Source organism: Myripristis murdjan, chromosome 1 (genome assembly GCF_902150065.1).
Source record: "Myripristis murdjan chromosome 1, fMyrMur1.1, whole genome shotgun sequence".
NCBI classification, from domain to species: domain Eukaryota; kingdom Metazoa; phylum Chordata; class Actinopteri; order Holocentriformes; family Holocentridae; genus Myripristis; species Myripristis murdjan.
In genome coordinates this window covers 4,947,991-5,019,266 of record NC_043980.1, presented here as the reverse complement: position 1 = coordinate 5,019,266, position 71,276 = coordinate 4,947,991, and the positions used below count along the sequence as shown (strand labels likewise).

The following is a 71,276-nucleotide window of genomic DNA, read 5'->3' as shown; positions in this document are numbered from 1 at the left end:
AAGACATGATTGGTTTGTTTTGATTAACACCCGCCCCAACAGTCCGAGTCCGTTGTAAACAGGCAGCATGTTGAGGAGGGGGTGTCGCGACTCGTGTGTGTGTGTCTGACTGTGGAGGAGAGGAGAGAAGGTGGAAGAAAAGGTTGCGTGATCGAAGTTAATACATTACCGTATTCATCCGAATATAAGACGATATTTTTTCCATTGAAAATGCCCTGAAAAAACGCCCTCGTCTAATATTGGGGGTCTAAGCAAATACACATGTATTGTATGTAAACCAGTAGGTAGGCTCGCCTGATGCCGCGATTACCGGCGAATGGCCGCATTGCGCAGTCATTGCAGCCGCGTATGAACAAAAATTGATATGGCAGTAGGCTATGTGTGCGCCGCTCACCTGTCAGATCCGGCAGACCAGACCCGGTGCCGCGGCCGGCTCGCCTGATGCCGACCGGTGGCTTTTTTATTCAAACAAGATTTTGTCCATATAATTTTTTTTTTTTTTTTTTTTTTTTTCCAAAAAAGGGTCTTGAAAAAGAGGGGTCGTCCCCCCGACCCGCATCGGACTGATCTGCTGCAATAATGTAATGAATTTAAAGGGAAATACCTCAAGTTCAGGGCTTTTCTCAGCAATTTTAGGTGAGATTAAAAAAGAGATTAATTAGATCAATTAATTACAGATCATAATTAATTAATCTCTCAATTTTTTTAATCTCTTGACACCACTAGTTTTTATACTTAGTTTTTATTTGCTCCCACTTTCTTTTTGCTCCACTGGGGTTGCATCTGAAAAAATAAGGCTACAATTACATGCCATATTGACAAATTTCATAAACAAATAAATTTATGGAACACACAAATGTTATTATAGTCAGATCTACTCGTGTCGTCATGGTGGGGAAGTAATATTATAATCCCACTAATTTACGCATTGACACAGTCGGCGATTTTTTGCCAGCATTTTGCAGCTTCAACTGTGTTGCTTTTTGCCTGGATCATGGATTTATATTCCCTGTATTTATTTCAGATTACTGTCTGCTCCTCTGTCTTAAAGTATGTGGCTCGGGTGGATTTTTCCATGTCTGCCACTGGTCGTATGCAGCAAACACCGCCCTTTTTATGTGAGCGCACACAGATCTAGATTGGAAAACCCTGGGTTCAATTAGTGAGTTGATAACCGGCTTTATGGTACCAAAAAAAAAGGATTGCGGATGTCTGGTTAAATGAAGCCAAATAACTAAGAGAAAGCCCGGGTATGTTAATCCAGCTTTATGGTACAGGCCCCAGGCTTAGGGAGTAGAGGACTGCATTGTGAGTCTTTTACTCACTTTCTGTTCTACTTCCAGTCTCAACCATGCTGTTATTTATTGGCATGTCATACAACATAATTGGATATAACAAACAAAGGGCAATTTAATAGGAAAAAATGTTTTTTTTTGGTTTTTTAGATTCTGCTGGACCTGCTGCAGTCTCAACTTTGTAACTTGGCTTTATCCTCGCTCCTCTGTTCTTCCTCATTTTTGAAATTGAAATTAAAAGGACAAGTTGCCACTCCTGAGGGTTGCGCCAAGCTCTCCCTCTTCTCTATAAATTAGACACCAGTCGCTCCAACAGCACTTTGCCTCCTTACACTCCTTACACAGGAGCCATCCAACTGCTGCTGGCCTGATCTTTTTCCTCCAAAGCAGGTAAATCACTTCCAGTTCACTGTAATCTGTTTACTACTAAACCCTACAGGGTTAGAATTTTGTACTGTCTAGACGAGAGGGCAAACTCAGTACAGGTGCAGATTATCACTCCACACAACAAAATGGAAATGCTGAAAAAATCAAATCTGCACATTTAAATGTAACTGTTTTCAATTTGTGTAAAAACATACTCATTTTAATATTCTGTTTTTTAGTATATCCTGTTGGCAACAGTGAGCATGGTGCTCTTTAACCCTTTAAGCCAAAGTCGCAAAATTGCGACAAGCAGTGGTAGTAGTGCTGAGCGTAGCGAGAGCAGAGCAGAGCAGAGCGAAAGAGTGTTTTTTCATTTACTCATGATGCCGAGAGGTCGGTTTACCATCGACGAAGTACTTTGTCAGGTACTGGCTGACTCCGATTCCGAGGAGGAAAACATGCAGTTGTCCAGTGAAGCAGAAACTGACGTTAGTAGTGACGGCGAGTCCGCGCGCCATAGTTCACAATCAGCACATTGTATAGCGGATGCTTCACCTCAGCGTGGCCGGGGTGGAAGCATTCTGCGAACGCCAAGCAGGGGACGTGGTCGAGGTGGCAGGGGGGCTCATAACACCACAAATATGGGTGAATGTAGCGGGGATGAAAACAAGCGCGGTTGTCATGGCAGACGCGGGAGAAGCCGCCGTAAAAAAAAAACACTCCGGCGCCTAAAGGGTTAATTTTGAAACATTTTTTTCCATCATGATTTTGCATAAGGAAACTCACAGTAGCAGTGCTGTTGTTTGCATAATACTAACACCAGAGTTACAGATATTTTATTTATTGAAAGATGAGTGCAAAAAATATGACATTTTCCACTTGTCTCTCCAGATGGCTGTTTGTTTCTTGTAAACATAAATGCCATGCACATTTTTATTATCCATTTTTTAGCCGCTTTATACCAGTACTCTTTGTGAAAAGGCACTAACCTGGACTTGTGTATAGATGGCTGCTGTGTGCTGGATGGTTGTGGCGCTGGCCTTCTTCCTGTCTGCAGGGACCGGTGTGGATGCCGTGGACCAGAACCAGCTTCAGACGATTGTAGCTGACATGTTGGGAAGGTGAATCAACATGCTCTATATTCTACTCAAGGCTATGACAAAAATCCATAGTCATGAGCATTCATGACTGATTTTGCATTTTATCTGATTTAAAGTCAAGGTTGGAAACATAGCTGCGAATCTTCTTAACCAGTAATTTTCTGGTGATTGCACAGTTTAAAATAAATAAATAAATAAATAAAAATCATTTAGTGAGCTGATTTTATGGAAAAATCCTACTGACCACCATTCATTTGACTCATTTTACTCAATTTAGCCTACTTTCAGTGCTTTATGTCGCCCCCTGGAGGTGGTCTCAGATATTCTTGTATGTGGAATAGCTCCCTAAATTATCACTAGTAATATCTGGTGTAACTGTTTCCTTTCACAGGTACAGAATAGGTGGCCAATTCAGTCTGGCTGTAAACATCCCACTGAACAATACTCAGGACCTTCAAACTGCCCTTGGGCAAGTCTTTGATGCTGACCCTGGGGCCAACGTGTCAAGGACAGTTTCAGGTGGTCGAGTGTACACCGGTACCTGGGTGGTAGCCGCCGGAGCAGACAAAATAAACAACCGTCATGCAGAGCTGCGTGTTCTGGACAGTTTCCGAAGCTTGCTCAATAAACCAGAACGTAAACTTCTGCTCTTTTACTCTTACCTCTCCCCATGTGATCAGAAATGTACAAACGAACGGCATCGTGATACAATCATTTCAAGGATTAACATCATTCAGAATTGGCATGATTATGCCTTTGTGTTTTCCAAAATATTCAAGCCCAAAGGTTCTAATCCCATTAGCGAGGAAAACCTGAAGGCATCCCTTGAACGACTCGGGAAATCCAAAAACACTGGGGGGTCAGAAATTGGCCTTGCCAATATATTCCGTTGTGATAGAAAATATAATGTGATGACGTGTAACAGCTGCTCCACCCGTGGACAAGTGACTCGCCAGTGTATTGCAGACACTTCACGACCGGGTCCCAGTGGTGTTTTTATTGGTGGTCCTCGTCGGGGCAGCGGGCAAGGGGGGGCTCAGAGTCAGAATCAGAGGCAGGGGCTCAGTACCAGCCTAGGGCAGAGGCACAGGCTCAGTACCAGCCTAGGGCAGACGCAGGGACAGGGGCAGGGTCTCAGTACCAGCCTAGGGCAGACACAGGGTCTCAGTACCAGCCTAGGGCAGAGGCATGGGCTCAGTACCAGCCTAGGGCAGAGGCATGGGCTCAGTACCAGCCTAGGGCAGAGGCAGGGGCAGGGACTCAGTACCAGCCTAGGGCAGACGCGGGGTCTCAGTACCAGCCTAGGGCAGAGGCACAGGCTCAGTACCAGCCTAGGGCAGAGGCACAGGCTCAGTACCAGCCTAGGGCAGAGGCACAGGCTCAGTACCAGCCTAGGCCAGAGGCAGGGGCGAGGTTGGTATCGGGGTTAGGGTCAGTTAGGGTTAAAGGGGTTAGGGTAATTGTCAGCATTCAAACTGGTCTGTCTGTCTGTTTATCATCTGGAAACCCCGGGATAACAGTCTGTTCTACTACTTATTATCTTTGATTATGAAAGGTAAAAACAAATACTGCCTAACCCTATAAGAAGCTCTGTGCAGGAAACACTGCAGAAAGCTTATATGCCTCCACCTTTCCTTTGTGAGTCTTATTTTGATGTTCCAATCTTTCAAGCTGTCTCTCCTTCTAGTAGTAATCTTTGAGGAAGGAAACTGAGGAGGAGCCTATTCAGGAAGGATTTTTTTTTTTTTTGAATGCCACACCCAGCTCTTATCAGTAGACACAATATCAGTAAACAAGTCAATTAATCACCAGCTGTCATGTATTAAACCATTCGATTTGGGCAAGATTCTTTGCTTGCAATAATATAATAGCATATTGAATTTTTTGTACATTAAAAATGTTGACTTTTATTTGATTTGATGCCCTGTGTCATGTGTTTTTTCATGTTTTATGTTGGAAAAGCTTCACTTGAGTGCCACTACTACTTTTGTTGTGTTTACATGCAATGACAATAAAGGCTTTTCTGATTTCTGAGTTCAAATTTTATATATTCAAAACACCATAACACTACTGGACTCTTACGTTAAACAGGAACAGGGTATTTACCATCGTGTTTTCTCTTCCATGCTTTGTCTAAAAAACTCTCCAAAACAAAAACTAACTATAAAAAGCCTAATATATCAATAAAATGCATAATAAATTGCATGTAGTGTATTGTGAAAAAAAAATTCTTATTACAGCACAACACTATAACTTCAATTTGAATATTGTAGAGCAGTGGTTCTCAACCTTTTTTGGGCCAGCGCCCCCCTGTACATCATCCAGGTTGCTTACAGCCCCCCATTAAATATAATGTAGTTTGGTCATCTTCCCTTAATATTAATGTTGATTATTATCAAGTTTTGTAGTTATAATTAGTATTCTTTTTAATAAAAAAAACCCTGCACTTTACAAATTGACAATTTTTACAATCTTTATTGAGGTGTCGCTTGATTACTAACCGCAGCCAATCGGAAACTGTGGATTAAACAGCAGCTAATCAGAATGATGAAAAAAAGGGTTTATTTCAGAACGGAGAACAAGAACAGCATTACAACGTTTACTGGACTAGGATAGCCTATAACAGCCCTAAAAAGTGCCGTGTTGTGTGTTCAGCTCATTCACAGTGCCTCTATTCTGTGCACCTCATCCATGCTCCTATATTGCAACACTTACGGTATAAAAAATAAAAAGATGTTTGGCTCATTCCCGTTAACTCAGACACACATGCCCCAAATCCATCACCAAGATTGAAGTGTCTTTAAAATTGATGCTTTGGACTTAGTTTCAATGTATATCGTGAATTAACGCGCAGTGTGGTCCGTGGCTGAGTAGACAGGATCAGCCAAGGCTTAAATCGCATAGTACATGCATACAAAAATATATACTAGGCAAAAAAAGTTCTGCACCGCTTTTTCAATCTATAATTTCTCCCCTTTATTTATACCAAATAGTGTTGTGTCTTATGCCGTTGTAAAGCTTTCCAGTGAGATACAACTTGTAAGGATCCTGCATTTCTGGAATGAGTGACACCGGTAATTGTGTGGGAAGCGACCAATTTTTTTTTTTGACAAAATCCCCTGCAATATTTTTTCAGTTGATCATTTCTCCCATTTAACAATACCAACTGGTGTTGTCTTTTATACCGTTAGAAAGCCTGATTAGTCCCCTTTTCAATGAAAAATAAGTTGTAAGGATTGTCAATCGATTGGTATGACCAACATGGCTAAACATGTCCCCTCCCCTTCTTTTTGAGGGGGGCAAAATCCCATTCATTGTGTTTTCAGTGGATCATTTCTCCCCTGTGATAATACCAACTGGATTTGTGAGTTATACTGTTGGAATGCCAGTCCCCTTTACAGTAGGGTATAACTGTAAGGATGAGGCAACACAGCTAAACAGGTGGGAAGCACAATATTTTATTCATTTTCTACTGGACCTTAGCAGCGTGTGGAACTTCCATTTGCAGCAATAACAGCTTCACACCTCCTCCTCATGCTGATCCACTGAAAAAAATTGGTCACTTCCCACACAATTACCGGTGTCACTCATTCCAGAAATGCAGGATCCTTGCAAGTTGTACCTCATTGGAAAGAGGACGAATGAGGCTTTACAACTGTAGGATACAACACTATTGGGTATAAATAAAGGGGAGAAATTATAGATTGAAAAAGCGGTGCAGAACTTTTTTTGCCTAGTGTATATTAATCCTCGCGCTGCCTAGGTCAGCGGGTCAGGACAGCCTTCGTGGCGTTGCTCAGGCAGCGGGGGCACCTCGGGCCAGGGTTCGGCAGCTCCGCCCGGAGACGGCAAAGAAGAGGCGTGCCGAAGTCGAGTCACGATCCTCGGGTCCGCGGGCCACGCCATTCGGCGCCGGAAGGAGCAGTGTGGTCGGCCCAGGCCGCGGCGGGAAAGTCGGGACATCGAGAGGAAAGTCGAGAGGAACAGCAAAGGCCGGCGCTCGTGAACGGACCGGGCTCGGTCGAGGTGCTCGCGGGCTCACGATTCATAGCGGTTGATTTTTTGGTAGAAAAAGAAAAGAAGAGAAGAGAAGCCAATCGGGTCTGTGTGTGTTTGTGTGTGTGTGTGTGTGTGTGTGTGTGTGTGTGTGTGAGAGAGAGAGAGAGAGAGAGAGAGAGAGAGGCGGTTGATATTCATTTATACATTATTACACAGGTATTTCCCACACAACACATATCTCATGTGAAAGGAGTTATACTACACAGTTTTTACTAGATGCAGTCACTAGCGGCGCCCCTCCAGCAGATGGCACAGCACACTCACACACACACTCTCACACACTCACACACACGTAGCCCCTACGCAGGCCCTGGACAGACAACAAGGTGTCTGTCCGCCGAACTACATCATTTTCGGCATTTCGCCCCTCCGGCGTCAGTTTTCAAGTGCTAAGTGTTTATATGATGTGTATATAAAATTTCTTGTGTGTTTTTGTATTGACTTGCCCTTATAGTCCAACACTTTGCATTTATAATAAAGCAAGCAAGTTTTGTAAAAACCATGACTCTTCATTTAGCATAGGCTTGTCAGTGAAAGTCACAATATGGCCATATCAATATCACAACAACATGGATTTAAAAAGGTTGTTCGATATTAATTAGCTCCAGCTCCAGCTCCAGCGTTAACCTCTCTCTCTCTCTCTCTCTCTCTCTCGGTGGCCATGTCTTCTATGTTAAAGCCATAATTTCGAAATCGAATTCTGATAACAACTGCCGCTCCTTTTAAAAATGGCGCTGCTGGCAAACAACAGGAAGAGCAGTGACCATACGTCACAGGGTCTACGTAGGTCTGCAGAAAAAAAGCCGCGCCCCCTTGCATTTTGTCGGAGAACTGCTTAGCGTATTACGCAGAAGCATACGGGGCACACACCATCTGCGTAGCAACTGCGTGCGCGTTGTGTCTAGTGTCTGCAGACACTCGGCCTTTACTAGTCAGGTTTCCATCCAAATAAATCACATTTTTTCAGCAAATTTTGTCAAAATGCGCAAAAGAAAATGTGAATGTAATAATAATAATAATAATAATAACTAATAATAAGACTGTAGCGTAGAAGTGTGACGTGGTATCTGGTCCAGTCATTGTTTATTCGCAAAACCTGTTTCCACAGCAAAAAGTCGCATTTTCTTTTATCGATACGCTGAGAAATCCACCCCCTCCAAGCGTAAAAACTTTTTTGCGAATTTTCGGCCGTTTTTCGAATTTCTGCTGTTTCCATCCAAGTTTTTTTTTTTCCCGCAATTTCTGAAAATGCGAATAAAAATAGGTGGATGGAAACACGGTTATTGAGAGAAGGGAAGGGAAGGGGGCAATACTATGATTGGCTTAAACGAGCGTCTCAACCAATCAGAGCATTTGTTGTGGCACACATGAACCAGCAAAGAAAAGAACTGCGGGGACAGAAAAATGGAGGCGGATTCGCCTACCCAGCTCCTTAATGGAAATTTTCATTTTAAATCTCTGCCGGACAGTGGAGTGGATTAAGCCAAAGTGATCTGTAACCACTGCAAAGCTGAGTTTTCTTACCATCAAAGTACTTCGAGTTTAAAGTACCACTTAAACGCTCAACACACTGCTGGTGTTGACAGATAAACAAAAACGCGACAAGCTAACAGATGCTATATTGATAAACGATGGGAACTGCGCTCACATGCTCTGACTGTTATGAAAACAGAAGAGAGACATTTTGCTGAAACATGCGCCGAACATTTCATGCAAGTTGCACAGCAGTGGAATGTTTCGAATAAAGTCAGCACCCTTGTGTTTTTCTTTTTTTTTTTACATGTGATACTTGATACTTACAATTTTGCATCAATATTGTTTTTTTTTTTTAATTATTATTTGCTTATTGATCTCAAACAATTACATCTGTATAGCCTACAATAGACATATGACACACACACACACACACACACACACACACACACACACACTGTTTCAATGTTCTTTTGTTATTTGTTCATCCAAACATGCTTTGGCAATATTGTATGTGATACAGCCATGCCAATAAAGCTTCATTGAAATGAATTGAACTGAACTGAATTGAGTGTGTGAGTTGGTAAACGAGTGTGCGAGTGAATGAGTGTGAGTGAGTGTGTGTGTGTGAGATAGAAGGAAATCTGAATACGTAGAGGACTTTTAGTGTGTATTAGTACATAAGTGAATGTGTGTGTGTGTGTAAGTGAATGTAACACATTTCAACACATTTTGGATTTTTCTGTGTCTACATTCAAGTCTATATTCACAAGAGACCTTGAGACACGCAAGGGAAATGCCAATGCCAACATTGCATATCTGAGGGCCTAAAGTCTCTACCCAGAGCGGACCGGGGTGAGGTGTGGACCTCGGTCAATCAAACATGGACTTCACAGACTAAAAAAATCCACAACAGCAACTGAATAATAAACATAATAAACCAAAAATAATAAATCAATCAATACAAAAATAAATTTAATTTAATTTAATTTGTAACTAACTACTGTCAGTCTTAATTTGGTCTTCTAAAACTAGAGTTTCTGTTTTCTTTTTCTTTTCTTTACCTTTTTTTTTCTTCTATTAGCTTCTGTTAACCATTCTCTAGCCTGAGGCAGGCCATATTTATCATTGAGCTTTCTTTTCCCTTGTCCAACCTTTTCTATGTCTTTCACAAGTTTTGAACATGTTTCTGGTGCTAGTTTGCTGTTAAATCCAAACTTTTTCCTCCATATTTTTAGATTTTTTTTTATGTGCTTTGGATCTTTTTGTTGCGTATCTTTGCATCCCCATTGATTTCAGGTTCTGATTCACAACAGTTACTTCCCATTTGCTATTCCCCTTCAGCAGCCAACCAGTTTGTATGACATAAACGTTCCGAGCAACTGGTCCAGTCAGCAAGAATACTGTTTCAGTTGAGACACTGTTGAAATATATATACCCCTTTTACAACAGCCAGTAGTTGCACTACTTTATGTTTTATTGTCGTAATGCTTCATCTATTTGTCAGTGATGCTGTTGTCTTTTTTTTTTTTAAACTGCAACTGAATAATAAATATAATAAACCGAAACAATGAATCAATAAATACAAAAATAAATTTAGAGTTTATAACTCTGTAACTAACTACTGTCAGTCTTTATTTGGTCTTCTATGGACTACTTTTGACTTAAATTCACTGGTTTTATACAGGTCTTTAGTTAGTCGTTCACTCTCATAAGAGAACTCTTTTTTTATTACCTTGAGTCCGATGAATCTGTGTTTTCTCTCTTTTTAAAAGATCCCGTCACCTTTTCCTCTTTCCAGTGGTGACTGGCCTCTGGTGACAGCAATTCAGCTGGAGGTCTTTTTTTTTCTAAGAGTAAGAGTAAACTGTAACCCAGTTTCTAGCAAATACTGATGTAACTATTTTTTTTTTTTGCACTGTACATATTTTTCTTTTCTTTACTACTGTAAATATTGTTTATTACTGTATATATTGTCATTACACTGTTTTTATTTATATAATGTCTGCTTTCGCTGCCTGTAGAGCTGCTAAACCAATTTTCACAGTAATGTTGGTGACAATGTTAACAGTGGCAATAAAGGATTCTCATCACAGTTTGTACACTCTCTATCCCTCCACACTCGCGGTGCCCCTCCAGCAGATGGCGTCCTAGGCTAGCCTATACCGCCCAGAGCCGGCCTTTGAGTGTATGTGTGTGTGTGTGTGTGTGTGTGTGTGTGAGAGAGAGAGAGAGAGAGAGAGAAGGAGACAGAGAGAGACAGAAACACAGAGAGAGAGAAGGAGAGAGAGAGAGCAGACTGTATACAAAAATGAATGATCTGAACTGACAGAAAACAAAAACATCATAACAGTTTAAAAAAAAAAAAAAAAAAAAAAGACGTCTAGGAAAGTTCAGTACACAGTACAAAGCAGACACCAATCTATGCCACTCCTCATGCCACAACTCAAGTCAAAATTCAAGTCACAATTCAAGTCAACACTGCTTCTTTTCAGTCACATCTTACACATTACATTAACATCTTCACCTCTTCACGTCTCACATCATGTGTGTGGAGAAATGACATTTTTCAAGGTTCAGTTGGCAGCTACAAGCCTACATTCTATTACCATTGGCAAGACACACACACACAATGTTGCACAGAGACACTGCTGGTAATGCTTGTCTTACCTTACCAGAAGAAAAGTGTGGTTCAGTCCAGCTTGATCTGTCTGATGCTCCTGTAAGGGGTTGGAGTCTGCAGTGAAGACCACAGTTTGAAAAGCTTCATTTAGAGACAAAAGGACACACACACACACACTCACACACACACACACCCACGCGTGCCTGTGTTGTGTTAGACTTTGTTTGACATGAGAGACAGACTAATGGAACGTTCTGGAAACTTTTTATTGCTTTATTTTTTTATTTTGTTTATGTGAGACATGCAACGTGTACGCAACCTCGAAGACCTCTTAAAAGCCTCCTGTAGCCTCGGTCACACTGACAATCTACCTCCAAGCATTGGTGTGTATGACTCTCCTGCTGTCACAGCATTACAGTTTTTCTCGATTGCTAAGACACATTTCTCGAAAGTTGCTCTCCTCTTCTCTAAACTGTGAACACAAAACCCAATTTTCAAGCTACATTCACAAAACCTCAGACTCCTCTTGCAAAACCAAACTTTCACCTCAAAACAGTTCAATCTGTGCTCAAAACTGAGCTGTGTTGTCAAATTGTGCCCGAGTCCATCAAAATTAAAAACACTACTTAGCAGTCACTAAACACTACATAGAAAAATAGAAAGCACAATGCTCAGGACATGAAGCTGTAGAAATAAATGTTTATTGTTCACTGTAGGCTAAATGCATGTTGCAGAACAAAAAACCTGTGCATTTAGCACTTGTACATAGTAAAAAAAAAAAGTACAAAAAACAGAAATCTTGTGCATTTACACATAGCACTTGCAGTACAAAAACAAACAGAAATCTTGTGCATTTAGCACTTGTATACAGTAAGCCTATGTAAAAATAAAGTACAAAAATATACATGGAATACTAGGCCTACCAACAGTTAGCCTAACCCTCCATTACAATACTACAGTACATTGGCATAGTGATGTACTGAAACATATATTTACTTACAGTACACTGTGGTACAGTATATAGTATAGTCATACAGTAATTGCTGTCAACATTTACATACTATAATGTCAATAACGGTAATTACCTGTTCTCTTCTCTAAATCTTCGGATTATGGTGGACACAGTGAGTCTACTGATGTTTGGTACATCAGTCATTTGTACATCAGTCAGTCCTACAACTACATCAAACTCTGAACCACTGATCAAGAGAAAATGTTGATTATGCCTCTCTCTTGTATGTGTCTGTTATGAATTGTATGTATAGTACACATGTGTCTGCTCTATGTGCTGCATGTGCTTGGCACTTTTTGTGCTCTATGTTGCTTTCTGTTGCTTTAAATGTGATTATGTCTGCATACAGGTGCTGTGTTGTACAACCAATTTCAGTACTACTGACAATAAAGTTGTATCGTAGCGTAGCGTATCGTATCGTTTGGTTGTACCCTTTGTCCGGCCTCCCTCATGCTCATACCATGGACAAGAACATGGTCAATCACAGTAGCTCTGATTTCATCAGATATTACTGTTCTTTGTCTTCGCTGACCTCCTCGACCACCTCGACCACCTCGACCTCCTCAACCTCCTCGACCACCTCTCACACGAACTCCTCCTCTCAGATTTCTATCCATTGTAGGGCCTCACACAGCAGTGCTCTCTGAAATGGCTTATATATGTTCCATCACATCTTTAGCCACAAGTGTGATCAGTTTTGAGTTGTTGTGTTCAACCAGTGACACCAGTGCTTTACTTGTGTTTGACTTTTGCTCCCTGTGCTCACAGTTCACGCTTTACTTCTGTCCCCAATCGCTTGACTCAATTTGTTACTACTTTAGATTTCCTTATCATATTAGAACTCTGACTTTCCTTCTTTACACTCTGATGTCAATTTCACATCACCTTGTTGTCAAAACACAACACACAATTTTTCAGGTTTGCACACACTTCTCACATAAAATCTCAAAGCATCAATTGACAACACACAAATATTCAAATCTCTAAACTTTCGGGTCTGGCGAGCAATTTGCAATCAAGGACTGCAGCATAAAAGGAGGCTTGACCCTCTGTTTTGTTTGATGAGCAATGGAGAACAGAGACAACAGTCAGAGAAGGAGAGGGGTACGAATGAGAGGAGGAGGAGGACGAGGAGGAATAGGAAGAGGAGGAAGAGGTGGAAGAGGAGGACGAGGACGAGGAGGAATAGGAAGAGGAGGAAGAGGTGGAAGAAGAGGAGGAGGAGGGGGAAGAGGAGGAGGAGGAAGAGGAGGAGGAGGACAACAAGGAGAAGCAAGAGAAAGAAGGAGAATCCGAATCTCCAATGAGATTCGTGCTACTGTATTGGACCATGTGCTCAACCATGGGAAACGTTTAAAAATAAAATGTTTTGTCTGAAAATTTGTGTGATGTTTTATGTTTGTCTATGAGAGAAGTGGGCATTGTCATTGATTCAGTGTGTTCCATTTCTATAATTGTGTTTTCAATTTTGCTCTTCAGTGTTCTGTACATGCTTGGTAGTGTTCAGCCAAAAGCTTAGTTGTGTTTATTCAATGAATGGTAGGCCTATGTGTGTGTCATGTGAAAATATGGCTGTGTTTACCAAATGAAAACACGAGTTCCATTTTGTGAACATGTTAAGAGATTTGATGGCAAAGAGTTGTTTGTCAGAACTATGGCTATGACTGCGAGGATAGAACCCAATTGCACGACTCCTAGACGAGAGTTTCAACTAAATAGTGTTATGCCCCGTCTAGGGGTGCGGAGACATGACATGAAAAAGGCCCCATCTTCCCCAATTCTCAAATAGCCAGCAGGACAACTTCTCAAAGTAAACAGTTATTTTATTTTTACATGGATAGGTAATTGTGTTCAAAAACAATAATTTTAGCTTTGGGGTGAACTAAGGCCAACATAATAAACAAAACAGTTCTGAATGAAAAACAACCAACTCTAATCCTAACAAAGAAAACCATACAAACACTTACCTCCCTAGTCTAACAAAAAACAGGAGAAAAAGGATCAACTAAAACGGCGGTTCACCCCTACTGCTCTATATACAACGATTCACAAGTGATGCACACAAAAGAACTGGCTGGCTGGTTGAGAGGTGAGGAGGATAGGAAGAGCCTGCTGCTGCTGCTGCTGCCATCTTCATCTTGGGCCTTATATAGCTCCTCTCTTGCTTCATTAGCCAATCCTGGGACTGGAGAACCTCAGCCAATCCACCGTCACTGTGGAGCCCATGTGCTAACAAAGATAGGGAACAAAAAAACAGAGCACACACTCCAACGAACACTTCACACAACGACAACAGTCGTAACACCCCCTTTCCCAAGAATTAAACATCCCCTAACATGTTTAATTCCTGAAAAAAAAAAGAAAACTCACAACAATCTCAAAATCTAGAAAGGGCATCTGCCATTACATTTTCGGTTCCTTTTAACACAATCCTCCATCCTGGGGAGCGGAAAGGAGTCGGGCTTGGTGACGGCATTTACCCTACGGTAATCCGTACAGAAACGTGGAGTTGCATCAGGTTTTGGAACCAACACACAAGGGGAACTCCAAGCACTGATGCTGGGAACAGCTAAACCATTCTCAACCAAATAACTTACCTCCTGCTGCATCAGGGCCCGTTTGGCCGGATTTACACGGTATGCCTGCTGCTTTATAGGTGTGTGACTCTCCACATCAATATCATGCCATAAAACAGAAGTTTGACGGGGATGATCAGAGAAAAGCAACAAATTATCCTCAATCAATTTAGTGATGTCTGCACGAGAGGAATCAGACAAATGAGCCAAAAAGGACTCCAAATCACTTAATACCTCCGAATTTTTTAGTCGAGCGGCTGGCAGTAAACCGCTCTTCTCCGACAGCCCATCGCTGGAAGGATGATATTGAGGAGGAGCAGCACACACGGACACCACCGGAGCAACAGGAGGAGGAACCTGTGGATCAGTGACTCTGGAGACATAGCGTTTCAACATGTTAATGTGACATACTCTGATTTTTCTCCTACGATCTGGGGTTTGGACAGCATAGTCAGTGTCACTGATTTTTGGATCCACTACATATGGACCGACGAACTTGGTCTGAAGACTGGAACCAGGCAACGGGAGCAACACCAGGACTTGATCACCTGGCTGAAAGGTTCTGCGCACAGACTTCATGTCGTAACGACGCTTCATTTTTGTTTGGGCCTGTGCCAGATTTTCACGGGCCAATTGACACACATGACGGAGACGCTCATGGAAAGTACTGACATAATCTAGCAATTTATGTTCAATTTTGGGTGTCTCCGACAACCACTTTTCTTTGAGGAGCCGGAGAGGACCGCGCACAGTGTGACCGAACACCAGATCACACGGACTAAATCCTAGGGATTCCTGTGGAGTTTCTCGCACAGCGAACATCAACAGAGGGAGACCCTCATCCCACTCCCTGTTGGACTCCAGACAATATTTGCGTAACATGGATTTTAACGTCTGATGGAACCTCTCTAGCGCACCTTGAGACTCTGGGTGGTAAGGACTTGACTTAATGTGTTTAACTTTTAACTCTGTCATGACCTGTGAAAATACCTTAGACATGAAATTTGTACCTTGATCTGTTTGGACAGTTTTTGGTAAACCAAAGGTTGTGAAAAACTTAACGAGAGCTTTCAGAACAGGCTTGGCTTTTAGAGTGCGTAATGGGATGGCGTCAGGATAGCGGGTGGCGGCGCACATCACTGTCAGAATGTATTGGTTTCCAGATTTAGTTTTGGGCAGAGGGCCGACGCAATCAATCAACACACGCTCAAAGGGCTCCCCAAGCACCGGTATGGGATGCAGGGGGGCCGGCGGGACAGGTTGATTCGGCTTCCCAGCAATTTGACACACATGACATGAGCGGCAATATTTCGCCACATCTGATTTTAACCCTGGCCAAAAGAAACTACGCAGCACTCGGGAGTATGTTCTCTTAATGCCAAGGTGTCCTGCTAAGCTGCAGTCATGTGCAAGGCTGAGCACTTGCTGTCGGAACGCTCTCGGGACAACCACTTGGTTCACCATATTGACCTCACTGGAGTCGGGGCTCCACCTGCGCATTAACACACCTTTATCAAAAAAGAAAACAGGTGACAGGTTATCTTCAGTGGCTAGAGCAGAGGACAGACAGAGAGTTAAAGATGAGTCATTTTTCTGAGCATCAATCAACAGTTTTCTGGTCACATTCAAATTCAGCTCAGAATCAGCAAGGGACAGATCAAACTCATTCACACATGTTGGCACATTCTCATTTTGTGTGGACGTAACTGAAGTGGCAGGTTCACTCTCATCTAAAGTAGACATAAATGACTCAGACAAATCCACCACATCACCAAGTTTACGAGCCTGTGCGCGCGTCACGGCGCACACGGGAAACACATTTGGCACCGTCAAGACAGAGGGGTCAGAAGCGGGCACATCAGAAATAGGCACATCAACAACTTCAGGTGGAGGAAACACTTTTCCCCCGGCCAAATCATTTCCCAGAATAAATGAAACGCCACTAATCGGGAATCGTGGGAGCACGGCAACTTTCACACATCCCGTCACTAGGGGGCAATGCAAGTGCACCATATGTAGTGGGGCCCGAAGTACACTCATTTTAATTCCCCACACCAGCAAATCAGATTCACAGGCAGTTTCAGCTGAAAGTGGCAGAACATCAGTCAACATAAACGAATGATAGGCAGCAGTATCTCTGAGGATCGTAACAGGCACTTTGTCTTCCTCCTCTCCGGTTAAAGACACAAAACCATCAGAAACAAAGGGCTTGAAACGAGGATCAACCTCCACATTTAACTTAGACTCAGATACAGGGTCAGACTCAAAATGTATGGCGGGTGGAAGCGCGGTTTGAATGAAACCCACCCCAGCGGGAGCTTTAGCGCTTTTGAGCTTCTTTTCTTTTAAGAATAGGGCAAACAGCGATCACATGTCCTGGCTCATGGCAGTAAAAGCAGTTGCGGCTCTCACCAGCTGCTGGTGACGCGTTTTTGCGTGTCAATTTTGGCGACCTATTTTTACGCTCAGGTATATGGCTTGAGGTACTAGGTGCTGGTGGAGAAAACACGTTTTTGTGAGTTAAAATAAACTCATCGGCCAGGACTGCGGCTTTGGTCACAGAGGACACTTTTTGTTCATTCAAATAAATCACAATGCGTTCCGGTAAACATTTTTTGAATTCTTCAAGAAGAATTAGTTCTCTCATCTCCGCCAGAGTTTCAACATTGCAGGACTGACACCATTTATCAAACAAAACGCTCTTATCACGCACAAACTCAACATAGGTCTGGTTGGCAGTTTTTTCACTATTTCTGAATTTTTGTCTATAAGCCTCAGGAACAAGTTCATAGGCTTGAAGCACAGTTTTCTTTAGAGTTTCATAATTTAAACTTTGTTCAATTGACAAAGTTGCACATACTTCTTGGGCTTTTCCCACAAGCTTACACTGCAACAGCAGTGACCAAAATTCCTTGGGCCATTTTAATGCAGCAGCTATGCGCTCAAAGGCGCCAAAATAAGAGTCAACTTCAGACTCACGAAACAAAGGGACTAATGCTATGTGTTTGCTAATATCAAAACCAGCAGAGACAGCACTTTGAGTAGCAGACACATGGGTGGAGGACACAGGAGCTCCCCTCTCAAGCTCCAGAGCTCTGATACGGAGATGCATGGCTTTCACTTCAAGCTCTTTATTTCTATTCTCCATCTCCTTTATCTTAAGTTGCAAACGAAGATCCTCTGTGGAAGTTTTCCCTACAGCAGGATCAGAGGTCAGACCAGATTCCACACCAGTGGTGAACACGCCAGCAGCCTCCGCAACTTTCGCATCCACCATAGGTGCTTCTTCCTCTGCCTCACTCACAGCTGCTTCAGCCCCTTTCATGGCTGCAGCTGACAAGGGCAACACACCTCTCTCCACCAAGTGTTCAAACAAAGCCTGCTTGAGCTCTGCTTTCCGGTCACTGCGAGACACAGGAACATCATAGCTGTCAGCCACTGCAAACAAATCTGCTTTTTTACATTTTTCCAATTTTTCCCAAGAAGGATTGGCCACAAAATCCTCAACAGAAAACTCCATATTTTCCCCACACACCAAAGAAAACTGCCAACCAGTAGAAGAAAATACTCACCAAACTTACCACTAAACGAAGCGCGAAAAGAAGCGGACGAGCCCCCAATTCATGTTATGCCCCGTCTAGGGGTGCGGAGACATGACATGAAAAAGGCCCCATCTTCCCCAATTCTCAAATAGCCAGCAGGACAACTTCTCAAAGTAAACAGTTATTTTATTTTTACATGGATAGGTAATTGTGTTCAAAAACAATAATTTTAGCTTTGGGGTGAACTAAGGCCAACATAATAAACAAAACAGTTCTGAATGAAAAACAACCAACTCTAATCCTAACAAAGAAAACCATACAAACACTTACCTCCCTAGTCTAACAAAAAACAGGAGAAAAAGGATCAACTAAAACGGCGATTCACCCCTACTGCTCTATATACAACGATTCACAAGTGATGCACACAAAAGAACTGGCTGGCTGGTTGAGAGGTGAGGAGGATAGGAAGAGCCTGCTGCTGCTGCTGCTGCCATCTCCATCTTGGGCCTTATATAGCTCCTCTCTTGCTTCATTAGCCAATCCTGGGACTGGAGAACCTCAGCCAATCCACCGTCACTGTGGAGCCCATGTGCTAACAAAGATAGGGAACAAAAAAACAGAGCACACACTCCAACGAACACTTCACACAACGACAACAGTCGTAACAATAGTTTTTTAATAACAAAGTAACAACTGAAATTCACTATGACAAAAGTATCAAAGGAAACGAGAACAAAACTATGACAAAACAAACTAACAAAGGAAATACAAAACCTGACCTGACTTGGCAAAACTTGACTTGACGTGACAAGGAACATGGACGTGGAAAGACAAAGCAGGACCAGACAAGACGAAGCAGGACGAACTCGCCAGCCAGAACCCAGCCGACTCAGAACAGCTGACAAAATGAACGAGCGGGAAATGACACCAGCTGAAGTTATTATATTTTGTCAGCGGCTGTGGACTGATATGTCCTCCCGACCTGCACCCCAGTCTCCCACAGCAGCTCCCTGTTGCCTGTCCTGCTGCTCTGTTCCAGAGCCCGTTTCAGGGAACCCGACTGGCCTTTGGGGGCCCTCGTAGCCACCAGCTGGCCAGGCGCCGGCTTGCTGCTCAACAGCATGCTAGTCGCAGCCCAGCCATCAGCCTCGGCACCCTGGCAAGCTTAGCCCGGAGCCCAAGCAGCCCAGTGTGTCAAGCCACGAGCCCCAGCAGTCAATTGAGTCAAGCCACGAGCCCCAGCAACCAAGTGAGTCAAGCCACGAGCCCCAGCAACCAAGTGAGTCAAGCCACAAGCCCCAGCAACCAAGTGAGTCAAGCCACAAGCCCCAGCAACCAAGTGAGTCAAGCCACGAGCCCCAGCAGCCCAGTGAGTCAAACCACCAGTCCCAGCAGCCAAGCTACCAGCCATAGCAGTCCAAGCAACCTAGCTAGCCCAGCTACCAGTCCAAGCAGCCAAGCTACCAGCCATAGCAGCCTAGCTAGCCTAGCTACCAGCCCAAGCAGCAAGGCTACCAGCCCTACCAGTCCAAGCAGCCTAGCTAGCCCAGCTACCAGCCATAGCAGCCCTAGCAGCCTAGCTAGCCCAGCTACCAGCCATAGCAGCCCTAGCAGCCTAGCTAGCTTAGCTACCAGTCCAAGCAGCCAGGCAACCAGCCCTACCAGTCCAAGCAGCCTAGCTAGCCCAGCTGCCAGTCATAGTAGTTCTAGCAGTCTAGCTAGACCAGCTACCAGTCCTAGCAGCCCAAGCAGCCTAGCTATTCCAGCTACCAGCTCCTGCAGTCTAGCAGGTCCAGCTATTAGCCTCTGCGACCTAGCAGGCCCAGCTACTAGCCTTAGCAGCCGAGCAGTACCTGTCCCAGTTCCCAGAACCAGATTGGCTGCCCCAGTCCCAGTTCCCAGGGTCAGACAGGTTGCTCCGGTCCATGTCACTGTCACAGTACCTCGAACCCAAGTGGCTGCCCCGGTCCCAGTTCCCAGGTCCAGACTGGCTGCTCCAGTCCATGTCACAGTTTGCCAAGCCCGACCGGCTGTTCCGGACCCGGTCTTGGTTCCTGCCCCAGTACCCCGAACCGGACTGGCTGCCCCTGTCCCAGTGCCCCGAGCCAGACTGGGTGTTCCAGCCACTGCCCTTGTCCCAGTTCCCCGTACCAGACTGGCTGCCCAGGTTCCTGTCACAGTCACAGTTCCCCGAGCCCGACTGGCTGCCCAGACCCCAGTCCCTGTCCAAGTTCCTGGAGTGGACGTTGCCGCTGCCCGGCGGCCTGGAGTGGACGTTGCCGCTGCCCGGCGGTCCAGAGTCCACGCCGCCGCTGCCCGGCGGTCCCGAGTCCACGCCGCCGTCGCCGCTGCCCGGCGGTCCCGAGTCCACGTTGCCGTTGCCGCTGCCGCTGCCCGGCGGTCCCGAGTCCACGTTGCCGTTGCCGCTGCCCGGCGGTCCCGAGTCCACGTTGCCGTTGCCGCTGCCCGGCGGTCCCGCGTCCACGTTTCTGCCGCCGCTGCCCGGCGGTCCAGAGTCCACGCCGCCGCTGCCCGGCGGTCCAGAGTCCACGCCGCCGCTGCCCGGAGGTCCAGAGTCCACGCCGCCGCTGCCCGGCGGTCCAGAGTCCACGCCGCCGCTGCCCGGCGGTCCCGAGTCCACGTTGCCGTTGCCGCTGCCGCTGCCCGGCGGTCCCGAGTCCACGTTGCCGCTGCCGCTGCCCGGCGGTCCCGAGTCCACGTTGCCGTTGCCGCTGCCGCTGCCCGGCGGTCCCGAGTCCACGTTGCCGTTGCCGCTGCCCGGCGGTCCCGAGTCCACGTTTCTGCCGCCACTGCCCGGCGGTCCAGAGTCCACGCCGCCGCTGCCCGGCGGTCCAGAGTCCACGCCGCCGCTGCCCGGCGGTCCCGAGTCCACGCCGCCGTCGCCGCTGCCCGGCGGTCCCGAGTCCACGTTGCCGTTGCCGCTGCCGCTGCCCGGCGGTCCCGAGTCCACGTTGCCGTTGCCGCTGCCCGGCGGTCCCGAGTCCACGTTGCCGTTGGCGCTGCCCGGCGGTCCCGAGTCCACGTTTCTGCCGCCGCTGCCCGGCGGTCCAGAGTCCACGCCGCCGCTGCCCGGCGGTCCAGAGTCCACGCCGCCGCTGCCCGGCGGTCCAGAGTCCACGCCGCCGCTGCCCGGCGGTCCAGAGTCCACGCCGCCGTCGCCGCTGCCCGGCGGTCCCGAGTCCACGTTGCCGTTGCCGCTGCCCGGCGGTCCCAAGTCCACGTTGCCGTTGCCGCTGCCGCTGCCCGGCGGTCCCGAGTCCACGTTGCCGCTGCCCGGCGGTCCCGAGTCCACGTTGCCGTTGCCGCTGCCCGGCGGTCCCGAGTCCACGTTTCTGCCGCCGCTGCCCGGCGGTCCAGAGTCCACGCCGCCGCTGCCCGGTGGTCCAGAGTCCACGCCGCCGCTGCCCGGTGGTCCAGAGTCCACGCCGCCGCTGCCCGGCGGTCCAGAGTCCACGCCGCCGCTGCCCGGCGGTCCCGAGTCCACGTTTCTGCCGCCGCTGCCCGGCGGTCCAGAGTCCACGCCGCCGCTGCCCGGCGGTCCAGAGTCCACGCCGCCGCTGCCCGGCGGTCCCGAGTCCACGCCGCCGTCGCCGCTGCCCGGCGGCCCCGAGTCCACGTTGCCGTCGCCGCTGCCCGGCGGTCCCGAGTCCACGTTGCCGTTGCCGCTGTCCTGCGGTCCAGAGTCCATGTTGCCGCTGTCCGGCGGTCCAGAGTTCACCCTGCTGCTTCCGCTGCCTGGCGGTCCCAAGTCTGCACTGCAGGACGTTATGGTCGCTCTGCAGTGTGGTCCCACCCACACTGCAGCCATCCAGGGTGGGTCCGCCTTGACCGCCAGCACTCTGGCCGTCCGCCAGAGTGTCGTCCCGTCCATGGTTCCCTGCGCCCTGGTCGCCCGCCAGAGCACCGCCTCGTCCATGGTTCCCTGCGCCCTGGCCGTCCGCCAGAGCACCGCCTCGTCCATGGTTCCCTGCGCCCTGGCCGTCCGCCAGAGCACCGCCTCGTCCATGGTTCCCTGCGCCCTGGCCGTCCGCCAGAGCACCGCCTCGTCCATGGTTCCCAGTGCCCTGGCCGTCCGCCAGAGCACCGTCCTGTCCATGGTTCCCTGCGCACTTTGTTTGGTCATAGTTTTGTTCTCAAGTTTCTTTGATACTTTGGTCTTGCCTTTGTTTTCAGTAATTCCTCGTCAAGAGTGATTTTGGTTACTACTTTGTTATCGTGAAATTTCAGTTGTTACTTTGTTTGATACTTCAGTTGTTACTTTGGCATTAAAAGAATTAAGTTGAACTCTTGTGAGTCGTGCGATTGGGTTCAGTCCTCGCAGTACAAGTTGTGACATTGTTTTGCAAAGGGATGCCAGGGTTTAGCAATTTGTGTGTGATGTTTGGAGTTTTGTGTGTGCAGTTTTGAAAAAAAAACGTACAGTTTTGAAAAACGTGTTTTAGCAATCGAAAAAAACTGTAAGAGGCGGAGTAATATTGATTCAGTGATTGATTCAGTATTTTTTATTTGTGCACGGCTAGCTGTGCTGTCATGCTGATTTGAGCACATTCTAAACGTCTGATTGATCAATCAGATTGTTCGGTCGGATCTACGCAACGTAGTCTCATGTGTTATAATTTTAAAAAATCTCTAAGTACCCCCAGGCGTGTGCGTACCCCCGTTTGAGAAACACTGATCTAGACAACAGGGAGATGATGTTAATTTGTTTTGAACAATGAGGGATTTGCTCCATAAGTGAAAAATTGATGTTTAAAAATGCCATTTTTACACTGACTCAATTGTTCACGAGAGCAAAATTCAAAATGCTGTCAAATTCAAAATGCTGTCAAATAATTAATAATAATAATTTTTGATAAATCAAAAATCTGTGAACATCGTTTGTGTAGGACAGTCTGAAGATGCTCTGTAGCAAGTTTGGTGACATTTGAGCAAAAATTGTGGGAGGAGATAGGTTTAAAAAGTTTTACAGTTTTTGAAAAAAAAAAAAAAAAAAAGCAGAGTGATGGACTTCATAATTTTCAATAGGTTTAAATGTACAAAACTTTCTTCTATATTGAGGCTACAGTTTGATGAAAGTTGTGAAGTTGTAGCACATATGGTTGATTTGTTATGAATTTTCAAAGTTTTGAACTTTAAAGGCTTGCTATAGCGCCACCATCAGGACTATTGGCTTGAGTTTGCAGCTGAGGTAATCTGGCATGGGACTGGACCTTTGAACAAAGTTTGGTGAGTTTTCACCCATGGGAAATATGATTTCTTTGGAAGAAAGAAGAAGAAAGAAAGAAGAAGAAAGAAAGAAAGAAGACCTGGGAATACAATAGTGTCCGGTGTCCTAAGCTGCCCGGACCCTCAATATATGCCATGTGTGGTCCATGCATATGTTATGGTTGTTTATTGGAAAATATGCAATGTTAAGAAAAATCCCAATATATATTTTTTATATATTATGTTGCGATATATATACATATATGGTATATGCATATATTGCAGTATATTTGAACATATAAAGACAAACTATTGCATGTAAAAATATAGTGCTGTTTTTGGTCTTGATTGCAATATATTTTTTATATGTATCAATATATAGACATGTATGGTCTATGCATATATTTCAATATATTGTAAAATATAAAGACTAGTTCCCATATATGGAAATGTATTATCTAATAGATGACATGATATTTTCCAGTATACTGCAATATATTTTTGTTTCGTAAGGGAATGCACTTATTGTTTCCACACTGGACTCCCTGTCAATAATATACACTTGTGGTGGAACAAAAAATAAATAAATAAATAAAATTTGAAGACCCAGCTATTGGCCTATAAGTGTGACTTGTGGTTTTTATCATTTGAAATGTGTCAGTCCTTTTTCTGACAAGTTTCAGTTATTGTTATCATTAAACAGCATTAATGCGAGGCACTTCAGAGAGCCTGTGTGTTGTTTCAGACAGTGTGAGACATTAAAGCAAAGTTTACTTTCATTTGAAGTTGCAGATTCATCATGGAGGTTTTTTTTTTTTTTTTTTTTTGTAATGCAGAAACACAATACCAAGAATGTGAGAGGATACAGCCTTGACCACAATGCAGAAGTGCAAAATGGGAAGAAAAACCGTGAGAACAGATAAATCCACTAGGTGGGGGGGCTTTGTTGGTTTTGTTGTTGATATTAATGAACTTCTTGAGAGACACTTTACTATACTATGCATAAAACTACGCTGATGCTATAGTACTATAATTTTAATATAATGCATCAGTCTGCTTTACTAGTGTTCAATCATAGCTGTGATCTACATCGTAACAAACTTTGCACTGTGACGGTGCAAAAAAGCCCCGACATGACCACTCACACCGTGTTTTTTTTTTTTTTTTTCTCCCAACAGTTTTGTTGCTGTAGTTAGGTGGTTAGGGTGTGGTTAGGGCTATAGTAAAACTCAATACGTATATATTTTCTTTAACCTATGTAGGCTATAATATATTTATCATTCGACCACTGATGGAGGCTCAGTCTCATCGTAGTTTATTTTAGCCTCCCGCCGGTTTAAATGTCTCTCACAGTTTCTGTCTTCCTCACTTTCCGTTCTACTTCCAGTCTCACGCATGCTGTTATTTATTTTATTGCCATGTCATACAACATAATTGGATATAACAAACAAAGGTCAATTTAATAGGAAAAAAATGTTTTTTTATTTTTTTTATTTTTTAGATTCTGCTGGACCTGCTGCAGTCTTAACTTTGTAACTTGGCTTTATCCTCGCTCCTCTGTTCTTCCTCATTTTTGAAATTAAAAGAAGGACAAGTTGTCACTCCTGAGGGTTGGGCCAAGCTCTCCCTCTTCTCTATAAATTAGACACCAGTCGCTCCAACAGCACTTTGCCTCCTTACACTCCTTACACAGGAGCCATCCAACTGCTGCTGGCCTGGTCTTTTTCCTCTAAAGCAGGTAAATCATCTCCAGTTCTCTGTAATCTGTTTACTACTAAAACCTACAGGGTTAGAATTTTGTACTGTCTAGACAAGAGGGTAAACTCAGTACAGGTGCAGATTATCACTACACACAACAAAATGGAAATGCTGAAAAATCAAATCTGCACATTTAAATGTAACTGTTTTCAATTTGTGTAAAAACATACTCATTTTAATATTCTGTTTTTTTGCATATCCTGTTGGCAACAGTGGGCATGGTGCTCTTTAATTTTGAAACATTTTTTTCCATCATGATTTTGCAAAAGGAAACTCACAGTAACAGTGTTGTTTCCTGTTGTTTGCATAAAAGTAACACCAGTGTTACAGATATTTGAACTTTTACTGAAAGATGAGTGCAAAAAATATGACATTTTCCACTTGTCTCTCCAAATGGCTGTTTGTTCCATATAAACATACATGCCATGCACATCTTTATGATCCATTTTTTAGCCGCTTTATGCCAGTACTCTTTGTAAAAAGGCACTAACCTGGACTTGTGTATAGATGGCTGCTGTGTGCTGGATGGTTGTGGCTCTGGCCTTCTTCCTGTCTGCAGGGACCGGTGTGGATGCCGTGGACCAGAACCAGCTTCAGACGATTGTAGCAGACATCTTGGGAAGGTGAGTCAACATGCTCTATATTCTACTCAAGGCTGTGACAAAAAGCCATAGTCATGAGCATTTGTGACTGATTTTGCATTTTATCTGATTTAAAGTCAAGGTTGGAAACATAGCTGCGCAGAGGCAAAAGAATTAGGGTGTGTCTGTGCAGTACAGTGTTTTGGCTATGGGAGGCAGTGCTGCACATTTGATAAAGAGAGTAGAATACTGTATATGGCAGTCAATGGGACTAAATGCTATAAAATGATCAGTGCAGCTGGTTCCAAATATTGAACAGTAACTGTACTGTTACTGTCATTGTTCCATGGCCCGATATTCATATTGAAGACAGAATTATAAGCTGATGTGAAATTATGTCAACTTCAGAAAATTTACACCAACATTGAGGCTATGTGATGCTGACCAGTTGCATATCCAGAGGGAAAAAAAACAAACACTTTTCTACTATATTGTTTCAGATTTCATTCATCTAAGCTCATCGCAATGTGAATCTTCTTAACCAGTAATTTTCTGGTGATTACACAGTTTTTTTAAAAAAAATCATTTAGTGAGCTGATTTTATCGAAAAATCTTGTTGACCACTATTTATTTTATTCATTTTACTCTATTTAGCCTAGTTTCAGTGCTTTATGTCGCCCCCTGGAGGTGGTCTCAGATATTCTTGTATGTGGAATAGCTCCCTAAAGGTAAATTATCACTGGTAATATTTGGTGTATCTGTTTCCTTTCACAGGTACAGAATAGGTGGCCAATTCAGTCTGGCTGTAAACATCCCACTGAGCAATACTCAGGACCTTCAAACTGCTTTGAAGCAAGTCTTTGATGCTGACCCTGGGGCCACCGTGTCACGTACAGTTTCAGGTGGTCAAGTGTACACCGGTACCTGGGTAGTAGCCGCCGGAGCAGACAAAATAAACAAGCGTCATGCAGAGCTGCGCGTTCTGGACAGTTTCCAAAGCTTGTTCAATAAACCTGAACGTACACTTCTGCTCTTTTACTCTTACCTCTCCCCATGTGATCAGAAATGTACAAATGAACGGCATCGTGATACAATCATTTCAAGGATTAACATCATTCAGAATTGGCATGATTATGCCTTTGTGTTTTCCAAAATATTCAAGCCCAAAGGTTCTAATCCCATTAGCGAGGAAAACCTGAAGGGATCCCTTGAACGACTCGGGAAATCCAAAAACACTGGGGGGGCAGAAATTGGCCTTGCCAATATATTCCGTTGTGATAAAAAATATAATGTGATGACGTGTAACAGCTGCTCCACCCGTGGACAAGTAACTCGCCAGTGTATTGCAGACACTTCACGACCTGGTCCCAGTGGTGGTTTTAGTGGTGGTCCTGGTCGGGGCAGCGGGCAAGGGGGGGCTCAGAGTCAGAATCAGAGGCAGGGGCTCAGTACCAGCCTAGGGCAGAGGCAGGGACAGAGGCAGGGGCAGAGGCTCAGTACGAGCCAAGGGCAGACATGGGGACAGGGGCAGCGGCATAGTCCCAGCGTAGGGCAGAGGCAGAGGCAGGGGCAGGGGCTCAGTCCCAGTGTAGGGCAGACGCAGGGGCGAGGTCGGTATCAGGGCTAGGGTCAGTACCATGGGCTCTGTAGGCAGGGGAATGAGTATTTTTTAGGTAGGTTTTATGCTTCCTTTCATGTGTTGATGCCCCTTAGAACTGCAAAATTACACAGCCACAAGGGTACAATCACTTACTGTTTGTTATCATTAGGCCAAATTATAGCAATGAACTGCACTGTGTCACCTTGCTTTATGTATTTTGCCCATGGAGGTTTACAGTGACCATGTTTTGGAGTTATTTCTGGTAGTAAAACAATCAGGAATACCATTTAATCCTTGCAGCATTTGTACCTTGCACTTGATTTATGAATATGTTTGACTGAAAAAACTTTAGCAAATTCTTTAATTTTCTGTCATATTTGATTAAAGCTTGGCTCAGCATCCAAACTGGTCTGTCTGTCTGTCTGTCTGTCTGTTTATCATCTGGAAACGTGCTGGAAAGTTAAAGTGCTGGATCTTTCTCTACCTCCAGCGGTGTACGGATCACTGCCATGGATGAAAGGGTAAATGTGTTCACCAGTTACAGATCCACCGTCTAACTTCTAATGAAAATCTCACGTAAAAAAAAAAAGTCAAGTATTTCAGATTGACAGGATACCTTTCAGCTGACGGCTTCACATGAAGCCAGACTGAAAATGAAGACAGAAAATGGTGCCAGATAAATTTCTTGGAATTATTAGAAAGACATGAGTTTCATTATGTGGTTGCACTGCCTGTATTATAATAAGAACTATAAAGGGTACTGTATCTTCTGACATTCCCGGTAATGTGTTTCTGCAGAAATACGACCTCAGCTAGGTTCCTCTTCTTGTAGTCGCCTTGCGTTGCAGCAAAAGTTGATTGTGGTTCAACTTCTTGCTGGACGGCTGCTGTGCTTTTCTGTGACCCTGCCACGGCCTGAATGCACGACTGGCATTTTGCCCACGTTGCCCAATTTGCTGTGAATGCCTGTTCTCACCGACACAACAGACTTTTGCTTTTTCTTCTTTAATTAATGCACTTATTGTTTCCACACTGGACTCACTGTCAATAATATACACTTGTGGTAGAACAAAAAAAAAAAAATGAATAAATAAAATTTGAAGACCCAGCTATTGGCCTATCAGTGTGACTTGTGGTTTATTTATCATTTGAAATGTGTCAGTCCTTTTTCTGACAAGTTTCAATTATTATTATCATTAAACAGCATTGATGCGAGGCACTTCAGAGAGCCTGTGTGTTGTTTCAGACAGTGTGAGACATTAAAGCAAAGTTTACTTTTCATTTGAAGTTGCAGATTCAGCATGGAAGGTTTTTTTTTTTTTGTTTGTTTGTTTGTTTTTAATGCAGAAACACAATACCAAGAATGTGAGAGGATACAGCCTTGACCACAAAGCAGAAGTGCAAAATGGGAAGAAAAACCGTGAGAACAGATAAATCCACTAGGTGGGGGGGCTTTGTTGGTTTTGTTGTTGATATTAATGAACTTCTTGAGAGACCCTTTACTATGCTATGCATAAAACTACGCTGATGCTATAGTACTATAATTTTAATATAATGCATCAGTCTGCTTTAGGCTATTAGTGTTCAATCATAGCTGTGATCTACATCGTAACAAACTTTGCACTGTGACGGTGCAAAAAAGCCCCGACATGACCACTCACACCGTGTTTTTTTTTTTTTTTTTTTTTTTTTTTTTTTTCCCCCTAACAGTTTTGTTGCTGTAGTTAGGTGGTTAGAGTGTGGTTAGGGCTATAATAAAGACCAGGGTTAGGGAGTAGAGGACTGCATTGTGAGTCTTTTACTCTTTGATTTAAAAGCAAACTCAAGACGTATATGTTTTCTTTAACCTATGTATAATATATTTATCATTCGACCACTGACGGAGGCTCAGTCTCATCGTAGTTTATTTTAGCCTCGGCTGGTTTAAATGTCTCTCACTGTTTGTGTCTTCCTCACTTTCCGTTCTACTTCCAGTCTCAACCATGCTGTTATTTATTGTATTGGCATGTCAGACAACATACTTGGATATAACAAACAAAAAGCAATTTTATAGGATTTTTTTTTTTTTTTTTTTTTTTTTTTTAGATTCTGTTGGACCTGCTGCAGTCTTAACTTTGTAACTTGACTTTATCCTCGCTCCTCTGTTCTTCCTCATTTTTGAAACTGAAAGTAAAAGGACAAGTTGCCACTCCCGAGGGTTGGGACACCAGTCGCTCCAACAGCACTTTGCCTCCTTACACTCCTTACACAGGAGCCATCCAACTGCTGCTGGCCTGATCTTTTTCCTCTAAAGCAGGTAAATCACCTCCAGTTCTCTGTAATCTGTTTACTACTAAACCCTACAGGGTTTTGTACTGTCTAGACGAGAGGGCAAACTCACTACAGGTGCAGATTATCACGCCACACAACAAAGCGGAAATGCTGAAAAATCAAATCTGCACATAAAAGTAACTGTTTTTAATTTGTGTAAAAACATTTTCAGAAAAGAAGGGGTCGGGGTGAGTGCCTCAGGGGCTCAGTGTTTGAAATGTTTGACACGGTAATCTCAGGTGCTCTGCAAGGGAAAAAATCCAGAAACAATTTAAGAGAAAACTGACTGTCTTACTAAAATGCAGTGGTGTAGTCTACGTGATACGTAGGTATACGCCGTATACCCACTAGAAAAGGTCCCGAATTTCCGTAGGCTACAACCACTTAAGAATGCGCAGAGATACGCAGTGTTTTTTTTTTTTTTTTTTTTTTTTTTTTTTGACATAACGTTCACTTTCCAGTTCATAAATTCGCCTTCTCTGTGTTACGAAGCGGGCTCTTTTTGACCATAGGGACTTCCGTCAGTAAGGAAACTCACAGTAGTAGTGTTGTTTCCTGTTGTTTGCATAATAGTAACACCAGTGTTGCAGATATTTTAACTTTTACTGAAAGATGAGTGCAAAAAATATGCCATTTTCCACTTGTCTCTCCAAATGGCTGTTTGTTTCATATAATCATAAATACTGAAAAAGCTATACAGTTGCTGGTGGTGATGGTTCAGTGAACATCATATGTGGTGTGTACATTTAGACACGGATCCTTGATGCCGTTTTCAGTAGTTTATTTCACTCAAAGGATAGTGGATGATTTTTTCTGTACAGGAATTCAAATAAAGAAAAACAAGTGTTACAATTTAGAATATCAAACAGATAATAATAATAATAATAAAAAAAGGATATTATTTGACTTGCGTCATTAATGCATCCACCAACTGAATATGATCACTTCTTCGAACTTAAGTATTGGTACTTGGTACTAAACAAGGAAACAATGTTGCTTTACCATAGATAATACATCACATGAATAATCAAAAAAGGGAAAAAGTCCATGAGCAACTCACATGAGGTCTCCTTTGTTCCACTGGTGTGGAGGGAAAAAGGGGTTGGTGACCTGTGGGGAGGAGCTTTAAAACTTGTGGGCGGTGTCTACTGGTGATTGACATGCTTGTGATTTAACAAATGCCATGCACATTTTTATGATCCTTTTTTTAGCTGCTTTATGCCAGTACTCTGTAAAAAGGCACTAACCTGGACTAGCCATCTTGTGTATAGATGGCTGCTGTGTGCTGGATGGTTGTGGCGCTGGCCTTCTTCCTGTCTGCAGGGACTGGTGTGGATGTCGTGGACCAGTACCAGCTTCAGACGATTTTAGCAGACTTGTTGGGAAGGTGAGTCAACATGCTCTATATTCTACTGAAGGCTATGGTTAGGGCTAGGATTAGGCTAGGGTGTGTCTTTGTGCAGTACAGTGTTTTGGCTATGGGAGGCAGTGCTGCGCATTTGATAAAGAGAGTAGAATACTGTATATGGCAGTCAATGGGACTAAATGCTATAAAATGATCAGTGCAGCTGGTTCCAAATATTGAACAGTAACTGGACTGTTACTGTCATTGTTCAATGGCCTGTTATTCATATTGAAGACAGAATTATAAGCTGATGTGAAATTATGTCAACTTCAGAAAATTTACACCAACATTGAGGCTATGTGATGCTGACCAGTTGCATATCCAGAGGGGAAAAAAAACACTTTCCTACTATATTGTTTCAGATTTCATTCATCTAAGCTCATAGCAATGTGAATCTTCTTCTTCTTTAGTGAGCTGATTTTATGGAAAACTCCTATTGACCACCATTTATTTGATTCATTTTACTCTATTTAGCCTAGTTTCAGTGCTTTATGTCGCCCCCTGGAGGTGGTCTCAGATATTCTTGTATGTGGAATAGCTCCCTAAAGGTAAATTATCACTGGTAATATTTGGTGTAACTGTTTCCTTTCACAGGAACAGAATAGGTGGCCAGTTCAGTCTGACTGTAAACATCGCACTGAACCATACTCAGCACCTTCAAACTGCCCTGAAGCAAGTCTTGGATGCTGACCCTTGGTCCGACGTCCACCTTGAGATGCTTGAGTGTACACCGGTACCTGGGTGGTAGCCGCCGGAGCAGACAAAATAAACAACCGTCATGCAGAGCTGCGCGTTCTGGACAGTTTCCAAAGCTTGCATAATAAATGTGAACGTAAACTTCTGCTCTTCTACTCTTACCTCTCCCCATGTGATCAGAAATGTACAAACGAACGGCATCGTGATACAATCATTTCAAGGATTAACGTCACTCAGAATTGGCATGATTATGCCTTTGTGTTTTCCAAAATATTCAAGCCCAAAGGTTCTAATCCCATTAGTGAGGAAAACCTGAAGGGATCCCTTGAACGACTCGGGAAATCCAAAAACATTGGGGGGTCAGAAATTGGCCTTGCCAGTATATTCCGTTGTGATAAAAACGATAATGTGATGACGTGTAACAGCTGCTCCACCAGTAGACAAGTGACTCACCAGTGTATTGCAGACACTTCACGACCTGGTCCCAGTGGTGGTTTTAGTGGTGGTTCTGGTCGGGGCAGTGGGCAAGGGGGGGCTCAGAGTCAGAACCAGAGGCAGAGGCAGGGGCCGGGGCTCAGTACCAGCCTAGGGCAGAGGCAGGGGCGAGGTCGGTATCAGGGCTAGGGTCAGTGCCATGGGCTCTGTAGGAAGGGGAATGAATATTTTGTAGGTAGGTTTTATGCTTCCTTTCATGTGTTGATGCCCCTTAGAACTGCAAAATTACACAGCCACAAGAGTACAGTCACTTACTGTTTGTTATCATTGGGCCAAATTATAGTAGTGAACTGCACTGTGTCACCTTGCTTTATGTATTTTGCCCATGGAGGTTTACAGTGACCATGTTTTAGAGTTATTGCTGGTAGTAAAACAATGAGGAATACCATTTAATCCTTGCAGCATTAGTACCTTGCACTTGAATATGTTTGACTGAAAAAACTTTACCAAATTCTTTAATATTCTGTTATATTTAATTAAATCTTGGCTCAGCATCCAAACTGGTCTGTCTGTCTGTTTATCATCTGGAAACCCCTGGATAACAGTCTGTTCTACTACTTATTATCTTTGATTATGAATGGTAAAAACAATAGAAAATACTGCCTAACCCTATAAGAAGCTCTGTGCAGGAAACACTGCAGAAAGCTTATATGCCTCCATGCCTCCTTGATGTTGCAATCTTTCAAGCTGTCTCTCCTTCTAGTAGTAATCTTTGAGGAAGGAAACTGAGGAGGAGCCTTTTCAGGAAGGATTTTTTTTTTTTTTTTTGAATGCCACAGCCAGCTCTTATCAGTAGACACAATATCAGTACACAAGTCAATTGATCACCAGCTGTCATGTATTAAACCATTCGATTAGGGCAAGATTCTTTGCTTGCAATAATAAAATTGCATATTGGATTTTTTCTGTACATTAAAAATGTTGACTTTTATTTGATTTGATGCCCTGTGTCTTGTGTTTTTTCATGTTTTATGTTGGAAAAGCTTCACTTGATTGCTACTACTACTTTCGCTGCGTTTACATGCAACGACAATAACGAGTTCAAATTTTATATATTCAAGTGCTGTGCAGTGTTATAATCCCCACCCACATAAAACACCATAACACTATTGGACTCTTACATTAAACAGGAACAGGGTATTTACCATCTTGTTTTCTCTTCCACGCTTTGTCTAAAAAACTCTCCAAAACAAAAACAAACTATAAAAAGCCCCAATATATCAATAAAATGCATAATAAATTGCATGTAGTGTATTGTGCAAAATAATTCTTATTACAGCACAACACTATAACTTCAATTGGAATGTTGTAGAGTTTTTATTAATTTCATGCATTATCATCAACCAACTATAGCTGTGAGAATATTGTGATTCTTGGCTCAAATCCTGTATCTAGTTGTTTAAAGTTGTTATCATCCTGTATATAGTTGTTATAGTTGTTATAGTGGTTTGTTTACTTGTTTATTTTATCGCCCTTTTTTTGGTTTCTCTTTTGCCGGAGTCAGATTCCCTGTATGTGAATGTATACTTGGACAATAAAGTAAGTAAGTAAGTAGCATTTATTTGTATAGCACTTTTCACAGAGAAAGCTCACAAAGTGCTTTCCAGGATCAAAAGGAAAAACAAACATGATTAACGCTGAGTCTGATTCTGATTCTGAAATCACTAGGATTTCCTTCTCACCCACTTTCATAGTAGACGAAAACTTAGTGTTCACTTTTTTATTTTTCTTGTAAATTTGTGACTTTATCATCTCAGCATTTCCAAGAGTTTCCCTCATAAAAATTATTTATGGTGGCCGCCGATACGCCGTTGTACATCATTAATTAAAAAATCCATTATCATTAACCAACCGCAGCTGTAGATCAGTTGACTAATTGCTCGCCAGGTTTGTTCCTTATGAGCCACCGTACTTGTAGTTCTGTTTGCGGCTTAGCCAATCAGCGGACTCTATTCTCAGTCTACTGTAGTTCGGTCATGCCAGAAGACTCTCACGGCTTTTGTTTATTAAACCGACGGCTCACCCCCCAACCTCACACACACACACACACACACACACACACACACACACACACACACACACACACACACACACACACACACACACACACACACACACACACACACACGGACAGATTTATACAACAGCGTCACCGTGGAGTCTCGTGCTCGTGCTCTCGCTCTCGCACCGCATCACGTGACCAGAGCAGGCCAACATGGCGGCGGACGCGGAGGCCACCAAGTCTCTGAGCGGTTTGCTGAACGGAATCGCCCAGAAAGTTTATTACAACAACGAGGAAATCACGGAGGAGCTGCTGAAGAGTGAGCTGTACCCCGAGCTGAGCCAGGACGAGTTCACGGCGCTGCATGAGAAGATGAAGGCGCTGCTGAAGGTCGGAAAGCCCGTCAGTCCGTCCGCACACACGCTAGCCGCTGCAGCTGCCGGGACGCTGACAAGCTAATTAACTCCTAATTAACAATCAACAAGCCTTTCCCTTCGTCTTAATCTCAGTGTAATTAACGTGCAGCCTGTACAGCTGTGGAAACTAATGTCTGTCATGATGCTGGGACGAGATGCTTTTAGCAGACGATGCTGTTCCCCTGTCATAACAATAATAAACATAATATCCTAATAACTAGGGCTGCACATTCACTTCAAAATGTTTTTGAACCCAATTTCTGTCTTGTAAACAAACAATATTGTTCACTACAAGTGCTTTGATTGGTTAAGCATGTTGGCTGAAGCATGTAAACAACTGATAAATCTGTCAAAAGAGTTTGTGCCAGATATCTCGATATTGATATGATATATGATATGACTATGGGTTCACACTCATGTGAAATGTTAAGTGCAGCATCAGTGAAACATAAGCCTTCTTCATGAAACAGCATAATAATAACAACAACTGGATGTTGAAAATGCAGTAACTTCACAGAGTATTTTATTGATCAGGGCAGACCAGTCAATTTAGTCTTAGGCTGACCCTAAGCCTAAGCCTAAATTTGATAATTGTCCATATCAAATCAGATCAAATCAAATCAAATAGCCTTTGTTGTCATTGTACAAGTTGCACAGCGAAATTTGGGGTCTGCACCTCTGCTTGGTAAGAGAAGACGTTACAAGCAATAGATAAATAGCATGAAAACAAACAAACAAAAAAAAAAAAACAGTAAGAACAGACATAGATAGAAAGTTATTGCACATGGGAAAAAGGGCACATATGGCTACTGCTGGTTTAACAGCTTGATGACTCAGGAATAATAACTGTTTTTAAGTCTGTTGGTTTATGTTTGTGTTTGTGTTTCTATAGCTGCTTTTTGAGATATTAGCATCGCACATGTTCGTGTCTGGATAACGATATGATAATGATATATCGATTAGCCCCAATTAAAAACTGACCGGACCGTCCTCGGTCTTCAAAATGACAAGTGGATGCAGTTTTGAGTGTCATTCTTCTTTAGAGGGAAAACCTTTGCATATCGAGGCTGATTCCTCTTCACTTTGTGTTGTCTTGTCAGTCTCTGCTGCTGTCAACAGGGGGCAGCACCAACAAGCCTTTCACCGTTTACATTTTAGATGCCTAGCTGTTGTTCAGTGACTTCAGCTACAGGATCAGAGCCACTTCCTAGATCACCAGCAGTACAGGCAGTTACAAGGTCAAAGGTCAGGTGTGCCAGGTGTGTCAGTGCAGTGCTGACTCATCAGAAACACCAGAGGCTGCTCTCCTGTTCATCTTCAGTCGATGGAAGATGTTTATAGTCAATATTCTGTGTTGATTGTCAGTGTCTGTGCTTTTTCTGTGGCAAAAATGGCACATTTGTGAAAGGAAAAGTCGCCATTTAGACAATGTGACATTCAAACGCGTTGTTGAAGCCCAGCTTGATTTAAAAAAAAAAAAAAAAAAAAAAAAAAAAATATATATATATATATATATATATATATATATATATATATATATATATAAAATAATAAATGACATTTTTATGCTTACACCTGGAATCTGATTACATACTTTTTTTTAGAATCAGTTGTGATGCAGGGCTTCCCATCGTCAACCATTGTATTGATCAGTTGTACAATAACTATTAATATGATTAATGAATATGTATTATTTATTGTAGTTATTAATTAACATTAAATTTAAGAAACTGCATCATATCCAACATATCAGAACGGGACAGTGCTGACTGGCACTAAATGAGCAGTCGTTTCATTTATCAAGTAAAGACGCCAGACTTTTTCTGTCACAGCTGCTGAGATTTGCTTTTCTCTGCTTCTTACAGGTAAAACATGACACCTGTGGGGGTGTTTTGGCTGTTGGTCAGAATAACGAGGCGATTTGATTATTTGAAAAGAAAAGACAAGCAGTGAAAATAATAAGCTGATATTTGCAGGTGTAAGTGATATGTTGGGTGTGCCCCAGTTTAGAAAATAACGATCGTCCTCGTCTCTTGCTCCACATCACAGTCCATCGCCACGGCAGACATGGACCACGGCCAGCTGGACGCCTTCCTCACCGCTCAGACCAGGAAGCAGGGCGGTGGGGGGGTGAGCGCCGAGCAGGCCGCCGCCTTGTCCCGCTTCTGGAAGAGCCAGCGGGTCCGGGTGAGGGAGAGCCTGCTGGCCCAGAGCCGCTGGGAGCCCGGCCTCAGGGGTCTGTCCTGGAGGGTGGACCTCCAGACGGCGGCGAGCCGTGGCGGGACGGCGAGCCACGGCGGGCCGGTGGCCCTCATGGAGCTGGAGCTGGGCCGGGCGGGACAGGTGAGACGTCAGTTCAGTGTTCACTCCCAGGCTTGGGGCGATAACGTAAGATATACTCATCCAAAGTCCCAATCAGAGTCCAGGCCAGACAGTATGGACACGTGCCAGTTAGGATGTTAAAGGGATAGTTCACCCATTTTGAAAGTGTCATATGATTTCTATGGCTGGGACAATTGGCTTATCTCCTCATTTGATACTATCATGATACTTGAGTGTTACAATTCTACAAGTATTGAGATTGAATATTATCATTTATTGTGAATTTGGTTGTTTGCTTTCTCCAAGGTTAGTGTAATTTTTGGTGAGAGAGAAACTGCCATGTCTGTTTCCAGCAGGGTCCCTTGACCTCTGACCTCCAGATGTGTGAATGAAAATGGGTTCTCTGGGCAGCCACGGCTCTCCCCTTTGCAGACACGCCCACCTCCTGCTAATCCCATGCAGTTTGGGCCCCAAAGCCTGCAGTCCACATGTGTTCTTGTGGCCTGTTGTAAAATGGTGTGTGTGTGCAGACTGGGGCCTAAACAGTCTTGGAGCTGCATCAGTTGGCTTTGACTGGAAAGCTGAGACTCTTGTGGATTCAAGGAGCCACATTTGATTCCTGTGTGATGATGTTGGCCCCCATAGCAGCCATTTCACTGCAGGCAGAGACTTTTGTCAAACTGGACATACAATACACATCGAATCAGCACCCAAGTATCGTGATAATATTGAATCAGGAGATAAGCACACCATCCCGGCCTTATTTAGTTAACCAGGACACTTTGATGAAATTACCAGCCTCTTTTCAAGTCAGACCTAACCAAGAAAACAGCAAACAATACTGTATTTATATCTCTTCATTCTCTTCCATAGCAAATCAGCTCTCACAGTGACACTTGTAGCTCATAAATTAACACCAACAAAGGAGGTTATGCCACAAAAACAAGTCCTGGTACCCATTTTATTAGGAAATTAAACATCTCTTTTCTTGTAATTTTTCTATTTGAATTGGAAAGTAGATCCGGCAGGTAGTGTCTGCATGAAACTTTTGGATAGTAACCTTACGCCACCAAGAAACAACCTGATGGTCGTAATCCTCTTTGCTGGTGTTGTTTTATGCACTGAAACTGTGACGTTGGGAGCTGTTTTCCTGTGGAAGTGAATGGAGAGATTCAAATCCAGTGCTGTGGATTAGCAGCCCAGGGGAGCAACGGAGCAGCTAATGAGGAGATTTCAGCACCATGTGGGCTCACATCACACCCAGGGAACTAGACAACACACACACACACTACAGCATACTGTCCCTTAATGTGGACTTTACAGCCCCATTCACTTTCTGTGGGGAGAAATGAGACAGTAGCGAGGTGGCTCGTGCCGCACGAAGCATCGCATTGCATGACGATGTCGGCACGACCAGCCAGGAGATGAAACGCTGTACGGCAGCAGGCCTGTTTCTGGATGTGACCGGATTACTGGTATGTTTTAATAAGCCTGCGTCCCTCGGGGAGACTAAATTTACCCAATCTGGGTCCCGAGCTGAAAAAAAAAAAAAAAAGTTTCAGAGCCCCTCCACCAGGATAAAAACTCAGAGGAGCGAATCTCTGGGTCATGCTGATATGGAGAACAATATTCCAGAATGTAAATCCATTTAAGAAATTATCACCTGAGGTCAGGATCTTAAATGACCGTCAGTCCAGCAGCGAGCGCCACGGAAAAATCCACCCCGGCCGTTTAATCAGTCATCAGACTTACGCAAACTTGGGCAGACTTCAGTGAGGAATACATCGGCCTGTAAATGAGTCTTGGCAGTTGAATAAAGACATGAACGTCAGATGCTGGCCAAAGTTAATCCTTAATTCTTTCAAACCTAGAAAATCCAGGCTGTAAAAGTGTTACGGAAAATTAATAATTCAACTGTATGTGTCCTGTGGAACAGAAAAGTAGTCAGGCAGACAGTTGCCTTTTGATAGATTTTTTTTTTTTTTCCAAACCGAGAAGATCTTCATATCAGCAAGTCATTTAGTGTCATATTCAGATGGTAAATCTTGTTTTTCTTCAAAATCTGACAATAGGATGAGATAATCCCACTTGTTTCCCGTGCAGATTCACTTGTTTTAGGATTTTTTTTTTCTGGGAACAAGTATAAATGTGTTGAAACGAGGCAGATCAGCCACTGGGATCAAGAAAATGACACTTGATTCAATAAAATTGATAAATGCTGGAAAGAAGTGGGATTATCTCATCCCACCGACTGTTTTTTTTTTTTTTTTTTTTTTTTTTTTTGAAGAAAAACAGGATTTGATTTGATTTGATTTACTGAAGATGAGACTGAATTCGTAAGGTGGCTGGTACAGTCCTGAACCTGTCAGCCATGTTTCCACTATTTTACCACCGGCTTAGTTTTTCGAGTCCAGGACGAGCTCACAAGTTGACAGATGGTTATCTGCCAAATGGTCTTGTGCTGCTCGGCTCTGCCCGTTAGTTTGGTTTCAGCTGATAAAACTGGAAGCTTCTCTTCTCCGAAAGCGCGACAGCCGTGATTCCAGGAAAAAAAAAAGAAGAATAAGAAGAAGGTGGACATTAAAGACCACATGTTTGACAGGGGTTTATTAGGCTGAATAAAGTGTGTCATAACTTCTAGCAGCCATTTATCATTATTTTTGATATTTACAGACAAAATGAGTAATCGATTAATTGGAAAAAAAAAAAAAAAGTCACTAGATAAATCAACATTGAAAATATTAGTTAATTGCAGCGCTAATCAGCTTTTTAAATTTTTTTTTTTTTTAAACATATCCACTCAGTGTCACTTTCTTCAGCCTTTGTCCAGTCTAATGCAGCTCAATGCAACAGCTCTGCCATAAACTGTACCTTTTAACAAAGTTTGTAATGTTCAGTTTTATGTAAATTTAATTCTGTGTTTATTACTGAGGTTGTAGCTTGCAGAGGTCTTGTACTGGACTACATTACACTGAGAGGTGTTTATGATTTTTTGTCCTTCCCTATTTAATACACATGAGGGGGGACAGAATAGTGGAAACAGCTGTCAGTAAAGTGCAGTCCAGTCCAGCAGCAGCACTAACTATGAGCTCAATGCCAAACACAGAAGTGAATGAACACCTCTGTTTCCGTGACAACAAGACAAGATGAGCATTATAGGCAGCAGGAGGGGAAACTTTATGGCACAACAGCTGGACTGGATTAGATTAGATTAGATTAGATTATACAGGTGGAGCTGATAAAGTGGCCACTTCTTTGCTGCTTAGATGTAACTCATCTGCAGTCTGTCACAAAAATAGAAAACATAGGAATAGGAAATAATAAAGCAAAGACAATATATATTCTGTATAAATTTTGTCCTAGAGATTATCAGCTTTATCTTTGTTTTTTTTTGTTTTTGTTTTTTTTAAACTGGTATTCAGAGAAGGGGCCTTGCTCAAGGGCAGCTTGCCAGCTTGTTCAGGGTTTTGGAAATCGCTTCTGTTTTTTTCTCTTCTGGCTTAGAGGTTCAACCTTTTTGGTCCCACTCTTATTTTTAGCTTAGCGTTGAATCATCTTTTGCGGTGTTGTTGTGGTACACAGTACAGTAATCCATATCATTCATTTATTTATCTCTAAATTGTTTTATGCCCGGTGACGTCCACTCCCACGGCACAGAGGGATCATGGAGATTGTTTCTCATGTGTGCCAACACAGGTAGAGCTCGATTGGTTTAAGAATTGTTTACCAGTTTGTTTATTGTTATCTTTCTTTAAAAAAAAAAAAAAAAAATAGAAGAAGCCAAATGTCAAAATGCAGTTAACTACAGAAAAATGAGGGGAAATTAAATTTTCCTTATTTGGGTTGTGAAATCGCTACAGATGCAAAGAGCCCAGATGTTCAGTGGATTATCCATCAAATGTCTACCAGCAAAGCGGTGTGTGTGTGTGTGTGTGTGTGTGTGTGTGTGGGAAACATTTTTAAGGCAACAGCAGAGGCCAGCTGTTGGGATCCGGCGGGTCCAGCTCTGAGGCCGGCTATCTCTGTAACCCCACAGCACGTTTCATTTTCACGATTTTACAATAAAAATAATGTAAAGGCAGAATGAGAGGGATTTATGAACACAACATTTGAATCTGGCCCCTCCTCCCTGGCTAAGCTGAACGCCGGCAGTGAGTTTTCATTTCCTAGGATGGTGACGGCATGAAATGACCTCCCAAAATGTAACACTGCCATCCTGTGAGAAAAATTAACCGTTAACCAACACACACTTCTAGTGATGATTGAGAGGAATTATTTTTTTATGAGTCTGTAGTCTCGTCTAGTTGTTTTGTATTTAGGAAAATCCTCCTCTTTCTATCTTGAGAAAGTGGGGGAAAAAAATCTTATTTTAGTAGTTTGCAAGATTTTGGTCGTACCTCTGCATTTTAGGGTCGCAGAACCATAAACACTCAAATACCCATCATGCCTTGCGCTGCACAGCTCGGCCACCTCCACCCATCTCCATGTAGTCCATGTTTTTTACATGAACCTTGGTGGGTGAAAATGATCTGTGAGAGCTGAATATCTTGGGGTTAAGATGTTTGATGGGTCAATTATTGATTTTAGGGTGAACTGTGACTTTAACCCGCGGAGTTCACAGCAGCAGAGGAGGACTTCCTGTCTGCGGAGGAAGTGCTGCTGTCGCTGAGCAGGTTTCCTCCATGTTCTCCTGGGACTCTCGGGCAGAACCGTGTTTTAGGCCTCATCCACATTTTGTGCTGTGACCCAGAAGGCCACGCTGCTCTTCTTCATTACACAACTTAGAGCATGAAATTAAAATAACCACTCGGTGAATTTTCGTGTATTATAACAATTTCAGGTAAATTAAATTGCAATGAAACTGACCCTTTGAAGCCTGAGCAGATTCACTGAAGTATAGGGCAATTTAAAAAAAAAAAAATCAAAAGAATTACTGTAACATTAGTGAAAAAAAAAGAAAAGAAAAGAAACATTTATAACAAGCTCCCTGCCAATCTTCTTCTTTTTCTTCCTGTTGCTCCTCCTTCACCTCGTCCTCCTCCATCCCTCTGTTACCGTGTCTCTCTCTTTTTTTCCCTCCTCTTCTTCTACCTTGCACCTCCTCCTCCTCTGCCTCCTGCTCCTCGGCTCCTCCGGGTTTGATTCTGAAGTCGCCGTCCCTGTTTCAGCGTAGCTCCCGGGCTCCTTTCAGACGGTGTAATAATCTAACGAAGAAGAGGAGCGCGGCCTACTTTTCCACTCGTCACCGCGTCCTCCACTTCTCCTCCGACCGGCGGCTCCTCAGAGACCCGGAGTGAAGATCTCCTCCAGCTGAAGGCGCACGGCCGGCTTGTTAAATCAGCCGTGATCAACATTTCTCTGTTCCCGAGTACGACCACAACTTCATGTGGAAAAGCTAAATGCTAAAAGGCGAATTAGAGTTTGTAATATTTTGAAGTTTAGATTACCGGGTGACTTGATGCCTGTCTTTTCTTTTTAATGCTTGAAGTTTGAGTGTTTCTGCAGGAGCCGCCCTTCTCTTTGCTCGTGCTCTCCACCCAGTTCTTCCTCCTCTTCTTCTTCTGCTTCGTCCAAACAAACCAGAAACCGCATCACTTCCTGTGCGGCAGTGAAGAACCACCAGACGCCGAGTGTTTGGAGCAGACCGTGGAAATCATTATTGTCACTTCACTGATGAGAGTCTTGTTGATCTTCTGTGGTTCGGCTCCGAGGAGGCGATGCTTGACGTCCGTGGAAGCTCTCCAGCTAACAACGCGTGTTTCCATCGGCGTATTTTTACTCACATTTTGAGTTATTGATTTAAACCTTTGGCGCATAGCAGTCACTACAGTGGACAGCTGTTTAAAGTCATTTTCTCCTAAATGCAATGGTTTCTATGGTGGAATTGCATATCAGCTGTTAGAATGCTCTCTGCTGCTCCCCTCCATTGAGGTTTATGCAGAGACTGTCAGTTCTTGTTGCTGAAAACATATTAATACTAGTATCATGACATGGTAATACCAGTCCTGCATCCTTAAAGAAGTATGGAGACTCACAAAAGTGTTCATGCCCTAAGAAGAGTAAAAACACATAAGAGAAAAATCTGGACTCAGGCTTTCATAGTTCAAGGATTCAAGGATTCAAGGAACTTTATTGTCATACCAGCTCACATTTACACGTTAGTGGTACGAAATTAGGACTCAGGTCCCGGTATAAGCCTAAATAAATAAATAAAGCAAGGTTAAAAAAAAAAAAAGAGAAGTGTTAATATAAAATATAAAATATACAAGTATAAACAGTATATATAAATAAATATAAATAGCCTATATAAATATAAACAGTATAAGTTCATGCATGAAAGGGTTAAAAACAGTTGATGAAAACAGCAAAATTCGAAAAAGCTACCTTCAGTTTCGCAAAGCAGTTTTTACGCCCCCTTGAGGTGGTTACTGCTGTTTTTGAAAAAGAGTTAATGCATTAAAAGTTGTTGTTTTTTTAAGCAATTATTTATGATTAATTATTCGTCCTCCTCAGTCTCCTCAGCCAATATGTATTCACACAGTTTGCACCAGAGTAATTTTCGGTGTCTTGGTGAGATTCGTCCACAAACTGTTGGAGTTGGTGGAAGCCTGGCAGCAGGTCTTGACCGCGTTGAGCTTTGGCGTGGTGATGTGTGTGTCAGACTGTCCGTCCTTCCTGCTGCTCTGTTAACTTGGCCTGTTAGATCGCCTGTGCAGTCACACCGAGACCTCTTTCTGCAACGGAGAGTCAGCTTTGACAAATCCCCTCTGTAAAAGGAAACCTACGACTATTCAGGGAGAAAGAAAAGGGCCTGGTGGGTGTTGTCTCTGCACAATAGTCGCAGAAAGGAGAATGATAGAGCCTGTTCTTACTGTTTTTTGTGGCTGGTTTGGATTTTGTTATTGACACTTGAAACCAGAAATTAGATCCTGAGCTCTTTTTTTTTTTTTTTTTGCAAAACCTTGCTCACTCAAAGTTCACTCAAAGGACCACAACAGTTATTTTGAATTTTTGGCCCGTCTACTACAGTTTTGCAAATTCCCTTAAACCATTTTGCAAATCGAAATCCCTCCATTTCCAAATGTGAATTTTTGGTTGAAGCAGCCGCCTGATAACGTTCTGCTTGTGCGGCGAACGAAGTCCTCCACATTCAAAAACCACACAGCTGATAATTGGCTGTGGAGAGCAAAACGTTTCCACCGGGGAAGGAACTTTTCAACTCCACCCAGTTCCAAAAAGTCATAACCCAACAGTGCTGCTGCTTTTAGGAAAACTCATGTGGAGGACTTTATCCCGCTGATGTGAAGAAAGTGTGAAGGCTCTGAAAGTTCATGTTCATATCGTAGTGGAATGAATGGAAACCAACAGCTGGAGGAGAGGGAGGAGGAATGATGTGGCAGCTCTGAAATCCCACGAGATCAGCAGGATCATGAAGTTTACACATTTCGTAGACATCACACTAAACGTGCAAAAATCAGCGGCATGGTCCTTTTAATATATGTTGTGGCTGGTAGGTTTGTCTCCTTTACCAGCAGCTTGAGCAAGCGGCCCCGTCACCGTTTGAAGCTCCAAGTTTTAACTGGCAGATCAGATACTGAAGGTTGTTGGTGAACTTTGGGGTTTTTGCGCTGAAAGTGTCTTTGTCGTCGGTGCGTCTGGTCCTGCTGACGTTCATGTCGGCTCGTCCCTCAGGAGTCTGATGTGTCCCTGTTCTCTGCTAATGGAGGGGAGGTGGGGGTGGGGTTCATCTTCCATTTTCCACATCTGAACCAGTCTGCAGGTCCCCTGGCACCGAGAAGCAGGTCAGCAGACTAGAGCAGAACGCCCTTAACGTGCTGTATTGTGCTATACCGCCACACGCTATACGCTATTATTAGTCAGATGTATTCAAAACTAATTATAGCCCATTGTAGCCCAAAGGCTGGCGACGTGGGCGTACAGAGTGAATATGTAACACCCCCTTCAACAGCTCCTTCAAGGTGTCCTTAAGCAGCCCGGCTCTCAGGTGAGAGTGTGTGTGAGTGTGTGTGTGTGTGTGTGTGTGTGTGTGTGTGTGTGTGTGTGGATATGAAGCAGAGGGTTTGAAGAAATAGAGCTTGTACACTGAGGAAAACCCTTCCCTTGGTAAATAACATGAGCAAAACATCTCTCTGTGCCTGCAGAACAGAACAGATTTGATCTGCTCAAAGGCACAATGAGTACAGTTTGTCATTGTTATTGGCAAAAATGTCAAAAAGTACATCTAAAAGAAAAAAACAAACAAACATAGGTGAGCAGTGCTGTGTGTTGCATCCCTGGACCTGACTAGTTTGATTACCACTGACATTACAGACCCCATGAATTGGACCCCTACTTTCCTGATTTGATGTATTTCCTAGTGCAGCGACGGATCATCCACAAGTGTAAACCAACTGGGAGAGATACCCCAGTTTTATTCAAAGGGACAGGTAGATGAGAGGATTTGTTAAAGTTTTATCAGTTGAAATTTTAATTTACTCCCACTAATGCAGGATGATGATAAAGTGATAAAGCCCTTTGAAACTGTAAATAGTGATTTTTTTTGGGCTCAAAATAAACTTGAAACCTTAAATGTCTGTGCCAAAACAGATTAAGGCATCCGTTGTGCAACTGTTCACCCAAGGTTAAGATAACTGAGGGAAGCGTTTGCAGTGTGATAAGCACTTCTGCCGAGACCCACTTCTACTTCTGACTGGGTTATGTTTCAAACAAGCTCTACTCCAATTTCTCCACCCAGCACCTCTCTATTATACATGACCATAACAGGCAAACAGAAATGTCTTTTACTTCTAAGGCCCGAGTGCATTGTTTGAAACTGATTGTCATGTTGGCGATGCAGGAACTGGAGCTTATCTCTCCGCTGCACTCACCACGAGGGCATCAGCTCCACGGCTGAAATGTGAAGTGTAAAAAAAAAAAACGAGATGTGCTCCTTCTCGGCGCCAAGAGATGCTCCTCCGGCCAAACAATAGACGGTTGAAAGAGATGATCGCTGTATCCATGGCAACCAGGAGAGGGATCATCGCGCAGAGACGTCCATTCTTGGGAACAATTGCAGGAAACAAAGCCGAGGACAGATGGCAGAGTCTCATGTCATGCCTGAATCAAACTTCATTCATTTTTAAGTGGCGCGTAATGAACACAATGCAGGGCAGCAGCCCACGTGGAGGGAACGGGACGCCCCATGACAATGAGTGACAGGGCAGGAAATGGACACTCGCCAAACACTGGTACATTTTTTCTGCAGGTGTGGTGGGAGCCTGTTCTACCTGTAGCTTCTCTGGCAACTACAAGTCGTCACAGAAGATAAACAGATTTATAATTTGCCTAATTGGCCAGTTTGAAAAAGGAATTGGCTGTGCTAAGAATTTAGTTATCTAGTGTTAAGGACTGGTTTACAAAACTAGTGTGCTAAGCCTAAAGTCTATGTGATAAACCTTAAAATCTAGTCGGCCGGTCTAAAACAAATCTACATAAAAATAATTTGTGCAGTGGTTTTGGTATAAGCGTGTTCCTTCCCTGGCATTTATAAGTAGTCTGAAAGTTTGGTTGGTCTGAGAGTCTCGTCCAGATAGCTAGTCTGAAGTCTGACTGACCAGTTGAAGGTCGAATTGGTTGATTTAAAAGTCATATTTTCTGGGGTAACAGGCTAAGTTTCTGGTTTAAAAAAAACAAAACAAAAACAAAAACAAAGGCACTTAGAGTTTAAACCAGCCAATTAAGACTAACTGGCTGTTTTTTAAAAGTTGACCGCTTAAAAGTCGGGTTTTAAAGGCTGGTTTAAAGCTCTCATTGGGTTTTTAAAGTCTAATTAACTGCTTGAAAAATCTTATTGGCTGGTTTAGTTTCTGGTTTAAAGGTCTAATTTTTTTTAGGTCTACTAGACTGGCAAAAGTCTAATTGGCTTCTAAAAAAGTCTAATTGGCTGGTTAAAAGTCTAATTGGCTTATTACAAGTCTAATTGACGACTTTAAAAGTCTAATTGTCTTTTTAAAAGTTTAATTGACTGGTTAAAGTCTAATTGCTTTTAAAGTCTGAGTGGCTGGTTTAAAGTCTAACTGCCTTTTTAAAAGTCTAATTGTCTGGTGAAGTGTAATTGCCTGGTATAAAAGTATACATGGCCAGTCGGTGGCTGCAGTGTGGATGCAGCAGCAGAACAGGAGCTGTTGGTCTACAGGCTCAAGCTAAAGAACATAAGAACTCGTTTTATCAAGGAAATTCCTTGAATCCTTTTTCCTGTTTGAATTCTTTTTATGGCAAACTTCACCAGCGGCAACTGCAGCCACCGTGACCCCTGGTAGTGTTTACACAGCGTCTTTGTTTCTGCCCTAGGCTCGTATTTCTGCAAATATTAAATGAAATAGTACAGCTGATTGTGTTTTTTTCCACCACCTGACTGACGCATGCCCCAGCCCGGCTGCCACATGCTGTATATGTTCTGTCTGTGGTTTCCTTAAAGTGGTTCTCCACATGCCCCTCAATTTTTTTTTTTTTTTTTTGAATCTGCATCCTTAGTGCAAAGTACTCGTCGCTCTGGAGTTTTTTTGCGCTGCACCTCCCTTCACCTATCACTCAGTGTTGATTTACCGAACCAAAACCAAAACTTGGCTGCAGGTTTTTTTGCTCTTAAGGCACATCCGGCACGTCAGAGAATGAGATTAAAAGAAATGTTATTGAGAAGAATTTTCATCACTTCTTGATGAAATAAAAAAACTGTTCAGTAGTTGTACATGTCAAAACTGAGATGTTTTGAGGGCAGTGCTGCAGGGCGTAGACCTCCTAAGTGATGTCAGCGCTGCCTGAACCCCGACCACTGCAGCCCTTTGTTATGCCTGTTTTAGTGAGGAGGGCGGTGGATCCTCAGGGGGAAATAAAAGGTCAACAGCAGAAGCCAAATAGAAGTGAGCATCATGTGAAAGCTGTGAACCTTAAGATTAATTTAAGATGCAGCTCAGCTCTGTGTTATTGTTATAAATCTGTAATGAACATTGTGTTTTGGGTAGGCGCCTGTGTATTTTTTTATTTTTTATTATTATTTTGTTTAGTGTGTATAAGGGCTAGAACATTATGATAGGAGCACATGAAGCCATTCCCAGGTTCAATTATGTGTCAGAAGTTGTTGCAGCAATTTTTTATGTTGATACCATTTGTTACACAGATTTTGTGCAAAATTTAATCATTTTTGAGCACTTGAGAATTTAAAAAATGGTCAAAGATCCCTTCATTAGAACATTAAGACCTTGAGGAACACCAGAGAAAAATCCATGCTTTGATTTGGTATGAAAAAAAATCAGACGTGGAAGTTTCTGTAATTTTTCGGTGATTGGATGGTGAGTGTTGTGGAAATGTGTCTGAAACTGGCCCTTATTGTCAGTCCAGCTGGAGAAGCAGAGCTCCTCTGAATGGCCTCGCTCTCTAGTTTGTGTCTGTAAAGTTTGATGAGGCTGTGATTCTCCTAGAGGTCACTAGAGGTCATGTTCTCCAGCGACGTCCAGTTTGACAAAAGTCTCGGCCTGCAGTGAAATGGCTGCTATGGGGGCCAACATCATCACACAGGAATCAAATGTGGCTCATTGAATCCACAAGAGCCAATTTGCCACAGTCTCTGATTATCACAAAAACTTTGTACATTTTTCCTTTGATTTTTACGAACAGTTTGTGAAGGGCAGATTGTTTATGTCACCCGCTGCTAACAAGACTCTTAGTCCAGCTGTGTGTTCAAGATCAAACGCAAGGCGAGATTTTCACGCGGTGAAATTACACGCAACGTCAGTGCAAAGACGCGTCTCGTGTTTTCACGTGAATTTAAAATTTTCAACTCGTGTGAAAAATTTGCGGCTGTATTCACCATGATGCAAAAATTCCCATTGCATTCGGTCTGAACACGGCATGACTCGCTCTCGCGGCAGACTAAAGCAGCCTTAATACTTAATCTGATCATCTTTGAAACTGTTGATATATAATAGCAGAAGTGACATGATGACAGAGAAGTTGCAAGTTCACGTAATCGTGGTGAAACGCTCTGTTGGGGAAAGATAAGACGACAGCATCAGGGCTTGGTTACTAAGCAACACCGAGACTCAAAGACGGGAGTTTATCTGGGTCGAAGTGTCGAGCTCGCCTTAAAGGTGTCGACTGGAGAGCAGAAATCCAACAGCCCAGGATCAGTAGACGGGCATTTCAACGAAACATCTCAACCGAATGTGCACAAAGGCCAAAGCCAGCTCTGCCCGTTCAGTTTCTGTGACTGACTTCATTTGCATATGTTTTGATAAATCAGCCACTAAACTGAACACAGTGGATTCCTGGACTCCAACCTGCTCTCTCATGAAGTCACAGTGAATAACAAACTGTCATCTCAGATGTAAAGTGATGTCTTGTCTCGCTTCTCCTCATGGTTTTTTTTTTTTTTTCGTTCTCCTGCAGGAGTCTGAGTTTGTGTGTCTGGAGTTCGATGAAGCCAAAGTGAACCAGGTGCTGAAGAAGATGGCCGACATCCAGGAGAGCATCGACAGCATCGTTCACCGCACTTGAGACTCTGTGTGTGTGTGTGTGTTTCAGAGAGTGTTTGTGTGTGTGTGTGTGTGTCTAAGTTTATCCGGGGACAGTATAGAGCGCCGGTGCGGTTTCTCAGTCTGAGAGGCGTCTGTCCTCTGAGTGACTCCGTCTCTCTTCCTGCACTCGGCTGGTTTCCTGTTTGCCGCACCATCTGGCCTGTTTCCTCTCGCTCTCCCGCGTCGGACGGAGACACACAAACTGTTCGCCGAAGCCTTAAAGGCGTTCAGGAACCAGCCTGAGCTCCGCCGGATCCACCACAGCCCCCGTGCCTCCCGTCAAGCTCACAGAGGCCAAACTGTTAGAATACATTCCCAGTTATATACGTATATACATAAATATATATATATATATATACATGTGTTTGTTATTTGACCAGCTACATTTGGATTTGTTCGCATTTCCTCTTGAAGAATCTGAGCTTTTTGAACGCATCAAACTCCAAATGTGGGACTGTTTTATTTCTGTGTTTGGTCGATAATGAGTTTTTTTTTTTTTTTTGAATATCTGATGCACTATAAAAACAATCTCAATGCTTACAATTTATTTACTCTTAAAAATTGAGTTTTTCTTAAGGCAGAATAATATAAATGTGTTGAAAGAAGGCAAGAATAAGGCCGATCACCACGATCAAGAAAATGACAAAAAAATGTCTGGAAACAAGTTGATGAGCCTTGGAAACATACTGTGTGTATTCTTCTATATGTATGTTGGTCTATGATGTTAATCCATAATTCTCTCAAATCTAGAAAATCCAGGCTGTGAAAGTGTCCTTTGAAACAGAAAAGTACTTCAGCAGAAAGTTGCCTTTTGCTTTTTTTTTTTTCAAAACCGAGAAGCTCTTCATATCAACAAATCATTTAGTGTCATATTCAGATGTTCAAGTCTTGTTTTTCTTCAAACGAGGTCTAAAATCTGCCACAAGGATGAGATAATCTGACTTGTTTTAAATGCAGATTCATTTATTTCAGTATTTTCTCTCTGGGAGTGAGTCTAAATGTGTTAAATCGAGGCAGAATGAGGCCGATCAGCCACTCGGGTCAAGAAAATGACTCTGGATTCAAGAATAATTCTGGAAACAAGTGGGATTATCTTTCCTCCCACTGGCAGATTTTAGACCTTGATGAAGAAAAACAGGATTTGAACCCTGAAAGGTGAGACGGATTGACTCGCTGAGATGGAGATTTTTTGGTAATCTGATTGGTCGAATCCTAAACCCACCAGCCGGGTTTTTAAAATATTAGACAACCTGACAGGTGTGTTCCTGCTCCAGAGGCACGCTGGAGGTCGGCATATGCATTCTGCACTCATCTGGAAATCAGCTATTATTTTTAAAGGCAGAAGTGTATGCCAGAGTTTCTGTAGGATTGAACACACAGATACCGAACATCAGCAGGGATTATTGACTGTTGATGACTCCAGTCTGACATCGTTGGTACTGACTCTCTAAAAACTCCAGTCAAAGTCAAGTCTCTTCCAGTCAAATGTTGGTTTTCTGACTCTGGAGACGTCGGCCTGTTTCACACACAGGGAGAGAATCCCCATCAGTCTCATGTTCAGTCGACTGTCAGAAGCTGTGTCCCAGTTCAGGGTCTGCATCCTTCGAAGTCGGCATTTGAAGGCCAGTTACGTCACAACACTGCTCGAAGGCCTGTCCCAATTCATCCAAAGTCCAAGGATCATTCAAATTCGCACTTCAAATGCGTCCTCCTTTTCAGCCGCTGGTGGCCGATTCGGAGGCTGCACCGCGACTATCCTTCTCGGGCTCCCGTATCCCAAGATGCTCTGCGTGCTGCTGCTCAGTCTAAAAAAGTGAACTGAAATGGCCACGGCGGCATCTAAATTCAGATTTCACTATTATAAAATATTCAGTTTTGACTCATTTGAACATCCAACGCCATATATTTTAAGCCAAAACCCCTTTCTTTACTGTTCTGTCTTGTCTGACGGAAAGAAACGTTATCTTTCTGTCTCCTGAGTTTGTTGTCATGGGAACGGGAACGGAGGATGCGTCGTCCGAAGTGCCTTCGGAGGACCCGGACTTCGAAGGATGCAGACCCTGAATTGGGACACAGCTAGAGTGTTTCAAAATCAAAATATTTCACAATAAAACCAGTCAGCAGGACTGTAACGTCCTCCCAAATGGGTGCAAATCAGCCCGGCGGTGAAAAAACAAAGTTTTTGAGTGTGTGTGTGTTTGTTTGTGTTCACCAAATTTGAGCGTGAACTTCAGGGTGTTTTGACATGATGTGGCGCTGTGGTGGGACAATCAGCTTAATATTCAAAATGCCAGTGAGGCGTGTGTGTGTGTGTGTGTGTGTGTGTGTGTGTGTGTGTGTGTGTGTGTGTGTGTGTGTGTGTGTGTGCGCGCGCGCGCACAGCAGCTGAGGGTCTGGTCTTTAAAATCTGCTTCAGGTTTGGGTCCAGAACAGATCGGTCTTTCATGTGGGGGTTTGGTCATTTCATGTGACTGTGATCATGTGTCACTTCTGCTCCATCTGCATTTTCACTGCATAATGTGATTTAGTTCCTGCACACACACACACAGCCAGCAGCAGCGACTCACACACACACACATATTACAAGGAAAAGCAGGACGTTTTCCAGACATCTGTTTGTTCCTTGATAAAGCAGGTTTGAATTGCGGGTGCCACAGTGTTTGTGTTTGGAGGGTCACTGCTGATATTTTGATCATATTTTGAGACTGAAGCTGCCAATAGCTGATTTTTTTTTTATTTTTTTTTTTATCTGTATTCTGTATCTTAATATTTGCCTTTTTTATGCCCGACATACTCTGAGTTTTTCTCTCACTGGAGGGGGAAAATAATCTGAAGCAGCTTTTGGAGAATAATGGGACACTTTAATTTTTAAAAAATAATTTACAAAATGACTGTTGAACAATAAAATAAAATTTCACTCAGAAGTCCAAATCTTATGAGGCTGTGCAGGCTGTTTTTCTGTATCATAGTGACCGACTGGTACCTGATCAGTTATAAAAAGTCAATATTGACTTAATATCAGTCAAACCAAGCTTTTATCTGGATAAACCTGCTGTGGGTTCATGCCGCTGTGAGCTGACATTCAAAACCCAAGGCAGGGTCGTGATCATTAACAAAAAAAAAAAAAATTGCTCTTGGTGCCATAAACGGAGGGTTAGATTGATTTTTCTCCTGTCTTCTGTACCACAAACTGAAACCAAACGTCTTCTTTTTCCTCTCCAGAGATATTTTATATTTTCTAAATGACAGTGCAGCAGAATTGAGAATAAAGAAGCAGCTGATGACTGGGATCCTCTGTGTGTCTGTGTGCTGAGGTTATTATGGTTAACTACAGCTGAAAGAAGGTGTGGGTAAAAAAAATCGTTTTAGTTAACTGGAGTAAAAATAAAAACTAGAAAACTAAACTAACTAAAAAAAAAAACAGTCAATAGTAGTACTCAAGTGTGTGATGATTGTGCTGATGTTTATTTATTGTTTATTGATTGACAAAGTGTTTGTGTTGGGATCATCATGCCTGTTCTGAACTTCTTCAGTCTCGCCCCCGATATTAAAATAAAAACCAACTCCCCTTATGAAAATGTCACATGTGAAATATGCCTGTTCGCATGTGAAAATTTGAATTTCACATGCGAATTTAACATTTTGTCATATGACTGGCAATATTCACATGTTAAACTGAGATTTTTACATGTGCAAAGAAAGTACAGTCACGTAGGAACTTTAACTTTTCACACGGGATTTTCAGTTTTCACATGTGAAAAGAACAACAACATGAAAATCACATGTAAAATAAACCACATGTGGCTTTGGAACATGTGTTGTTCATTTTGCTTTTTCACATGTGAATTGATAACATGTAGTTTCAGGTTTAATGAATTTTTTTTTTTTTTTTTTTCGGCACAATTTGCACAATCAAAGCAAAAACGAAATAGCAATAGATTGTACAGGTGAGATACAGAAAACCCCTAGGGGCTTATAGGAGAATCTCACCTCAAAATTTGATTACATAAAAAAAATCTACGTCAAAAAATGTCAACAAACAAACAAAAAAAGAGCAAATATACATTAGATCAATGCAGTAAATGTGTGTAAAAGTGTGTAAAAAAAAGTATGGACCTATGTGAGTAACGTGGAAAACCAACATGAAAATCACGTGAAATCATGAAATCACATCTGGTTTATTTCACATGTGATTTTTTTCATAAGAAACTAATAAAAAGTGGACTAAAACTCAACATTTTTAACAAATAGAAACTGAAATGAGCAAATCCGCCGTGGAAACTAAACTGGACTGCACAACAAGGAAATGAAACTAAAAATAGAATCTGATGATAAAACTCCTCCACGTCCTGCGTCCTTCCACCTGTGCAGGTGAGGGCTGCAGCTCGTCAGACTTTGCTCAGGTGGGAATCAGGTTTCCTCCTCGTCTTATCGCAGCAGCTTCAGACTTCAGAGCGTCTCCTGACCTCCTGACCTCCTGACCTCCGCCACTGAGCTTCCTGAGCAAAGTCTGTCCGGTCTGTGGGCAGGAGGGTGGGCTCCTTCCTCCTCCCTCCCTCCTGCCTCCTCCCTCCTCCCTCCTGCCTCCCGCCCGTCACCTCAGACTCAGCTCAGTCTGTTTTGATCAGATTTACACCTTTGAAAAACATTTTTGAGAGTTTCAGTCCACATCAAATCCCTCTCATGTCAGTGTTTACACGGTTAAGATAAGATCAGATAGCCTTTGTTGTCATTGTACAGCGACCTATACAACGAAATTGGAGGTGCCACAACTAAGGGTGCATCTTTTTAATAAAAAAAAACAAACAAACAAACAAAAAAAAAACACAAAGACAAGAATAAACAAATGTTACGACAAGACGGGCACAACAGATGTCATAAATAAATAAAAACACGACGTGAGACTCAACTGGTGATAAATAACAATAAATAGTAAAAAACAAAGAGGGTAAGGCAGTATGTTATTGAGGTAGTATTGCACATATTGATCAGGATATTGCACATACTCTTAGGTGTAAAAAACAACTGGCTGTGTGACGTTTTATGTGAGTGTGAATTTACTTTATTTCAGACACAGAAAAGGTCCATACCAGTACAGAAATAATAACAATACAAAACAAAAACAGCAACACAAAATATGAAACATGGCTGTTCACAAAGCTACGACGGCGTATCAGTCATGGCACGGAGAAAAAAAAAAACAAATTACTCAGCCGGGGAGGTGAGGAAGGAGATTCTTCCAAAAATAAAACTTTCGAGATTAAAGTCGCAAAAACACTCACAAATTTATGAGAAAAAACTTGAAGATTATAAGACTGAGACTATAAAGTCACAGATTTATGAGAGGAAAAAACGTGGTAACTAACTGATTAGTTATTGAGTGAAGTTTATTGTTGTTTTTTTGGTGTTTTGTTTTTTTGTGCCAAAATGAAGTTACCAAGTAGATTTTTTTTTTTTTTTTTTTTTTTGGTTGCTGGTCAGACGTCACTTCAGTCTCTGATCACTCCCCGTCAGACTTTATTTTTCACTCTTTATAGAAGAAACGATTAATCGGTTAATAAGATACCTGCCAGTCAACTAATGAAACTGCTGAGTCCTTCACCTCTGCAGACTCTGAGACTCTGAACGACGAACTGGAATCAGATTTTCTAGACGATGGATGAAGGTTTTCTTTCAGTATGTTGGAATAAATCTCAGCTGTAGATAAAGTATCACCTGGTGTCAGGTACATGGGGAGAAGGCGCTCCAAAATAGTCTCATAGATGTACTTTTCTAATTTATGTTTGAAAAATGAAAACCCACACTTTTGAATACAAAGATATCCAGATTTCTTTGTTTTTACATTTTTCAGTAAAGCACACTCGGCTTGACAAACACAGGTAGCTTCTCATAACGAGCTAACGAAGCCGTTTGGGTGAAACTGCTGTGACTTTTGTGTTTTCCAGAATGAACTCTGTCAAAGAAAGACATCCACATGTGGATCTCAGTTCTCATTTGACACTCTTCACTGAGACCTACTTTAAGGACCTTTTATTCACCCGGCAGCCACTTTGTCTTTTTCCCACTCTTGACATGAGTGTTTGTTTGTTTGTTTGTTTGTTTGTTTGCTGGCCTCGTGGTGTTTCCATCAGAGGCAGAGTCGCTGCAGGCTCCGCCCGCTTCGCTCTGATCTGGAGCGAAGCAGCAGCAGCAGCAGCAGGTGAGGCTTGGCATCGTGGTCGTCCACCAGGTTTCATCCGGCTATTTTTAGTGATGAATCAGTGAGAGGATGAGATGGGGGAGGGGTGGGGGGGGCAAGGGTCAAAGGTCAAACTCCCCCACTTCCATGAGAGTGAGCTGCAGCCGTGGCAGCGATCCAGCTGAGCAACAAACACAACCTCTAAAACATTTCTGCATCTGGTTTGCCAGGAAAGATCTGTGAGATTCAGTCAGTAGCTCTATAACATCCAGCCTGAGAAATCATTATTATTATTACTATTATTATTACTATTATTATTATTATTATTATTATTATTATTATTATTTTGTCAACCAAATATCAAACTTAATCTGCCATCATTTACAAAGCACCAGTTTGTTCTCATCCAGAGATTTTCTGTTTGCAGGTTTTGCTCTTTTCAAATGTCGGCTATCTTACTCCGACCTTCGTTTGATGCCAGATTCAGCAGGACAGGATCCATCATCCACTTTGTCTCAGGTGAATGACATAATGTGCTTGTTGCCGTGGCAACACTGACAAACTCCGCTTTGAGCACTTGAAATACGAGATGCATGCAGGTCTTATGACTCAGGATGTGATTTTGTGGCACAGATTCATGTGTTCCTCATCAGAAGTGGAGGTCAGAAAATATGAAGCTGCAGAGTGGAGCCTGTCTATACCCGTCTGCACTCATCAAATTTCCATTTTTATTATGTTTTTCTTGATTCTTACATGTGAGAAAACTTGGCCTATCATTGTGGGTAGCTACAAACAAAAAAATCTATTAAAAATTATTAAAATCATCAGTAAGTCAGCATGCAGGCAGTTCAAAGATGTTTTTTTTTCTTCCCAAAGTTTGCTCGACAGCTGCTTATTTACATCAGCTGGCATTTTAGATACACAAGCAAGTTTATTAGTGCTTTATATTAGAATATGAATAATAAAACAAGTTGACATAAAACCATAAAAAAAAAAACCCTGACAAAAGCAGTAAAGCATGAGACAAGATAAAGAACAGACACATCTGCTCTTCCGGCTGGCTCACCCAAAACAACAAGGCAATATAAAGTAGGCGACATTTAAAACTGTAAAATGTGAATAAAATAAAAAATGAATGATTAAAAAAAATAAATAAATGAAATCGTAAATAACATAATTAACATAAATAATGAGAACAGAACACCAAAATAAAATGAAAAATACAAAAAAACGCAGCCTCATCACACCTTTTTTTTTTTTTTTTTTTTCCTAAAGTAGACTTGTGCCAGGGGGCGCTGAGGAGTGAAACCTCTTCGTTTTTAAAACATCTCTGGTTTTCTGAGATGTGTGCGTGTTTGACATTTAAGCCTAAATTCTGGCACTTTTGTTCTTTTGCTTTTATATTTTCTGTGACCTCCGAAGATGATAAAGTCATTTTTCATGTCATTGTGACTTTAATCCTCCACCGGCTCTCCCATTCACACCGAGGGAGGAGTCACTGCGCGCAAAACGCACGGCAGGAAACACACACACTCACACACTCACACACACTGAGAACACACTCCTGTGTCAGTTCTCCACAGTGAGCAGCGATGTGACCCACATTTCCTCGGATGTGTCGGAGTGGAAGCGGGCGGCGGGAGCAGAAAAGTCGGTGCCGAGGTCAGCCGCTCTCCGTTTGTCCGCCGGCGCGTCTCCGGAGCTCCAGGAGCGGCTGGACGCGTGGCCGTGCGGAGGCAGCGTCCCTCAGCCAGGTAGACAAACCACACGCAGCCTGTTGCTTGGCACACGGCTCCCCTCTGCTTTTATCAGCCATCAGACTGGATTTTGTCCAGTGAACCTCATCTGACAAGTTAATTATTCTTCGAAATGACAGAGCAGCGGAGAAAGGGCAACTTTGGCTGCAACCTTTGTTTTGTTTTTTTTTTTATGACAACTCCTCCTTAAACTTTATTCTAGCCACCACCAGCCTGCAAGCATGAGCTTCAACATGACAAAACACACTTTTTCTTATTTGAAAGTGGCTTTGCATCATGTGTGTGTGTTTGTGTGTGTGTGTGTGTGTGTGTTTGTGGGGGAGTGCCTTTTAAGGTCGCTTTAAAGTGACTATTTGTGGAGATCAAACAGATTCAGAGGGAAGTGAGATCAAATGTCAGCTGACTCATAGAAATAGACTTAAAAAATAGTCAGCCACCAAGCATGTTCAAACACATCGACACATCCTGCAGCCTGGCCGTGTGTTACCCAGAAAAAAATGTAGCCCGACCTGTGAATGTGCCAGAAACATCCCGGTTGTTATTCCAGGATCATAATTTGTGCATAAAAGTACCTTTGTGAGATTTAATCCAAAGGGTTTTTATTCACAATAAGAGACTCGCTGGAAAAGTCACTGCTGTATCAGGATGATTTTACTTGGTGTCTCTTTTCCCTGTTTTCCTGTTTTCTCTTACTTCCCCCTTTTCTCTTCTCTCTCTCTCTCTCTTTCTCTCTGGTTTGGCGAATGCAGAGTCCAGCAGAAACAGTGCATTATGATCTTGTGAATGACAGCTTTGTTACAGTACACCTGAACCAGCCTGACCTCAGAGCTGTAAGTAGCAGCCTCTGTGCGCCGCCGAGCCTGTTGGCACGCAGGAAATTCGTTTTTGCCCTGAAATGAACTTGTTCCTCTCTTTTCTCGGCCGCTGTGAGAGCGACTGCCGCACATCAGTCATCCCTTCAGCCTCATGCAGGCCCATGCCGGAGGGCCGCAGAGGGTCACAGCCGTCAGACATACTGATTATACACACATGGCGTCCTAAGAAGAAGTTTTGGACCTCATTTGTTGCTGTGTGCAGCTGTGTTCCCCTGGAAACCTGCTGTGATGCCTTCATGGAGATCCACTGGAGGACACGGCTGTTGGTTTAATGACACTGATTAGGTTATACCACTGAAACACAGCAGAGTGAGTGTGTGAGAGAGAGTGTGTGTGTGAGTGAGTGTGTGAGTGCACTGCAGGCTGCAATAACACGCCTTCAGTTTGCAGGGGCTTTACAGAAAAGCTCATTGTGGAGCGGCTGGAGATCCAGGCAGTAATGCTCCGAGTTAAAGGGCTGCAGCTAACAAATGATTTTCATCATCGATTAATCTGCCGTTTATTTTTGTTTGCAATTAACTGATTAGTCACTTAGTCCATAAACAACAAGTTCAGAGGTGGAAAAGAGAAGAAGTAGATAGATAGATAGATAGATAGATAGATAGATAGATAGATAGATAGATAGATATACTTTATTGATCCCAACCAGGGAAATTCTCGAAGTAGAAGTAGAAGTAGAAGTACTGTTCCTCTGCTGGTATGTGACTGCAGTAGAAGTAGAAGTACTGTTCCTCTGCTGGTACCTGACTGCAGTAGAAGTAGAAGTACTGTGCCTCTGCTGGTATGTGACTGCAGTAGAAGTAGAAGTACTGTGCCTCTGCTGGTATGTGACTGCAGTAGAAGTAGAAGTACTGTTCCTCTGCTGGTGTCTGACTGCAGTAGAAGTAGAAGTAGTGCAGTAAAAATGTCCTGCAGTAAAAGTCCAAAGTGTCTCATTTCAAATGTCCTGGCAGTAAAAGTGATATTTTTCCCTTTCCCCACACATTTTTCTGCCAGGTGAGTCAAAATGGTCCTCGCTCCTATATAGTGCAGCTTTTACTGTGAAATTTGAAAAGGATAAAAAGTAGAACCAACAAAGTAGAAGCAGATTTCTCTTATCATCTTTGCTCAATGAGTTTTTACACTGCAAAAACGCAAACTCTTACCAAGATTATTTGTCTTATTTCAAGTCAAAAATGTCTTATTTCTAGTCAAAATATCTCATTACACTTAAAATAAGACATGATCACCTCAGAAGTAACTTGTTTTTAGACAATTTTCACTTGTTTCAAGTGAAAATTCACTTGAAATAAGTGAAAATTAGCTAGAAACAAGAAACAAATTTTGCCAATGAAACAAGCAAATTTTCACTTGTTTCAAGCAAATTTTCACTTGAAACAAGAGACAATTGTCTAAAAACAAGTTACTTCTGAGGTGATCATGTCTTATTTTAAGTGTAATGAGATATTTTGACTAGGAATAAGACATTTTTGACTTGAAATAAGACAAATAATCTTGGTAAGATTTTGAGTTTTTGCAGTGTATTGTGAAAGGCTCCCCAGTCTGTCACTGATCATCTGTTCTCTTTAATGGATCTGATTTAAAATGAAGTGAAGGACAAAACTCAAGCAGAATATGGACTGAAGGAGTGACTTTTAGAAATATTCAAAAAGTACAAGTACACAGAGACACTACTTAATCACAGTAAGGTGAGTAAGTGCAATTAGTTCCTTCCACTGCTGCACACTAAATACGTTTACTGGGAGTAATGTGACACGTCCGTTGACGGCGGTGTCATGTGACCTTCAGGGAGTCTTCCGCCCACCCTGCAGCTTCAAATTCGAAAAACATTTATCAAACAAATACAAATATAATAATATTAAAAAACCTTGTATGTGATCAGATACTTAGGCTTATTTTTAGTTTTTATGAACCTCTCATTTTACTCGTGCTCTCTGTGTATCTGCTCCCTCTCCATGATGCACTGCAGCACTACATTGTGGGATCACAGTGTGTACCTGCAGTACCAGTGCACTGAAAATAAATGAAGTTATACGTTGTTTATCCCCGTGGGAAGATTCACCCTCTGAATGACCCATCCTACATACTGGGAGCAGAGGTCAGCCACGGTGCAAATACTCTGTAGGATGAATTTTGCATGCTTTGCATATTCATGCTTTACATACAAACAGTGTGAACACAGGCCAGACTCTCACACGGCCAGAGTGAGACCACTGCAAGCTTTTGGGACAAGGCTAATCTAAGACCTGGTTTACCTCAGTCCAGGGTTTAGATTAGGTCAGGGCTAAGAAACAGAAGTGAAAATGTCTGAGCTGAATCCGGTAGAATCCATTCCCAGCCTGCTCACAGCTGCAGAAACCAGCAGACATGAAAATGAGCAGGAATTTCCCTTTAAGGCCGCGGCGACACACTGAAGCCCTTCCTGCCCGTTTGTTCTGAGTCTGACCGAAGTGTCGGCTGAAGGCCCGCACTGGAAATGTGTAAATATATTCTGCGGCGATGTCATCTCGCCTGTGTCTTGGTCCAGGACCGCTCACGCCGCCTCATGCTTGTGACACGAGTGTTTGTTCAGCAGGAGCGTCCAAAACAGAGAGTCTGTACTTTGCTCTGCCTTTGTTGTTCAGTTTCAGCGCGTTCTCTCGCTTTACTGCAGACAGCTGCCATGCAACGCTGAGTCAGAGTCTGCAGAGCAACATGAGAGGTCTGCCGCTTGTTGGATATGACACTTTATGTATGTGTCCCTATAACACGTCAGTATTCACCTCTGTTGCCACGTGAAAAACTTGGAACTTAATTTTGGTGATTTTCAAATTTTAACTGCTTACTGTTCTGCCAACCTGCCGACTTACTGTCTTCCCTTGACCTTTGACCTCCAGATGTGTGAATGAAAATGGGTTCTCTCCCCTTTGCAGACACGCCCACCTTCTGCTAATCCCATGCAGTTTGGGCCCCAAAGCCTGCAGTCCACATGTGTTCTTGTGGCCTGTTGTAAAATGGTGTGTGTGTGCAGACTGGGGCCTAAACAGTCTTGGAGCTGCATCAGTTGGCTTTGACTGGAAAGCTGAGACTCTTGTGGATTCAATGAGCCACATTTGATTCCTGTGTGATGATGCTGGCCCCCATAGCAGCCATTTCACTGCAGGCAGAGACTTTTGTCAAACTGGACGTCGCTGTAGAACATGACCTCTAGTGACCTCTAGGAGAATCAAAGCCTCATCAAACTTTACACACACAAACTAGAGAGCGAGGCCGTTCAGACAAGCTCTGCTTCTCCAGCTGGAAAATCTATATATCTATAAATATAATATATATATAGAAATCTATAAATATCCTATGTTTTTGACACCATGAAAGCCCTGATACCAAATCTATGGTGTTCTTCAAGGTCTTGGTGTCCTAATCTGATACTTTGGAGGGATATTTTTTTTTTTTTTTTACGTTTTTATTAGTGATCAAAAATAATTGAATTTTGCACCAAATCTGTATAACAAATGGCATCAACACAAAAATTGCTGCAACAACTTATGGCACATAATTAAAGATGGGAATGGCTTCGTATACTTCCATCATAAGGTTCTAACTCTTATATACTACATATATAATAAATTTAAAATAAAAAAAAATAAAAATGAATAAAAATAAAATTTCACATAACCAAAATGCAATGTTTACTACAGATTTATGACTATAATAACCTGACACAAGGTGCTGAGCTGCGGCATCTGTGTGGAATCTACTGCCGACCTTTTATTTCCCCGTGAAGCTCCACTGCCCCTTCACCAAAATGGGTCTAAGAAAGGGCCTGTATGGTACGGGGTTAAAGGAACAGCCAAAATTCAGAAAAGATACTGTCCCATTTAGTGCAGACAGTTTCTGTGTCCCGTCTGTCTCCTCTCACCCTGACACAGCTGGAGTGGATGTGTGTCGTTTGTTTTGTGGAGCTCAAACCGTCAAGAAACTATTTATTTTCCTGCCCACAACGAGTAGAAGTCATAGATTCAGTCTGCTGCTTTTCGGAAATGCAGGAAATCGTTCGCTGGTCGCTGTTTTTGGAAAGAGCTGCTGCTGTTGAGGTGACGTGTTGTCTCAGTGTCGGCGTGGGTTTCCTCCAGGAGCTGCGACTTCCTCCCACACAACAGAGACATGCAGGTCAGGTGAACTGCACACGCCAAATCTCCTGTCAGTCTGTGTGTGTGTGTGTGTGTGTGTGTGTGTGTGTGTGTGTGTGTGTGTATGTGTGTGTGTGTGTGTGTGTGTGTGGTGGACTGGTGACCTGTTCAGTTTCCCACCGTGCACAGGGAGATGCTCCAGCCCCGCACGACCCTAATAACAATAAGTTTGAAAATGATGAATGAATGAATGAATGAATGAATGTTGCTGTTGGGTCACGTTTAGATTTTTGTCCGTCCCCATCAATCCCTGTCCAGCCCCGTCGCATCAGGGTGAGGAGAGACGGACCAAACCACACACAAACTACTTAGATGGATAGATTTTTTCCTTTCTTGTCATTTTTGGTTGAACTGTTCCTTTAACTTCACTTTAAGGATTTCCTCTGTGGAAACCAGTTCAAGCCCTCTTCTGGATAAAGTCGAAAATGCATCTCAGTCAGATTCAAAATGAGGACATGTTGGAGGCAGGATGTTTTCACTCATTAGCAGCGTGATGCTATATTAGATATTGATATTGATATTTCTGCACACTCCACAACTCGCCGAAGGGAGAGATTCTGATTCCAACTAACCAGAAAAGCTCATTTCTGAATTTTGGTGTCTTTTATTGCATAAGGGAGGGACCAGTAGATAAAAATATAAAAATAAACTCTCATTTAATGTGATATTTTGGTCCTAAACTAGAATTTACTAGACTAGAATTTACTAAAAGACAACAAATGTTGAGCTCAACAAGTTAAAAAATACTGTAAAGTACCAGGCATAAAAGTGTATTTATTGTAAAAGTGTATTTATTGGATTGTATTGTATTTTATAGTGTATTTAGTTGCAAGTGAGACACTGTGCAAGAGTTAGGTTGCAACATTCATTTTTTTTATGTGACGTTATGAGAGGAAATGTGCTTTTTTTTTTGCATTCCCTTGTAATAACTTTTGTGTTGCAATATGTTTTGCTACTTCCCTTCCTTCTGAGCTGTGTGTGTATTTCCCCCAAACCTGCCGCTCCCAGTGCAGCGGTACGGTGTCCCAGTATGGATCAGCTCTGGGAATTTGACTTTGAAGTGGACATTAACTCTGCTGACACAGTGCTGCTGCTCTACAGGCACAGTTATGTGATTAGGTAAAGTGAACCTAAACCCATTCTCAGACCGAGAGACCTCTGCACTGGGAGCAGCTCAGAGGAAAGAGACACACAGCTCAGAAGGAACAGAACGGAAGTAGAAAATAATTGCAAGGTAACACCAAAAAAATCTCGCCGTGAGCCTTCAGGAGCTCTGTGGATGATCCAGCCAGAGACCCATGAATGTGTTACATCTGTTGTCTGAGTGTTGTCACTTTTGCTTTTTGGCTGCTCTCATCATCAAACTGTGAAGAGGCTACTGTATTTGCAGCTGCCAGTCTTCACATCAGTCCCTGTCCAGTGAAACGAAGCCAGAATGAAAGTTCAGTACTGCATTGTTTCATGAGACTGGCACCTTCAATCCAAAGCAGCTTTCATGTTAAATTTTCCTGTGCTTTAATGACATATAGTGAAGATTTTGCACTTGGCGTTGAACGTGTCATAAACTGTCAAGCTCAGTGGAAATTGGGCGAAAGCTGTGAAACCCAGAGGAACTGAGTCGGCCACGCCTCCGCTCGGAGAGATTTCTCACGCAGGAGAAACGGATGAAAGAAAGTCTCGTCAGTTTTGACCAGTCGTGCGGATGCTGTGTTGATGTTGACGTGTGTGTGTGTGTGTGTGTGTGTGTGTGTGTGTGTGATGTTTGTCTGTTTCCAGATGATTCCCGTCAGTACTTCCTGCTGCCCGTCTCTCTGCGTCCACATGGGCTGAACAGAGCTCGGAGTTTCCACCACACCCAACTGACCAATCAGATCCCACCAGTCACAGGTAACATCATGCATATATATATAAATATATATATATATACATATATATATGTGAAAAACAGTGACATATTATTTGCAAACAACCTCAAGTGTTTTTTTTTGTTTTTTTTTTAACCTGAGATAGGTGGGATTAACAGCATCAGGACAATTCAGGTCGAGATTGGCAGAAAATAATTTTGATTGCCTGAATTTACCTCTCGATGACCCTGACTCTGGTGAAAAGTTTATTAATTTGCTTTCAAAGTAATAATTTGAAACATTTTCATATGAATAAATGTCAGCTGTGTTACTTTCTGTCGCTCATTGCGGTGCTACAGCATTGATCCGGTCTATATATCTACAGAATATGGACAGACCTTTCACCTTTGAACACCTTTGAAGCATAAAACTGTGCATTGTATTGCGTATACTATATATGAATAGAACCATGGCATAACTTGTGTCCCTGCTAACACATCCATAATCCCTCCACAATGCAGTTACACAGTCTACAAAATGGCTATAATTGTGTTTTCACTTTTGCGTCAGCCTTCATACAAAAAGATCATTATAAAACAAAAACAAAAAAAGCCAGTGACGTACATTTAGATCATGTTTTATATTTGTTTTGCTGCAATTCGTCCACAAAACAGTGTCTTTTTTTTCATTGTCATCATTCAGTAACAGAGTGTTTGGGAAGGCACGGTGTAGTTACATCCATTATGTCTGACACAGCTCTTGCTGCTTGTACCCAGAATTTATTAACACACACACATTCCCGCATCGTGTATGTGTGTGTGTAGGTTTAAGTGCACATAGGCACTTGTTTTTCTTTGGAGACAAATAAAACCTGTGAGTAACTTTATGATTTAGCAATTGATATTTATAACTACATGAGGTGAGTGGAATATTACTGTACACAGTAGTGCGACAAAAACAGAATAAAACTCATTTAACAACACCAAAGTCATTAAATAGGTATGTTATCTACCATAAAATATAAGGATTCATTCATAGTTATTGTCCCATACCTGCAACAAACACAGTCAATATACGTCACAAATAATAGAGAACAACAGTGACATCATGTGGTGCAACTGTTCATTTCAACAGAGTAAAAACTACAGAGTTCCTTAACTAAGTAAGTGAAACTAGTTGTCACTAGTTGTTCTTCCAGTTGCATTCCCAGGTAATGAACTTGGTGTTCGATTTGAGAAAGGTGGTTTATGCAATATGCATGTGCTCTGTTGTGTGCAGCCTTAAATACAGAGTGACACAACTGGTGCTGCTGGTAAATTGGTGTCATGTGCACGGCTGAATTGGAAATGTATGATGCGGCTCTGTCACTGCTGGAGGAAGAGAGGAAAGAGGAGGAGGGGACCAGGAGGGGAACGAGGAAAAATGTGCACGGGCCCATTCCTGGAGGATTAGGGAAGAAAAAGCAGCCTGGTATGCAGCCGGTCTGAGCTCTGAAACCACACGGTGGAAACCAGGCCTGCCACTGACCTGCCTACACCGATTCATGTTCTCTTCTTGCTAAACTCTTACCTGGCTGCATCTATGTTTCTGAATGCCCCTTTATATCCTGCGCTTGTTGTAAGTCTCCAGCCTCGGCTAGTTGTGGTCATGTCAGCACCAAATCTGCAGCCTTTTGTTTCTTGTAAAGTTTTCAGTGGTTGATGTACTCTGTTCTCCTCTGTCCAGGCCCAGAGGGAAGCCAAGATGTCTGTGGGCCGCAGGAAAGCCAGGGTGCTCTGCGTGACGATGATATTCAACATCTTCATCTGCATCCTGGTGGGCATTTCGTGGAACCTGAGCCACAGCAAGAGCGGCCAACAGAAGGTCCGAATCCCGTCCGAGAGATTCTGGCGCCGGCAGACGGTGAGTGAGTCTTTCTGGAACAAGGAGCAGCAGCGCCTGGACTTCATTTACAACCCCGTCTTCAAGATGGCGCTGTCCAACGACTCCCTCGCCAACCTGCCGGATTGGCTGAATGACACCGGACCCCTCGACCCCTGCGAGCCAGACCGCAGGGTCTCCACGCAAATCTGGGACTACAATTCTTTGCCGCAGCGCTTCCAAGACTTCCTGTTGCACATGCGCTGCAGGACGTACCCCATGCTGATCAATCAGCTCCATGTCTGCGACAAGAAGCCCTACCTCCTGTTGGCCATCAAGTCGCTGGCTCCCCACTTTGACCGGCGCCAGGCAATTCGAGAATCCTGGGGACGGGCGGGCGTCTTAGCCAACCGGGTCATAGCAACGGTGTTCCTCCTGGGCAACGCCACAGCTACGGATCACTTCCCCGACCTGTCGTGGATGCTGGACCACGAGGCAGAGCTTCACAAAGACCTCCTCCAATGGGACTACAGGGACACCTTCTTCAACCTCACCCTCAAGGAGGTGCTCTTCCAGCAGTGGTTCAGCCAGCACTGCCCGCACGCCGAGTACGTCCTCAAGGGTGATGACGACGTCTTCGTCAACACTCTGCGAATTATTGACTTCCTGGAAGGTCTGCCAAAGACCAGAGCCAAGGATCTCTTCATGGGCGATGTCATCAGCAACGCTGGCCCGCATCGAGACCGGAAACTTAAGTACTTCATCCCAGAGAGCGTGTTTGTGGGTCAGTACCCGCCCTACGCAGGGGGCGGAGGGTACCTGTATTCTGGGAATTTGGCGCTGCGCCTTTACAACGTATCCCGGCAGGTGGCGCTGTACCCCATCGATGATGTCTACACCGGGATGTGCCTCAAAAAGCTTGGCCTTGTGCCAGACAAGCACAAGGGCTTCAAGACATTTGACATTGAGGGGAAGTACAGGGACAACCCGTGCATCTACCGGAGTCTGATGCTGGTGCACAGCCGGACGCCGCAGGAGATGCTGAGGATTTGGTCGTGGCTCGTCCGTCCTGAGCTGGACTGCCAGTGAGCAACTGTGTTCAAAGACGCTTATTTTGTTCTTTTTAGTCCTTTTCTATGATGGCGTGTTAGTGCCATTGTAGGGGGGAAAATATTATGGAGCCAGGTGGCATGGGGTGATATTCTTAGGAAAAAAACTCAGAATTTCCAAGATTAAAGTGATACATTTACATGAAAAAAACTCACAAATTTACGAGAAAAAAACTCTTTTATGGAACCACATGTGCAGACTGTGCCATTCGCTGTGTATCACGCCTGCAGCTGATGACCTCATCAAATTCTACTTTGCAAATGTATTTAGTAACAAGGAAATGCTGGTGATTTTAGCCAAGAATCACAATATTGTTTTCTTCTGAATCAGCACAAGCCACGGCAATGTCTCTTCAAAGTCCAGATGCTGATGAGAAGATTGTGATTCTTGGCTCAAAAAAAAAAAAAAGATTATTTGTTTTGGCATTGCTGCTTTATTTGACAGTCACAGTGGAGATAATCTCAGAATTTTTTTGTTTTTTTCTCATATTTGTGTTTTTTTAGTCATAAATATACCACTTTAATCTCAGAGGATATCCAAGTTTTTTTCTCATAAATTCACACCTTTAATCTTCAATCAAATCTCAGTTTTTTTCTCAGAATATTCCCCCTCCTTCACTGGCTCGGTAATTTTTTTTTCCTACAATGGCACTAATACACTGTCATACTTTTCAGCACCTTTCAATCATGTGAAATCCTCACATTCGATCAAAATCACTCACCAAAAGTGTTTTCCTTCTCCGGAAGCTGTACTAGTTTCTGTCCTGTGTTCCTGACGGCATTCGGTGAATGGGTTCTTTGCAACGTGAATTTTAAATCTGCTGTAAACGAACAAGCATAATCTCTCATTTTCATGTGGGTGTATGAACTCGACATCCCCGGGCATTTGAAACTCTTTCAAATCGTCAAACTGAACCACGTGGTGCTCTGTCTGAGAACACGGCTGTTTTGCTCACAAACTGTCATTTTGGAGATGAAAGTTTTCCACCAGACAGCGACAGCATGAAGGGCTAAATCTCAGAGTTGCGCCAGGTTTTGCATGCCTGTTGAGAAATTCACCCGCTCCATAAATCCATCAGGTATGTAAGTGCTTAGTCACATTTCACACAAGGCATGATTACCAACAGCAGCCATTAGCCCAGGCCTGTTTTACATACAACAGGCCCAGATCTGAGCACAGCCGTCATTAAATAATCCCAATAATCTCTAAACAGTTCTGACAAATGTGCAGCGTGGATTCATTTCTCAGCAAGGATGCAAAAGTCGGTGTGGGTAGAGTGCGAGCCACCAACTTCATTAATGACTACTTGTCCCTTTTTTCCTGTGAAATGAGACAATAATTTATTGATGTTTTAAACTGCTAAATGATCTGTCAGTGTTTGTTTGCACCACAGATTGTGGATGTACCGAGCAGCTGCCAAGTGAGAATTTGTGTACAAGTGTGACCAAGATTGTCACTGGAACAGAGTGCACTGCTCATTTGAATCATCTCTGCGGAAATAAAGTAAAAAAAAAAAAAAAAAAAATCATATTAAATAATCATCCAAACGCACAAAGTGGCAGAGGAGTTTAGCTGCGGCAGAGGACGATGAAACGGGATTTTTAAACTTTGAAGCACCAGGTACCAGTCAGCTGTCTGCATTTTTACATCATCTCATTTTTATAAAAAAAAAAAAAAAAAAAGCAACAAAGGAGAGCCGAGTCCAGTTTCAGTTTCAGCATTTTGTTTGTTTGTTTGTTTGCTTGTTTTTTGAAAGAAAGAGCAGCAACACTGTACTAAACATGGACCATCAGCAGTGCATGTTTACCTGGACATTTTAGACAGTGAAGGTTCTGGTGTTGGGAAGGTTCCTCCTGAAATGTAATGGCTTCCACATTACTGGAGTTACCCTGTTGAAAATGTCATAGGTGATGGAACTGTTTTAATTACTTCATCAAAGGAATGTCACTTATTACATTTTATTACTTTTCTAACAGTTTTTTTTGTTGGTAAATAAGCTTGACGCTGTGCCATAATGTTAGAGCCCTTTTCTGATTTCAGAAGGAAAATATTGTTGAGTTTCCAGAACCGAAAGGCGCCGTTATCCGACGACATGGCCGCCCGCCTCGATGTGGGCGCCCGGGGAGCAGCGGGGATTGATTTAATTGGCAGACGGGAGGCGGGGCAAATTCAAAGAAGAGAACCAATCAAAACCTCAGAATCTGAGCACCTCCTGCCAGGTGATTGGAGCCTGTCGAGATGCAGAGACGCTGCTGCTCGTGATGATTCGTCCCAGTGGCGTTTTTTGTCTGGGAATCTGCCAGGAGAAGACCTGGCAGTTCCTGCACGGTCACAACATGCAAAGCAGATGTAGGCCCTTTGTAATCACCAACATTTTCATTAGTAACTAATTTAATTACATTTTTTTCTCAATAACTGTAACAGATCACGGACTAGTCAGTTTATTTAAAGGCAGCATGAGTAGGATTTGTTGTTGTGGATTGTAAACGTTTAAAGTTGGCTTCTCCTCCCTGGCTAAGAGAACCACCTGCAGCCTTTTTCATTTCCTAGGATGGTGATGGAAAGAAACAACTGCCCAAAATGTAACACCTCCATCCTAGGAAAAAAAAAAAGGGGGTGCCACCACCTACCTGTCCAACAGAAAACAGGCCAACAGTGTGTTGCTCTTCATCGTCATCATCAGCCAAGCCCAGATACACTGTCGTTGTGGAACGAGTTTGATGTTTCTCCTCGTTAGATTTCCTTTCCAATTTTCGCAGCTCGCTATTGGATGTGTTGTTGTGGATGTGGCTCTGTGCTGCGCTGTGATTGGCTGGGAGCTACACACCCAGGCAGAGGGCACACACACCAACACACACTGCTAGTGGCTCAGAGATCATGATGGATAGGATTAGTTTTGTATGAGTCTCTACATTCAGAGGAGCAGCGGTCGAAGCCTCGGCAGAGAAATGTGAGGACAGGAAATGAGGGATGAGGACGGAGGTGGGACGTTTTTTTGTACGTTTTTATTTCAGGAAGAAAAAAAAAAGGTGAAGGAGGAAGATGTAGGCTGGGGGAATGTGACCCGGGGAGGAGAAAGTGGAGATGAAATATTTGTGGAGGCGTTTTCAGATTGAAAGTAAATAGATAGAGGAGGAGGCGTTTACCACCAGATGAACCTCTAAGAGTTTTATCAAGGCCTCAGTGTCCTCTGCTGGACTTCACTGACGGGATTAGCTGGATTATTTCTGCTTTAACCTGGATACTGCTCGATGTGTGGTCTGACGCTGCTGGATTTACAAGATGTGGCACAGCCCTGTGTTTGTTTTCAGTCACATTTTAGGCATTTAACCAACACAGAAAGAGAAAGTAGAGCCACTGCGTAATGTTGTGCTGTTTAAAAGAGGATTTAAAAGTCAGTGTGTAGTAGATTAGACAGTGCTCTGGGTTATGGGGCAAAACATGCAGATTTTTGATGTTTATTGCTGTTTATACATTGTTTAAATATGTGAAAATGTAAAATGGATTATCAAAACTGGACTGTGCGTAGCCAGAAAAATCCTGAGCTCTACGAGACATAAAGGGCCGTCCCAGTGATTTTCTGCATGTTCAGTGATTTATCTCCAAAATGTTCCTGCTGATCTCCTCCCAGAGCGAGCAGTGGGGTTTCAGAGCTGCCACATCACTCCTCCTCCCTTTCCTCCAGCCGCTGGTTTCCATTCATTCCACTACGACATGAACATGAACTTTCAGAGCCTTCACACTTTCTTCACTCCAGTTTTCCATCAGCCGAATAAAGTCCTCCACATGAGTTTTCCTAAAAGCAGCAGCACTGTTGGCTTTTCAGGACTTTTTCACACTGAACCGCTCCCTCCTCCTCCTCCTCCGCCAGGGAATATAGTCCCTAAGTGGGGAAATGTTTTGCTTTCCACAGCCAATTATCAGGTTTCTGAATGTTGAGGACTTTGTTTTTTTGCTTCAACCAGAAATTCACATTTTGATTCTGTGTTGTGAAATCTTTAGTCCCCTGCAGGATTTCATAAATGCTTTGTTGACGTTGAAGATGTGGGGAAAT

At 43.0% G+C, this 71,276-nt stretch overlaps 3 protein-coding genes and 2 long non-coding RNA genes across 6 annotated transcripts; all 5 read left to right on the top strand.

The window, feature by feature from the left end:
- The first annotated feature begins 1,603 nt into the window (after window positions 1-1,603).
- LOC115357819 (uncharacterized) lies at window positions 1,604-6,767 on the top strand. The gene is made up of 4 exons (XM_030049534.1): window positions 1,604-1,685; window positions 2,613-2,782; window positions 3,153-4,174; window positions 6,562-6,767. The coding sequence occupies exons 2-4, from the start codon at window positions 2,667-2,669 to the stop codon at window positions 6,765-6,767; spliced, it is 1,344 nt and encodes a 447-aa protein (XP_029905394.1). The 5' UTR covers window positions 1,604-1,685; window positions 2,613-2,666.
- Window positions 6,768-24,923: 18,156 nt separating this feature from the next.
- On the top strand, window positions 24,924-26,547 carry LOC115363825 (uncharacterized). Of its 2 annotated transcripts, none has more exons than XR_003928613.1 (3): window positions 24,924-25,010; window positions 25,538-25,653; window positions 26,386-26,547. It is a non-coding gene; the product is annotated as an uncharacterized LOC115363825 (long non-coding RNA). The 2 variants fall into 2 exon arrangements; XR_003928614.1 differs by having other exon boundaries at window positions 25,484-25,653.
- Window positions 26,548-29,312: 2,765 nt separating this feature from the next.
- Window positions 29,313-33,049, top strand: LOC115363818 (uncharacterized). Its single transcript, XR_003928612.1, has 3 exons — window positions 29,313-29,507; window positions 30,793-30,908; window positions 31,521-33,049. It is a non-coding gene; the product is annotated as an uncharacterized LOC115363818 (long non-coding RNA).
- A 1,139-nt stretch (window positions 33,050-34,188) lies between these two features.
- Window positions 34,189-50,013, top strand: commd1 (copper metabolism (Murr1) domain containing 1). Its single transcript, XM_030058129.1, has 3 exons — window positions 34,189-34,509; window positions 36,585-36,878; window positions 49,302-50,013. Exons 1-3 carry the CDS (start codon window positions 34,333-34,335, stop codon window positions 49,407-49,409), a joined length of 579 nt encoding a protein of 192 aa, XP_029913989.1. The 5' UTR covers window positions 34,189-34,332; the 3' UTR covers window positions 49,410-50,013.
- Window positions 50,014-57,139: 7,126 nt separating this feature from the next.
- On the top strand, window positions 57,140-67,560 carry b3gnt2a (UDP-GlcNAc:betaGal beta-1,3-N-acetylglucosaminyltransferase 2a). Its single transcript, XM_030057320.1, has 3 exons — window positions 57,140-57,361; window positions 64,185-64,295; window positions 65,978-67,560. The coding sequence occupies exon 3, from the start codon at window positions 65,996-65,998 to the stop codon at window positions 67,199-67,201; it is 1,206 nt and encodes a 401-aa protein (XP_029913180.1). The 5' UTR covers window positions 57,140-57,361; window positions 64,185-64,295; window positions 65,978-65,995; the 3' UTR covers window positions 67,202-67,560.
- Window positions 67,561-71,276: the final 3,716 nt, after the last annotated feature.

Excerpts from the sequence above, each read along its gene's own strand:
- LOC115357819 (XM_030049534.1), top strand. The coding sequence starts at position 2,667 with ATGGCTGCTGTGTGCTGGATGGTTGTGGCGCTGGCCTTCTTCCTGTCT. Across the intron at positions 2,783-3,152 it reads GTAGCTGACATGTTGGGAAG|GTACAGAATAGGTGGCCAAT; the intron begins GTGAATCAACAT and ends TTCCTTTCACAG. Across the intron at positions 4,175-6,561 it reads AGGCCAGAGGCAGGGGCGAG|GCAGCGGGGGCACCTCGGGC; the intron begins GTTGGTATCGGG and ends GGCGTTGCTCAG.
- commd1 (XM_030058129.1), top strand. The coding sequence starts at position 34,333 with ATGGCGGCGGACGCGGAGGCCACCAAGTCTCTGAGCGGTTTGCTGAAC. Across the intron at positions 34,510-36,584 it reads AGATGAAGGCGCTGCTGAAG|TCCATCGCCACGGCAGACAT; the intron begins GTCGGAAAGCCC and ends TCCACATCACAG. Across the intron at positions 36,879-49,301 it reads AGCTGGGCCGGGCGGGACAG|GAGTCTGAGTTTGTGTGTCT; the intron begins GTGAGACGTCAG and ends GTTCTCCTGCAG.
- b3gnt2a (XM_030057320.1), top strand. The coding sequence starts at position 65,996 with ATGTCTGTGGGCCGCAGGAAAGCCAGGGTGCTCTGCGTGACGATGATA.